The following is a 57,347-nucleotide window of genomic DNA, read 5'->3' as shown; positions in this document are numbered from 1 at the left end:
TCACATGAATACACACAGCTTCTCTCTCGGTGTAAACTCTGCCCCCACCTGACAGAAGCAGATCTCTTTTCTAACAGATTACTTTCGTATTTTGGCTCACTTCCTTCTATTTCTCCTGTTCCCCTCAGCTGTTGTTATCATCTTATTTCATAGCAAAAGAACGGCTGTGACGAGCAGTCGCAGGACAGGACAGTGCGCTGTGTGACTCTGTATGTCATTCTGAGAAAGGCCTGGCTGGCGATTGGATGAGGCCAGAGGGCACTGAAGTGTTGAAGCTCAATGCTGAGCCTCCAAAAATAAGAGGATGTTCCTCACAGTTTGACACGGGGACTAAAAGCAGCCAGACTGACTGACTGACATGAAGATGAGGGTGGGCAATGTTGCCACAAGGATTTTGGGACATTCTGTTTCTACAGCTGTGCTGTTTTGAGTCTGTGATCCGTCTTCCTGACTCATGAATATAAATACTCAGAAAGTTGGTAGGAGGATGAAGCTTGGACGTTCACTTTGGCTCCCCACAATGAAGGTAGTGATCCAGGAAGACAAGTGTTTCCCTGGAAGTTTAGACTGGACTGTCTTTTACATGTTGAGCTGTATCCTTGCTCTTAACATGGCTTTTGTAGGATTTCAAAATGGAGTGTTAGCATTTATTTAAATCACCAATGTAACCAACAGTTGCCGTCTTAAAGGTATGAGGCTCAAGGCTAATTTGTATTGTTTTTGTTAAGGTAAAACTACACACGATAGTTTATTGATGGCAGGTTTGAATAGGGACAGATCGGTTTCTCGGCGTGCAGTGCACAAAGCTATGCAACAAGCTTGAATTAACAGGCGGGTTGCTTTAGTAAAGCTAGTCTTCTAACTTCACAATTGATGAAAGGCTAGTGTAGTCACCATTGGGATATCAGCTTAACATACTATAGACTGACATATCACAGTTAAAACTTCTTCAATAACCACTGCAATGGGCAAAAACTGTTTCCCAAAATATGTAAGGATCCTGCAAAAATGATGAGTCATTTGCACTTTCTTGGACTAAAAAAACAGATTCCAAATTCCACTATGGCGACATAAACACAAATTTGAGTAATTTCTCTACCTGGCAGGTAGTACCTGCTGTCTTTACTAACGGTACTAAGTGAATACTGCCACAACCGTTTGCACTTGTTGGGGAACAGAAGCAGCTGCTCTTATGATAAACCCCCAGCTGCATTAAAAAGGAATAGACAACTAAGTGGAGAAATTCCAAATTGACACATAAGTGGTCCCCCCCCCCTACACACACACACACACACACCAGTGAAACAATCCCTTCACAAATGCTTTTAAATTTATTTTCTAAATAGAGGACCATTTTAAAACAAATGTGAATCTCATACTTTCTTGAATGAGGCAGCGAGTTTTCAAAATGTGCCGTTATAAGTTAGATGTTTAATGTAATTAAATAGATAAATGATATATAATATATAATGTATGCTACTTTCCAGGCTCATACGTAAAATGTTTGGTTTGTACAATAAAATGTTTTCAGGCTTAAATGTACAATACGCACTGAGAAAGCGAGTTTTTCACATTTAATAGTACATTTTTTTCATTTAACCCCTGGGTGGGAAGTGTGCAGGAGAAAAATTCATTACGTTTAATAAAACACAATAAAGTCCACAAAAACCGTTATTTAAAATTGATTTTGTTTAATTCATAGCAACATTGTTTAAAAGCAGGATTAATATTATTTTTTCTTACAGGCATCAAGTAGCCCTAACCCTTTTCCTACTGTTACTACTGCCTGGTGTATGTGTATCTCAGTTAATGTTAAATATTCTACACCATACTATTGTTATCTTAGCACTAAGACTGTATAATTCTTAAGTCTGAATGACAGATGAGAAAAAAAGCAAGCCAAGTAATAAATACTTTATTTTCACATTAGTATTAAAATGCAGTTGTCTGCAGGGCACAATATCTCCTTTATGCTGTACAAGTTTAAGCTGCGTTTTTGACGGACATTGATCATTCTTAAATAGCATTATGTACAGCAATTAAAATCTGTGTAAGAGAGTTATTGTTCAGGAAATGTTAAGCAAAAAAAACGACAAAAAAAAGAAGCTCATCGGCCGCCTCCATTGGCTGCTCCACCCCCGGCTCCTCCACCTGATTGGTCCTGAGCACCAGACATCATGAGGAAGAGAACGAGCGGCACGATGTACATCCACTAGAGAGGACAGGAAAAATAAACATTTGTTTTGTTCGAAAAATGTCAAATGATCACAGAGATCAATCCCCGATAGACATCCCAGATTAGGTTCTATTTATTTTCTGAACAGAAGAAAAGTTAAAATTGGGTGAAAGGGTTAAGAATAAAGAATTCACTCTCAGGATCAAGACCAAACACATGTCTAACATATTCACACAGAAAACTAAGTTTTAGGATTTCTTAATGATTACAGCATGGATGTTTAAAGTACTTCAATATCCTGAAAATTTGAGTTCTTTCAGTCATTGTTATAGAAAGTATTTGACATTGAACCTGGAAAAAACCTCAAGAGTGGAAAAGAGGGAACAAGAGGGAACAAACAATGGGATGGTGATTCAGTTAGTTCTGTTGCTCAGAAGTTAGATTGATAAGTTGACAGGAGAGGTAGGAGGACATAGAGAGCCACGAGTAAGAAAACAGTACTTCAGTGGGAATCAGCTCTGCTCACTGCCTCCCCCTGCTGGGGGCTGTGCTGAACTGGAGACCATGAGGAAGATTGCTCCTCCAAGAATCAAATACCACTGGAACACAGCACAGCACCAAGTCAACACCATCACCGGACACAGCAAGATACACTCAGCAGCACAGAGATCATAGAAGGAGCTTAGAGGATCCGGGCAATAGGACACAGCTCACTGATGGAATGTTTAAGACACATGTCACCTACTCGGACTGACAGCTCAAAATGTCAGTAGACAAACACATTGTCAGCGCTGACTGATTTTCACATTTAAATTTGTGGGCAGAATAACTTTAGATGACCAAGACTGCATGGCAGTACAGAGTCAGGTCATAAATCCTACTTAGGATTCAAGGATTTCAAACAATCACTAGTCTGGCAATTGGTAAACAAATGTGCTTGGGCTGTTCTGAGAGCTTCAAACTTACTCCAATAAGGACCCCCTTTTAAAGACTGCCTGAAAAGAGCAAGTCTTGAACCAGTTCCAAACAACTTCTGATCTGCTTTGTTTATGGTGTGAAAGCAAAGCAAAGCAAACCAAACAAGAGGACTGTGTAAAAATAGATATATCATATAATAAATAAAGGATTTAAGCATAGAACTAGAAAACTATTAAATCACTCCTTTTGTTGTGAACCTTTGAGAAAATGATCTCATAATCTATCCAAGAGAGGGAAAGGCTGTATTCATCAAATTCGTCAAAATTAAACACAAAATAAATTCTTGCACTTCAGCATTGATGTCCCCATTTTCTGTGTAAAACATGCTTCATGCAAAGAAAAAGTTAAGGTGGGTCTGATAGAGAAAAAAATTAGCTTAATTAGCATTTTTTATATGGGTCATTTAAAATCATCAGAGCCCAATTACCGAAGGCAGATAATAAATCTTTGGGCCCTGCCTGCTGGCCTTATCAGCAGTGTTCAGTCAGAGTACTTACATATTTAGCAAAGAAAGATTTCTGCTCTTGTGGATTCTTTCCTTTCTTCTCAGTTTCCTTTTCCATTATTTCAAGGAACAGAGTCGTCTCAGGTCTGGAAGAAAGTTGGCAATTAGTATTCAAACAAACCCCAAAACAGAAAGTGTATCTGAAAGGCATAGCAGCGCAGAGAGAATTGTTTTACCTATGGGGAGATGATGTAAAGCTTCTACGCCAAGGCAAATAGAGCTGAAACAAAGGCTTCTGAAAAAACTACCCAAGAGGATTTCTCTCATGCACAGACAGCTACAGACACAGGGCCAGGAATGTTCTAACAAAAGCAGTCAGGCTTTATCTAGCAGGTGAAATCGGAAGGAGGAAGGAATACAAAAATAAAACAAATACATGAAATAGGACTGACCCCGGTGCATTGACAGGACCCATGACACTGAGTGTGGTGTTGAAAACTTCAAGGTCAACCTCATCCTCAACCTCAGTGCCTCTGCAGGCTCCAGGGAACGTCACTATGGAGACACCGATGAGGTACCCGGAGACGTCAGTGTGGAGGGAGATGACATCACTCAGATGGGACTCAACCATGGCACACTGAGGATCAGAGCAAAATGCAAGGTTCATGTTTTCATAATAATCGGCTGGAAAAGAATACACCTTTGGGAAAACATAAAAGCTGGTAGCTTCAGTCAACAATGTTGATTATCATAATAATGTACCTGACTGGGGATCAAGTCATTTATAGTACTTTTGTCTAAACAAGTAACTTGCCTTTGTAATAACCAATAATTGTACCTAACAAGGAGTGCCATTTTTATAAAGGCACTACGACGACTATAAATGTTTAACAAAAAAAAACCCACAACAACACTTTTAATTAAATATCAATTACACAATATTTAGAGTGGAAACAGAACACAATAAAATATGGTAAATCAAATATAATAACAAAACACAATCACAAAATGAGAGACAACTATTAGACAGTTAAAAACTACCTGTAGTTATGGGCTAAACCTTTGCTTTTTGAGGCCAAGAAACCCTTTATTGTTATGAATTCATCTCATTATACAGTGGGGCAAAAAAGTATTTAGTCAGCCACCAATTGTGCAAGTTCTCCCATTTAAAAAGATGAGAGAGGCCTGTAATTTTTATCATAGGTACACTTCAACTATGAGAGACAGAATGAGGAAAAAAAATCCAGAAAATCACATTGTAGGATTTTTAAAGAATTTATTTTCAAATTATTGTGGAAAATAAGTATTTGGTCAATAACAAAAGTTCATCTCAATACTTTGTTATATACCCTTTGTTGGCAATGACATAGGTCAAACGTTTTCTGTAAGTCTTCACAAGGTTTTCACACACTGTTGCTGGTATTTTGGCCCATTCCTCCATGCAGATCTCCTCTAAAGCAGTGATGTTTTGGGGCTGTCGCTGGGCAACACAGACTTTCAACTCCCTCCAAAGATTTTCTATGGGGTTGAGATCTGGAGACTGGCTAGGCCACTCCAGGACCTTGAAATGCTTCTTACGAAGCCACTCCTTCGTTGCCCTGGCGGTGTGTTTGGGATCATTGTCATGCTGAAAGACCCAGCCACGCTTCATCTTCAGTGCCCTTGCTGATGGATGGAGGTTTTCACTCAAAATCTCACGATACATGGCCCCATTCATTCTTTCCTTTACACGGATCAGTCATCCTGGTCCCTTTGCAGAAAAACAGCCCCAAAGCATGATGTTTCCACCCCCATGCTTCACAGTAGGTATAGTGTTCTTTGGATGCAACTCTGCATTCTTTCTCCTCCAAACACGACGAGTTGAGTTTTTACCAAAAAGTTCTATTTTGGTTTCATCTGACCATATGACATTCTCCCAATCCTCTTCTGGATCATCCAAATGCCCTCTAGCAAACTTCAGACGGGCCTGGACATGTACTGGCTTAAGCAGGGGGACACGTCTGGAACTGCAGGATTTAAGGCGTAGTGTGTTACTGATGGTAGCCTCTGTTACTTTGGTCCCAGCTCTCTGCAGGTCATTCACTAGGTCCCCCCGTGTGGTTCTGGGATTTTTGCTCAACGTTCTTGTGATCATTTTGACCCCACGGGGTGAGATCTTGCATGGAGCCCCAGATGGAGGGAGATTAGCAGTGGTGTTGTATGTCTTCCATTTTCTAATAATTGCTCCCACAGTTGATTTCTTCACACCAAGCTGCTTACCTATTGCAGATTCAGTTTTCCCAGCCTGGTGCAGGTCTACAATTTAGTCTCTGGTCTCCTTTGACAGCTCTTTGGTCTTGGCCATAGTGGAGTTTGGAGTATGACTGTTTGAGGTTGTGGACAGGTGTCTTTTATACTGATAACGAGTTCAAAAAGGTGCCATTAATACAGGTAACGAGTGGAGGACAGAGGAGCCTCTTAAAGAAGAAGTTACAGGCCTGTGAGAGCCAGAAATCTTGCTTGTTTGTAGGTGACCAAATACTTATTTTACCGAGGAATTTACCAATTAATTCATTAAAAATCCTACAATGTGATTTCCTGGATTGTTTCCCCCATTCTGTCTCTCATAGTTGAAGTGTACCTATGATGAAAATTACAGGCATCTCTCATCTTTTTAAATGGGAGAAGTTGCACAATTGGTGGGTGACTAAATACTTTTTTGCCCCACTGTATACATATTATATACCTTACAGTGAAATCTGGCTCTCCAACACTAATACAGCTCTTAATAAATTAAAACTCTCACAGTGCCCTAATACTGTTCATTTTATAGCACATTTTTGTGAAGTTCATTTCCTGGTTATAATAATGTAAATACATACCGCTCTGACAAATGCTGTCAGGTAACCTTCCATCTGTCGCTCTGTCTGTCTGTCTGCCTGCAGGAAAACACGAGGCACTCTGATCCTGTACAGACCGTCCACTGCAGCCACTTCCTGAAGTATAAAAAAACAAACACAGTTGTTAGGGATGCAGGTTCAAACCATGCTAATCACACTAATACTTTTTCTATGACCTCTGGCTTTCTGACCACAGATTATCAATGATCATTACAAAATGTATGATGAATATGATGAAAATATGAAATATTTGCTGCAGCCATCTGGTCTGTAGTTGGATTCAGGGATTTTGTTTGGACACATCCTTTAAAACACATCATATCTCACCTTCAGTTTGGTCCTGTCTTCCTCTGACAGCTGGTTCTGAGTTAGTGAGACGCTGGGCTCCCTTCCAGCTTTCAGCACCAGAGCTCCACGCACTCGAAACTGTGCTACATCATCTGGAAGACAAGGGACAACAGACAGTGAGCAGAACAAAACACATGGCTGAATGACAAGAGGATATACTGCATTTAGTTTCACCTACACAGTTTTGAAAATATCCACACTTTCTTTAAAAAGTGCATACACCAAAATAGATTAAGCAGAATGAGGTTTGGTGTGAAGGTTTCTCCATTCATATATGGCGTTAGCACAGGTAGCACAAGGCTGCTTGGTCAGCTTGAAATTTGAATTACGTGCTATCATCATAATAATAAAATAATAGTAACATTTTCTCACCAACTTCAAATGAGTGTTCAAGAGGTACAGAGAAACCCCCAAATTCAGTTTCCATGACATCGCCAATCTGTTAATAAAAATGGAAATGATACCGTTAGCCTTCACCGGCTTGTAGCTAATGCTAATCGCATTGCTAACAGGTGTAGCTACCGTTTAACGACAGTTAAATAATATGGGTAACCAATGCAATTGAACTCTTACCCTTCTTCCGTTATTACAAAATACAAAATCAGTGCACAATACAAACAATACAGTGGAAAGAAATGCAATGTTAAATGCTAGTGGACGAGCCATTTTGACAGTCACCGGAAGACTTTGTCAAGCGTACGCTACAACATTAGTTCCACTTCCGGTGTGTTATTTCACATCAAAAGTCTCATAAATATTTGTATTTCTATTTACAGCATTTTTATTAATATGAATGACTTTGTTGCAGTACTTTGCCTGTATTTATATTCCAACTCTATATGGTAATGTGTGTACCAACATCAAGGCAAATTTATTTTAGTTAAGAACTTAATTACTAATCCTAAATCTGATACTGTTTTAAGATGTTATTTTTGGCAAATGCAGCAGACCCAGTTTAGTTAATCTTAATATCACCACAGCTTTACATCGTCATCTTAAAATATGCATAATAATTTTTGGAGGTTCAGTCGCAGGTTTTAAGATAAATACATCTTCACCACTTCAGCCTGGAACCTTCATAAAGTTTATCTATCCTGCATTATTAAAGTTATGTCCTGACTTATTTGCGTTCATGTTGTTTATGTTTATCTTTAAATATATATATCAGCTTACTTTGCTTTTTACTTCTGTATGTTTCTGAACATGTCGATTGTGTCATCTGCTGCCAGAGCTGCTACAAACTGTTTTCAGGCTTTGAATTTATATTTTTAGCATTTTGGTGTTTAAAGTAAGTTCCATGTTGACATGCATCTAATGAGTCAGGTCTGCATGTGTGCTGCTGTGTTGTAGCTGTCAGCAGCAATTTTATGTGGAATTTTCTGTTTCTTGGTGAATGAAAGAAATTCTGTCTTGGGCTGAATTTCACTAAATTGCATTTAGTGTTGTTCTAAATGTTGGGTGAAGCGCAACGTAATGAAAAATGTACCTTAAAGTCAAGTTGAGTTTTTAAATGTAAAAAAAAATGTGTGTGTTAATCTATTAGACCTAATATGATCATTTTGTTTTTGGACAGCTCAGTAACCCTATTATACTTGGAACAATGTAGGATTTATATTTTGATATTTTGTCATTATAGCAGGTGAACAGAATATAATCTAGACCTGTTGTGAATATTACCCCTTGATCATTGATGCACTGACACAGCCAGGGCCAGCAGAGACTGCTAAGAGACCAGAAAAGACCCTCAACCTTCCTCTCACCCTCACCCCTCTTAAAGTGCCATTTCATCAGCTGAATAATACATAATAATGCCTTCCTTTGATGAAGAGTGCTGTTCTTGTTTTTAAATTCTCAAGTCAGCATTCCATGTTGTACCTCAGCTGAGTTTTGTTTACCTAAAAGTATTTTTTAGGAGTCAATCTGTTCTGAGTCACACAGAGCAGAAGACTGCAGTTTCACTTATCTTAAGACCAAGAGCAGCATCTTATATTCAGATCGTGTCTATATCCAGCTGGGATGGACTACAGCTACAAGAATGACCTCTTGTGATAAGATCTGACATCCCTGTACAAATGTTGGGTGTTATCTGTGGGAAACCGTGATGATTATTGAGGAGAGAATATACTCAGTTAGTTCTGGCTGAAAAGCTGGAGAGGAGGATTGATTTGGCTGTTTGATCTCCTGACTCTGACTCCAAAAACTTGACTGAGGCGTTTAACATAGGCAAATCTACTATAACCAGGTGTGTCCAGAAAGCTTGTAATGTTAGCAGCTACCTCCTGGTGGCCTAAGAGTTTAGGATGCTGACCATGTAATCACCATGGGCCTCTCTCCTCTTTACTTGTCGTTTCTCTGATGGCCCAGGCAACAATACTATAATAAAATAGACCCTATATATGATATATTATGGATTGGTTTGCTGTTTGTCATAGAGGAATGCATTTGAATGCACACTTATTTTATAGAGCTTCTCTTACATGGAGCATTATCAATTGAAACACATTGTATTAACAGTGTTTTTAGGGGAATTCTGAAGTTACTTTATTTTAGAACTGAACTGAACAGGCTCAGTTAGCATGTGTTGCAATATGTAACACCTCCAGACCAGTTTTTATTAATCATTATTCTACATCTTTGGGTAGCCTATTGATGGGAATAATGTCTCTAACTCACAGTTTCTGTATCTAATGTTGTTTCCAGAAGGGCCTCAACACATAAAAGTATCAAACCAGAGAGAAAAGAGCAGCAGCAGCTTCAAATGTGATTGATGTGATTTATTTCTCAACGCCTATTCCTGGCTGAGGAGTTCTGCTGACTTGTAAGAAAACCTCTGTGAATATAAGTGAAAGGCATCCATCATTTTTGACTTCAATATTTATGCTTCAAAAGTGCTAAAAAATAAGTTTGGAATCCAGTTATAATCCTTTAAAGTTTAGAGTATCAAGAAGTCAGGTCTTTTTTTTGCAAAAAGGCCTATTTGGAGGGTGAAGGACTTTCTTCACTAAACTCTGTCCCTCCATTTAAGAGAATAACAATCTGACTCACATTAGAATCACTGACAGAAATATCAAACATAATAGACAATGACAGGAATTTCCCTGATGTGGTCAGGAATATGGGGACAGAAATATTTTCAGATTCTAGTTCAACCTTAAACTAAATGAAAATACTTGAAATGTCCACCAATACATACGTTCAACCCCCATCTCCTCTTGAGACCCTATTAACAATCAAAAAAACATTATTACAAACAAACATGTAAGGTAATGTAAAAACAAAACCTCATCGGGCAATATCAACAAAAAGCAGCAGTTTTTTCAGATTTGATATAAACTAAACTTGCATGGATATCTCTTTTTAATTCTAATAGTTTTTGATGTGCTTTTGAAACATCATTGTTATCATATTACTGTCTGTATGAAACAGCCTGTCTGTCTCCGGCCTCCTGTTCAGTTTGAAGGTGGGGGTGCTCTGCATGAAGCATATGGTGACTGAGGTATATGATTCCCCAGGGCGCTGCCTTTGAAAGTATGCAGGCCTTTACAGTATCTATTCCCCCCTTACTGGGACAGCCCATAACTCTCTGTCACCGCCTTAAACAACAGTGTCACCTTACTATTCTTAGTCAAATATGAAAGCATGCATATTTTTATGAAACGCCATCAGGACTTTCACTTTGAATGAAGACACTGTCATGTCCCGTCTGCCTGTGCTGTTAAAAGTGGAGCATTATGAAAAATGAAAAAGAAATTCAACAAACATGTTTTGAAATATGATCTTAAGTTTAAATAAGAGGGCATGGTTTCGGGATCCTCACTGAAAAATATTTTTTTCCTCAGCCTATATAGACAGAGGTCTCTGTTAATAAATTGTACATGCTGCAACGATGATGATCTGATGAATCAACTCATTTCGGCAATGAACAAGATTATTTGAATGCTTTTATATTTTTACCACAGTGCTAAATCTCTCCAACTTGATATTGTTTTCCAAAAATGAACCTGTTCAAGGGTATAAGATATTGAAAGCACTGTGCTATTGCCAGGGCTCCTTTGGAACTCTCTCAGTCACACCTTTTTAAACATAAAAATCGTATCTATCACTTTCTTAATGTGTCTTTTATACTGCTCGTTTGCCTTTTACTGAAAAGCATTGTGTAATATCTGATCTAGAAAAGCGTTACATTAATATACTATACTTTCGCATGAGGCCAACTTGCTTTCAGCCAGATGTAATTAGTTAGTTGGTTTTTTTAAAAGGAGAAAGAAATCACAGGGTTAAAATACCCTTTCTCACACACACACACACACACACACACACACACACACACACACACACACACACACACACACACACACACACACACACACACACACACACACAGCAATACCCCTCATATGTTGTCAAGGTTGGGGGAAAAAAACGATTAAAATGTTTTTAATTTAGTATAAAACATGTTTAAATTATTTGATGTTGATACAAAATGCTTCTTACTGGCTGCTTTCATCTCTAAATGGATGACAGTCATGGAAAAGCTGCTGTGAAGATGGAGAGGACATGCTTCAGTTGGCTTAACTTGTACTCCAGTGAAGCTTTACTAATGCAAACGCTGAATAACTTTGGTGTCATCCTCTATAGTGGATCAATGGATCATGTAGGACACCTATAGTTAGTCACCTATATCCGCTTTAAATCCACAATATAAAAATGAGTTCAACCTTCACAGAGTTAAGTCACAGAATAAATCACCACTGATGAGCTGTGAGCGCATCAAAAAGACTTAATAAAAACAATTCAGCTTAAAAGTCATGTACTGAAAAGTTGGAATATACAGTAGGTCTCAAGGACCTTAAATGTCCTTTTCTAACAGCCCTCTATAATATTTCTCGAGGGTATTTTGTTATCTTTGAAATCTGAATCTCAAGTTGCACTTGCCTCAAATAGCAGTTCTTCAATCTATGTCTCTCTTTCTGACTTAACTTTTCTCTCCCAAATGAAAGTCTTGAAGATTGTTTATTGTTATAGCCAAGGCTTAGCAGGCTCAGCAATTTGGACAGCCAGAAAAACAACTGGGAAATTCATAAAAAGAGGCGGATGTATACAGGCGAAAGAATGGAAAGCGAAAAGCTTCTTAAATGCATAATTTAACACCAACGGTTATAGTTCCTATTTGGGTTGGCAATACCATGTGGAATTTAAGAAAGAATGACTTACTTCTATCACTCGTATGTGTACAATACTATTTATACTGTTTGTTTATGCCACAACACATGATTAATATATGAAAAATTCTTAGCGTAAGCATGCATGTGTCTCTATGGTCCTGTCTGTGGGTTGTAGAGTTTATACCTCTCCAGGAATTCATAAGGTCAGTGACCTCCCCTGACTGACTTTGACCTTGTTCCTCACATCCCCGTTGAGGGCTTTCAGTCCAATAAAATACACCCTGTTGACAGCTATGGCTACTGGAGAACAAATGGGATTGTCAGAGCCTATAGGAACACAAGGCTGCTGCTGCTTTGCTCTCATTTTTAAACCAGAGTTTTTTTTACTCTTCAAATAGGGAGGGTGTGAAAGTTATCTAGGTTAAGGCCTTATTTCACCTTGACTTTTGTAAACGCAAGAAGAATGTTGCATTACAACGAGTTCGGGCTTTTTGATAGTTGGTTTTGACACAGAAAAACATTGCAAAACACTTTTTGATCATTTTCTATTCAACTCTGTAGCTTCATGTCTTAGAACAAGAAGTGGAATTAATTTCTGTATTTTTAAACAAAGAGCTACAGTACCAAGTGAACGATTATCACCTTCCGTTGCTCTGCATCCATTAGTAGCATAGGTGTTGAACATGCGTCATATTATAGGTGGAATCTATATGAAACATTTAACTTTGGGTCCTCTGTAACGCTGTGTAGAGTAAGGAAAATTATGCTGTCTTTAGCGAGATTATGTCCAATTTTCACTAACAATTGATTTAAACGTCTACAGTTTGTTAAACTAAGATGTCAACATATACTTTAAACCAGAAATGAATGCCCCGATCCAGTGACATGATCGCTGGTATCTACATCTAATCCAAATTTTTGTTGGCTTAAGTAGTTTGATGAGTCTTTCAAGAAATCGATAAATAAAAGACTCTCTCTTTTCTCCCAAAAATGTCATGCCACCCTTTTTTGGACCCCACCTTCCCCTCACCATTCTATTGGACTCCACTACAGTATTTTTTGCCTCACTTCAACACAAAACATATTTGAGCAGTTCCCGCCGCTCTGCATCACCCCATCATATTGTCAGGTGGAGCTGATTAGCATCAGTCAGTTTGTTAACGACTTAATCCTCTGGCAGTTTTCCTTGAGGGCTGGACTTTTCTTTATGGCTCTGAACCACTTTTACCCATCATGGTGTCTTCCTTCTGCTCCTCAAAGCCCTGCAGTTCCTGCCAAGGTTTCAAGTGACAGCCATTCTGTCACTCTCTTCCTTCCTTGTTCCACTTGTTGGGGGGAGGATGAAGTCACTGACAGTTGTAGTGTGTGTGCGTTTGAGGGGGAGGGGGTGTTGAGATGATAAAAAGGGATGAAGGAGGAAATTCAGGCAGATCCACAGACAAGGAGGGAGGAAGACGCTTTCAGAGGAATCACTATAAACAGACAAAGACATGCCTGAGCCCCAGAAGCCAGGTAAGCTGGTCCAACCTGTAGGATTTTAACAGAAAACTCAAAGAGCAAACAAAAGTGGAAGTTGGGGATACACTGAAATGTTCAGATGAGTTAAAAAAATAAATTAGAAAGAAACCATGAACCCATAATTTTAACCCTCTTTTTTTATACAATTGAGACTGAACATTTAAGAATTTATGTGACATTAAATGGCACATGAAAGCTGAGCGTAATCCATGCCGATTACCTAATCTTTCATTAGTTAGTGACAAGCTCATCTTTTCATCAACTCATCCTCAGTGTCTTAAGCTGCTTTCTCTTTAGCACATAAAGTTCTTAAGCTGCAGTCTGGCTGTATATCTATCCTTGAGGGGGACAAACGCTTTTTATTAACAAACAGGGATAGAAATGCAAAGAATTAAAGCATGTAATGTCAAATATTTACAATGTTTAGACAGTAAAAGTGTAATGTGTTTAGTTTGAGTATTTGCTTAGTTATGAACTTATGTTATTAAATGTTGGTCTGCAAAATGCAATAGATAGAAGAGCAGCTTGGAAAGAGAGCCACTAATGGTTCTGATAAGGGATTGTATTGAATTTTATAGGGTCAAGTGTGTTGTGGGTAATCCTCTCAGGGATGTTAGGTTCATTATGCTGAGGAAAAGCAAAAGTGCAAAAGTCAGCATGCCAACAGTGATGTGTGATGTTTAAAATTAGAAATTGATACACGTATGTGTTATTATTTTCTGGGATTATCCTAACAAACGACAAGAATCAAACCCTGTGAGTTTTCTGTTTACATATAGTGATGAAACGGTTCAAACAAATGAAATACGATGTCACACAAAAAACTAAACCTCTATGCACGGCATAACTTAAGCTTACATCTGCCATTGATATAATATGATAATATGTGACATTAAATTGCACATGCTGTAGTGCATGTCATAATGTTTTTGTCAGCAGTCAACAGTGACCTCAATGCACCATAAATCAGCTGTTTACTTGAAACCTGAGTGCATGCATGAGAAGAGGAGGAAATTAAGGCAAGAGGAGAGGAAAGGTAGCAGAGTAAAGCAGAGAGATGAGCGGGATGATTTGTTAGAGGGACCTCTGCCAAGTCAGGTGTAACTACCTTGCGTCGTATCTCTGCACCTCAGACACCTAATCTATCTGACCCTGATTGCCTTCCTCATTCTGTTACGCTGTCTCCCCCGCTGGCATCCATCTCTGCTCGCCAATCTTTAGGAAGTTCACCATATCAGTGTTATTGTGTGGAAAAAGTCAGAACTCCCATTTTTCTTGTGGATTTTAGTCAAGGTGTCACATTCTCCGTCACGGGCGGATAGGAATGCAGTGATCTTTTTTGCTTATAGAGCAATTTTATACTCTACTAGATGAAATCAAAAGTTAAAAACAAATAGGTTCAGATTGTAAACACATATCAGTGCGGATGTGTGATTCAAATGCATAAACTAAAATCGTTCAACTCCAGTGCACCTAATACCCTTTGCCTTTTTTATTCTCCACCATGCAGTTATTCCATCCCTACATTTCATTATATCTTACCAATGTGTTGCCAATCCAGCATCCTGATATCACACATATCACCTTCCCAACACCACATTAGTGCCTGCTCCCAGGCTGCTCTTGTTCTTGTGTTTCATACCCATCCCAAATCGTGCCCCTCTCTTGAACTTCATACACTTTGCAGCCCCTCTCCCTGTCTATCTGGTTACAGCACATATAACCCACCCCCTATGGCGTCTTGCTCTCCACGGTTTATGCGTCACCAGGACTCAAGAAGCTGTGGGATCATGAAAAAGCACGCATCCCTATAAACAGCAACGAGAATAGTTCTTTAGCATAGGAGCTGTGGCCTTGTGGATCCGCTAAGCTAAAGACGCCTCTGGATATGGAAGTGTAGATACACGGTTTGCCCCTACCCAAGAAAGGAGTAAAAACAGCCCAGCGGGGTCTTTCTTTCTCACAATGAGTATGGATTATTGACCTGTTTCATGTCATGAACCAGTGGGCTGTTTGTAACAAGCCAGTTACATAATTATTAAAAATTGTTCACCAGTGTTGATGCTGATGATTGCATTGTGCCAGGGTGGATTTTTACTGGCACTGCTCCATTATTGAGTGTGTGCAGAAATAACAACCCAATTTTAAATACCAGTAATTCTACCTGAGGGCAACATCTCTACTCAGCGTCCCCCCTCCTTCTCCTCTTAGGACGGGGCAGAGAAGTGGCCAGTTTTATAGCTATGGCAAACAGTCATTGGCTCCACCATGTTGTCATTTGTTTCCACTTGTCAGCATGGATAGTGATTGTGAACAGTGGTCATCAGGTATCACCTATAACCTTAGTACAGAGTTCAAAGCTTTCAAAACCAAGTATGACATGAAGGTGGATTTACATTTAAAACAATTAGATCCAAATTCACTGGCCTGTTTCACAAAGATATTGTAGACTTTAGACAATTTTAGACTATATTATAGTGTTAGACCGGTCTTACATTGTTTAATTTACATAGTATAATTTCAAATATTGGCCTCACAGGGATTTAACATTTTTACAGCAACAACGTTTATCTTTAGATTCTTGCAATGAATAAGGTAAAAATCCCCTGTTGAACTCTTCTGGATTAAAAACATTTTCTGCTAGAGCGAATGGAGCTAAGCTCTGTAACATTTTGAAAAACACAGAACTCATGGCAAATAAGCTCTGAAAAGATCTAAAAGAACTGGGCAGTTTGCTACAGATGAATTTAGACGTCTGAAGATAAGTTAGTGGGTCTATCTTTGTGAAACCGAATAGACCTATCTAAAATGTGTTTGTGAAACCAAGCTGGACATCTTAGTCCATCTTCTTGTTTTTGTAGAGTAGCAGTTGTTCAGTGGAAGGTTAAACCTCCCGTTGTCCTATTGGCTACAGGCTAGAAAGAGTCTAGCATCCTGTCACCCCTCCAACCCCTCAACCCCCCAAACTACATGACTGCAACTGGTCAGTGTAGCATTACTTCATACTGAGACTATCATCGAGTTCCCACAGGTATGCACATGCTGCTTGATGAATTACAGACAGATGCAGAGTGAAGCTACTGCACTATAAGGTCATACAAAGAGCAAGACAAGCTTGAATTGAGCCCTGATATATAATTAACAAAGTATTTCTAAACACAGCCCACACCAAGAATTTATAATTTTTTGTTAAATGTTCCTCTGTGATTTGAGAAAGACGTTGTCCTATTTGGAGCGCAGGCTGTATTTATGCTAGCTGGAAGACAAAAGGAAATGAATGGAAAGCTAAAGTGGATGACGGCTTAATACAGTACTTAAATCCGCCTTTGTTGACAATACACCATCAATTCCACATCCCTAAATTAGAGTTTCATTTAGCAAATGTTTTCTCATGTTGAGACCGCTTTATTCACATAATAACAATTCATTCAACTCATAAGGAACTTTACACCATTAAATGTAATCTTTAGTTTCGTACCTCTTTATTCCTCTTTCTTTATTCCTATTACCAAATTATTTCTTTCTCCTCCCTAGTTCGTCCATAAATCTTTCTCCTCACTCATGGCAGAGAGGGGAGGGAAGACATCACTAGGATAGAAACATCACTGGTGGAATCCAAACAAGCCATATTTCTTATCATCATCACAGTAACCCTGTGTTATAAACAGACGTCCCATCCTTCACACTCCCTCCACACGCTCGCGTGTCTAATCCCTCAGCCCTCAGCCACAACAGGCTTAATGCATGACCGTTACAGCACGCATAGACTAAATAACACAATTATTTCAACACCTTTAAAGGTTTATCAACATGCCAGTGGGACAATCATTATTAATGACCTTTCTCTGATGTGTAACAAGGAGACTGCAGAGGTCAGTGCTTGCTTCTGAGATCAACATGTATAGTGAAATATACGAGTTGTATCCCTAATGTAAGAATAATTAAAAAAACACAACATTTTACTGAAAATGTTATTTTTATTAAAAATATGTGAATGGTTCTTCATATTTTATTTTGCCAACACAAACATTTAAACACAAGTGTTCTAGGATTACAAATCCCACTGCCAATCACTGCATTTCCTCAATTGTCATGTTATGAAAGATATTATGATTTTAGACTCAAATCTAATTGAAATAATATTTATGTTGGGGCAAACAAAACTGTTTCATGAGCGCATATCATTTGGATTGGAGTGTCATATTAACTTTAACTAGCTCTCATGGATGTATATGCGAGAAGTAATCCAGTGAAATGTAAACAACTATTTCTCCCTGACTTGCTGAAGCTCAGCCACCAAAAACAACTTACACTTTCACTGGCAGTCGGTTATATTTTTTTATATTACAGCCTTGACAGTAACTGTAATCACTGATATGTTTCCTCTGACGACGGTTTTACGACAACCATGACTAACCTGAATGTCAAGCTACTATTTAGACGTAACTCTAAAGGTATCCCCTTACCTTGTCCTCCTAGGGGTGACGCCGTAAGTCAGATCATCTTGACTGTTGAATTAACTTGGCAAATGATTGAGAGATTGAGAGGGCAGAGGCTTAAGTGTACCTCGATTTTGCCGACAGCATCACTCTCCATCCTCATCTGAAATGGTGAAACTCCATCAGTCATGCTTTGCCCCCAGCATGGATGCTATCTAAATGCCAATAATACCATTGATACTCATCCATACACTGAGGCTTAAAAATAGATTGTTTGAATATTAATCTTTTCTTTGCTGTACTGCCAATATTCCCCATTTCAATTTATATTTGAACGTTATGCAAATATGAAAGAGTCACACCATCGTGGGGTTTAAGTACAGTAACATCCGCTTGGTGTCGTGTGATCATGGGGCATAATAATAAATGAGTTGCTTTTAAAGCTGGATTAAGGTGGTTTAAAGCATTGAGGGATTCTCTGTTGAATAGCTGTGCCAAATCTGCGTTTAAATTGGAGTGGATTGGAGTTTTACTCGCTAAGAAATATCACCCAGAAGCAGAGCTGCTCCTCAAGCAGGAGCAAGCTCATTGGTTGAGCTCGATCTTAGTGTGGAGACAGTTATAACTTCCTAGGTTCCTGTTTGAAATTAAATTCCACAATTCAAATCAGTACATTTTACAAGCTGACCATTTGTTTGTAGACAGATTGGCTTAAAGAGGCATTTGAGCATTTTACTATTACACTTCCATTATTTTGGACACTCATAGGAGATATACAAATCAAAATCAAAACCCATGCAGAACTATTTAAGGTCCAAAAATCCCCTACACATCCCATAGCCCAACTTGATAGCAGGCTTTCTGTTAAAGATATTCTCTCTAGGATGAGCCAAGATAACCCTGATGACATCAGATGGGCTATTTTTATACATTCTCGGCTTGCTTACTCCAGAGAAATGAAGATATTTTACAACCATTTTTACAGAACACTAATCTTGAATGGGGGAGTATTGCTGCTTTAAAAATAATCCTGTTTTACACCCTTTTTTAAAAATTCAGCATCAGTTTACTTTAATGTAAAATTGAAAAAGAAGACAGCTGCATATAAATTCCAAAAAGATACTTGTGTGTCTTTGTGGAAAATGCTCTTGGACAAAAAACGATCCCAGTGATACATGGATGAATTATGAGAAATATCCTGTGGTTCTTTGGCTCTACAATTTTACTTCTGGAAGAGATCGGACTTCCACATGTAACTTAAAACTGCAACCTGCTACTTAAAATCTGCATGTATTTAGCTACTCGCACACACATGGTAACATGAGTTTATAGTTTCACCTGTAAATCACACACTTGAAGAGGTGAAGAAGGGTGCAAGTGGGGTAGTGTGTAAAAGGGCACCAGGCTGCATTAACAAAGTATGAGCCTTTGGAATATGTTACCACCAATTGACGTTATGCTCTAGCACAGAGAACGCCATGATGGCCCCACTCTCTAGTTAACACGTCTGCTGCTTTCATAGCTGACGGTTGTAGACACCCATAAGTGACTAAATGAATTCAGCAGTCCTGCAACATCATGCTCCAGCAGAAACAAAACCACTTAAGTGTTGCTTTCCTCAGCAGCAGCATTTGAGGTCTCTTAAAGACACAGCTGCTCAGTATCTGGCATCTAAATACACATTCAAGGAAAAGCATGTGAGGAATTTGTGCCCTGTTTGCCTTCGTTCAGCGATGACAGAGAAAGATTTCAAGATTCTAATGTTTGGTTTGGCCCGACTCCTTTGGCTTAACCGACTGAACAAGTAAGAGACGTACGCAGCAAAGGAAGACAGGGGAAATGTCAAGAGAGATTAACGAAGCACATTCCACAGAGGTTACCCTTCAAAGCAAAGGGAAGAGAGAGCGTAACAAAAAGGGGGAGAGAGAGGGAGAGACTGTGTAATAGATGAGCACAGGAATGTAAATCTTTTCTTTGTTTTTCAGTATCAAGTGTTGCTGATGCTGTTGTTAGTGTGATAAAATAGACCACAAACAACAGATTCTTAGATGGTAGCTTTTTTTGTGACAGGCTACAGCTGAAAGTTCAATATATTTGTATTTTTCCTTTATCAATGTAGCCCAAAGTTAAACATATTAACTTGGTCATTTGACATTAAAACGGCATTCTGTCAAACATATAGCATCAAAATAAATTCAAATATAGGGAGGATGTGTTGTTTTTCAACCCTACCAACTATAAGGTCACTCAGAGAGACCTCTAGCAAAGTTGTTTCCATAAGTTAAGAATTATGCGTCTACCCCCTCATATGTATGCAGTTTTGGATGCTTTCCACTCATTGTGTTTTTATATAACGTAGCCACAGGCAGCTGTTTTCTGACAGAATGGAAACACATGCACTGTACCTGCTCAGCATTAAACGGCAGACTGACACAGTTAGAGATTGGTTGGATAAATCAGTTATAAGTTATTCAGTTAAATGTCATGACTGGTTCAGCAAACAGACAGGAACACACTGTTTAAAGTGAAAATCTGTGAATAAAACATGTCTAACCTTGTAACCCCTGTTGCAATGTCTATATAGAGCATGTCATGTCTTTTATACATCTTCAGCACCATGAAGATTTAAGAATGCATGGATCTTTTGATATCCGTGGACAAAAATACAAATCCCCAATCCAGGCAGTGTTAGAGCTCTTTGAAAACCAACACTTGTTTCATAAACAGATACTCTATGTCTCTACTTTGGTTTTATAACTACATCTTAACCAGTTTATTGCTTGAGTCATATCTGAAGGCTTTCAAGCCCTCATGTTTAAAATGATATAAGCGATAAGCTTTAGGTAATAAACGGCCTATATTTACGAGGCAAGGAGTGTCAAGTAATGTGGGTATTTAAAGGAAGCAATGACAGCGAGCAGCAGGGTCAGCGAAAACCGAGTAAATAAAGTCATCTTTCAACAAGCATCTCACATGATATTTGTTAAATATAAACGCTGCAATCTCCCCTGTTAAGAACCCAATCCTCAGGCTCATAAAGTAAAGCTTCATGCTATCCTTGACCCCATTGGCCAGGCTAATTTTTCTTCTCTATCCCCCTTTGAGTCTCCACTTTATAGCTCATCATCTTGCTCTTCTATTTTTTTCCTCTCCTTAGAAGAAACTAGAATCAGATTAAAGTAGGACAAAGAAAGAGTAGGACGAAAAAATGCTGAGAGTAGGGATTTGCATTAAGTGAAAAGGGAGAGGGAATGGAGACCGCAAGAGAAGTTATCCATTTAACAGATACCTGAAAGACAGGGAAGCAGACGGCTGTAGAGTGAAAATTATCTAGGCCAGTCAGGACTGTCGATGAAGCGTGGACTGTAATGAGACTGGAGATGGATCCGCACAGACAGCGTGTTCATCAGCTGTGCATTACCCTCCGCATTAGCGCCGAGGGTTGAAGGGGCACAGTTGTCCTGGTTGTGACTTAGCGGTTTGCTCAAAGCTTTTCCCAGCAAGCAGGACAGACAGACCTGCGCTAGAGGAAGACAGGTACAAAATCTCATGAAGCTGAAGGACAAATGGGTCATTTTAGACGTTTAAAGAAGTGAAAAAATACATTTTTAAAAACCCATCTAATTAACCTATACCTTTTAGTGGCGAGCAGAAAATAACTATCACAATTTCCCTCATTGAGATGCTTTACATTTGTCCTACCTGAGCAAATTAAAATGAGTATGGTACTCATTAATTACAAAACGTAATCCTTTTCAAACCAAGTTTTAACTTGACTTGATTTCACATCCTTCTGTTCATTTGTAATGACCCTAGCATCATGGCGCTGTGGATGGCAATAAGGTGCCATGCCATTGTTCTACTTGCCTATTATTCCAAAATGTCCCGTTGCTTTCCAAAATACTGGCTGTTGCTCTGCACATTAAAACAGCACACGTGGCAAGGCAGATACATCTTACCTTTCATGTTAGTTATAGCTAGAATATCATATATTTTTTAATTCTTAAAGTAAAGAAGAAAATATTTTTTTACCGTCTCAGAAATTAGCAAGTTTTATCTACGAAACTGTTCAAGGTGTATTTTATAGAAGAACTAGCATTCTCTGAACGCTTTAAATATTTGTTTACAATGTCGCACCTCATATCATTTCTAAGGGTGAAGCTAGTCAAATTATAGTTTCTGAACATCAAAAACACTCACTCAAATTTTGACGCAAGACTTTCATTTGTGGACGAAAATGTATGCACAGCTGCTTCAGTGACAATGAATGAGGCCCTGCCCGGACCACATAGAGACTTTTACTGTACATCCAAACAAGTTTTGTTGAAGAATAAGAGTTTATTACTTTTATTTATCGGCCCATTCGTTACTCAGGGTGAAGGGTTATTTCTCTTTTCCTGTGCTATGTTATGTGATGAGGGCCAAAGATCACATTTGGTTGAAGAAATGTATGAAAATTCTGAACTGTAGTGACCAACTTTCTGATTTACAGTAGTGGGGTGCAATCGCTGCCTCTGCACCAACCTAAAGAAAGTTTTTACTGCCTGGTGCGTCACGGTCCTCTCTTGGAATGAAGTTCTGAGAGGAGCATTAACAGATCGCTGCCTGAAAAACAAACCTTATCCAAAATAGATATGTTGGCCCCCACCACTGTGCCAGACATAGTGTGCCAGCCTGGAACACACGGTGCCAAGGCCAAGCCTTGATATCTTAGACCCCCTGCTAATTAGGCTCACGGGACACTTGCTCTGCAGTTGTGGCCTGTTGACGGTGTTTTGGAGAGACGATAGCTGTCAAGATGATGTCCTCACTCAATTATGCAGCTCTGTCCTTTAATATAAACTTTGCTGCTTTGACAGAATGTCAAAAGTGAGGTAATAAAATATATTTATTACATTTTAACAGTGGCCCTAATGAGTGACCTGCAAAATGATTGAAATCTATGGTTGAGACTTGAAAGCTGCCAAAGTTGAATCATTTCCGTGTAGCTTTATGCTTTAGTTTGTCTGGCAGACAGAAACTCCTGCCTAATCTGCCATCTCACTAGACACCCTTGAGCTTCTAAACTAACCTAGATCTGGGATCCTGAAACTTTGATGTACTTATCCTATCAAAAGCATTTTTGTCTTGAGGCCGCCCCTTTTAGAATTTTTTAAGCCCAATTATTCTTCATGATCTCTGAAAAACGTATTTATATTAATCCGAGCCTCACTGTTTCTGTAAACCATGCCTCATTTAAATCATGCACTATTCCCCTGCTGAAATCCAATATTTTTCTCATTTGCCAGAGGCAAACCCTACAGAAATAAAAAAAAAGTGCACAAAGAGAGGTTGCTTAAGTGTAGTTTCCCTGTGTGGGTACCTGTGAACATGTGTTCATTTTACTGAAATTAAATGTGTGTTTTTGTGCAGTTTTGCAAACTAATATCAGTGCCTATTTTTAAGTGTTAATTGGTTTTCTGCTTCCTGATCACATGAAAGCAATTGTGGATATGTACAGCATATTAGCTATATAGCCTATATAAATAAAATATATATAATATATCAAATTGATCTATATAATAAATGAAATATATAAATATGTAAAAACACAATGCTAGTAAAGTGAATAAATAAACCATTGATCGAGTGAACAGTTATGTATAGAAACTATTAGTGTCTCCTGAGGATTCAGTTCAAAAGATGTGTCTCTTTAAACAATTTACCGAGTCTCAGCTCTGGAAGCCGTGACTATCCAAACATAGTGCTGCTGGTGTTGTATGCTATGAAATAATGAGGATGAACAAATTATTTTACATAACTGTTGTTTAATTGCAGAAGCCGAGGGCGATAAGGCTGCAGCAGCCCCTGCTGGTAAGTACCTTCATAACATTTAATCTGAGCCCATAAACTGTGCCCCAGAAATCCAATTTATTTCTGTGTTACGCATACAGTAATCAGTTATTATTCATTTAAGCTACAATAACCACTAAAATTAATATGTTAACATCTTCTTATAAAGTGTGGTTCATTTTGTAATAAATTCCTCTTTTTTTTTCCTTCAGGCACGACGGGTAAGATGACACGTCACATTCAGTGTTTGTTTGTCTATATGTTCTATGGATTTGACTTTATAGATCACCATCTTCATCATCATCATCATCAACATCATCACTGTCATCATCATCATCAACATCATCATTGTCATCATCATCCTCATCCACAACATAATGTGTGTTTCCCCTCAAACAGAGAAGCCGTTAGAGGAGGAGGGTAAGACTTGCAGATGAAAGAAACACAGAATCAGTGAACTTCTGTGGTTATGGGACTGAGTGTGGGGAGGATATGCATGATACTACACACACACACACACACACACACACACACACAGACACAGACACACACACACACACACACACACACACACACACACACACACACACACACACACACACACACACACACACACACACACACACACACACACACACACACACACACACTTTAGGTGTATTTTGAGCACCAGAGATCAGAGATGCTAATTAAATTGGATGTTAGGATCCATTAAAAGGTGTTTATTTTATGGGTAAGTGTCACAATGTATGTATGTATTTGTTAGCACTTCATGTATGTGTGTGTGTGTATGTGTGTGCCAAGGCTCTGGCTAATGCAATTTTTATTAAAAAAATACACTTGTTTTATTTGCTTAATGACCAACACTAGAGTATGCATCATAGTTAAGACTGAACAATAACATTTAATTTACATTTTTATCTTGAATTATATTCAAAACATCACTTAATCTGCATCATCAGTAACATGTTTCTATCTAAATGTAGCTTAATGTCTGTTTACATTTACTCATACTTTACATTGACAATATAACATTATAAGGCATTACAGAAACACAGAATAAACAATAATTGAATATTTGAAAGCATTTGAATGCAGTGGTATGCTGGACCATACAGCAGTTACATTTTACCTACATTCAATCCTGAGTTTCAGTAGTAGTATCATTTAGAAAAAAACATCTATAGCTTGCATAACCATTGATTTCTTGATCTCTGGATTTCGTTTTGTGTTTGTCACTGCGGTTACTTCATGATATGAGGATGTTTTTCCCATTCTGCTGTGGGTCACATGATCAGACTGATTTGTATGTATGAGCAAGAAGTCTGAGATAGATTCAGACTGGCAGATAGCTCCTCTCATTTCACTTCCCTGTGTGCCTGAAAATCCTGACCTTTCAAGTCCGATCCATAGTTGAGGGTAATGCATTCAGCTTAATGTGTGAAATAATTGTGTGTGGTTGTGGTAGCCCAGCAGAGTAGCTGTATGAATGTGAGATATATTCACTGTAAGTATAGATCAGGTAGAATCATGTTCTGTGCTGTAGGAGAGTGTATATGCATGTTCATGGAGATTTCCTCTGCCAGTGGCACGTATTCAGTAATAAGTAATGAGTCCCCCAAGAGAGTCACACACACTGTCATACATTTATATGTAGGGTCTATTTGTGTATAGTTTCTGTTCACCTTGTTGGATAAAATGCCAATTCATATTTTAAAAGAGCTGCAATAGAGTGGAAAGTAGTACATGTGTTTCTGTTAGTGTATTTCAGTTTGTCTGTGCAGTCGCTATCATTGGAGATTAATTATTGCAAACACTTTAAGTGGCTTGCTGAGAGTGATTTAACGTGTGTGTGTGTTCAGGTGCAATGACGAGGTAGAGCAGTGGGTTTTACTATTACTGTGTTACACATTTTTGCTGTGTTTAAAGAGGAACACTGTCCAAGCTGTAATATCCTCAAAAGTCATTGACTCTTAGCGAAATAAGCACAGGGATGGCAGTTCAATCGCCAGTCGCTCCTGTCCACATGTTAGGCAAGACATTGAACCCTGAATTGCACCTTATATTCAGATCAGTACTTTGCACAGTGGCTCAACATCGTTGTCAGTGTTAATAGGTGAGTGCGAGTTATAAAGTGCTTTGGATAAAAGCGGTATATACATGCAGTCATTTTGCCATTTGTATACCAGAGCATGACCTTTAAGATGTTTCAAGTGCGTGTGTGTATGTGTGTGTGTAAGTGTGTTCAGTTTGTGTCTGCGTGAAGATGTTGTAGTTATCTCAGTGAATATAGGCTCATACATTGTCTTTAATCAATCTTTGATGAACAGATGTTAGACGTCTTCACACATCAAACAAACACAGGACTAATTTCTATGTTTCTTTCCATTCAGCAAACAATGAGCCTAGGGATGGTAAGGACAATGGACAAACACTACATTACCCAGCCTGCTTGTGTTTTCATTATGTGTGCTTGTTCAACCACTGTGTGTGTCATTGAACATGCCTATCTGTTATTGAGTTTGATAGACTGACAGCCATCATTTGAGCTTAAGATGAAATGCTTTTACACAGCAGATGGATTCATTATTGCTTATGAACATGATGATTTACTGCAGAGATATGGACACTGAGTTTAATACCAATCACAATAATATCTTTATTTGTCGAGTAAACAAAACTGACAAATTGCATCACAGCAAATAGATAAAGGGATGTGAAAGAAAATTATGAAAACAATGCAAAGTTTAAAAGCATTTTAAGTCACAGCACATTCATCACATAAACTGTCAGATAAAACGATAAAATAAAATACAAATATACAACAGACAGCAGAGACGTTTATGACAGCAATAAAAATAAAATGTTCAAGTGGTTATACTGTTTCAACAAAACATCCCAGAAATGTTTGAGGGTTTGAGATGAACTGATGTGGTCTGGTTTATAAAAAGTGATATATCCTGCCTGTAGGGTATATAGAGCTCCTGCGGTCACGTGACTTTTGGTTGGGAGCCACCATTTTGGCAGTCAACATGACCACCGGTGCCAGTGTTTTCTTACCGAGCGAGTATACTTCTCATTTTAATTCAAGTGAAATTCGGCTTTATAGTACAAAATTAGAGAGATTAAATATAAGCGACCCATATAATTCACCCGGTGTGCTTTTCAAGAGCATAACCTCCTGCTCTGAAGACGATGTACCCGACTTGCGCTACGCAGACATCCACAGCTATCTTGTAAGCTTTCCATCAGTGTACTCAGGAGACTCCCTCAGAGCGTACAAAAGCTTGGAGGCTTACAAATGGTGTCAGTCCGGCTTCGTAAACAACATTCAACTGTGGAGTCTTACATCCAAAAACTTCGGCATCATCACTGCAAGGGTAAGTATTAAATTATTCCAGTTTGATAGGCAGTGTCACGTTAGCATTGTTTGTTTATTAGCTTGGCTAGCTACGGAAGTGTCACGTTAGCATGTTTTTTAGCTTGGATAGCTACTGCAGTGCATCTGTAACTTGCTAGTTTGTATTTTTGATCGTACTCAACCAAAGTGGCTGGCGTTTTTTACCTTTATTTATCTGTTTTGGAATTTCATATAGGTTAATCACTCCCATCATAGACATCACAGTGTCCGTTAGCTATAATAACTGGGTGCTACTTCTTAAATTAAACTAATTAAATTTAATTAAACTGACCAGAAACTTTTTGTAGCATTGTACTGTATTCCTTCACCCACCTGATATGAAGTGATCACTGCATAAGCGAAAGCCAACGGCCGGGGGGTCCCATCTTTCAGTCTTTTTCTGAAGGCTCCTGGCTCTTTTAATCGCTCCAATCCACTTCTCCCTCCTCTCCGCGTCTTTAGGAATGCGATAATACGATACACCTTTCTTTTTCCCACGCCTATTTGTGCAACCTGGTGCACAGCAGTTATCCACCATCCTTGACAGTCTGCCAGTGCCTGTCAATTTACTGCCGCGATGACTGCCAAAATGGCTGCCCCTGTCGTATCTCGTCACGTGACCAGCATATATGACATCATCTGCAGGAGCTCTATATCCTGTGCATGTGTGATATGTGGATGTAATACAAAACACTACGGCTGAATGATTTGACACTTCTGGTAAAGACACTGGTATTACGTGTATGTACAACATCCGATTGAAGGAGTTTGAGACGTGTGTTTTTGTCTGGTGGTGCTCTGATGATAAATGGAGGACATACTGAATAAGTAATAACTGTGAAATTACTCTACTATGCATTCCATGTATAGTAAGATATTTTATGCAAGGAATGAATAGCTATCTTTCTATTTTAGTGTAGTAATATCCAGTCTGGGATAGCATATTTGATCATGTCATATTCTACGGGCACTTACATTTCTAATCATTTCGTAATAGTTCTCCAGGATTGTAATAGGAAAAAAATGGTTATTTGGCATCAATTATAAATATAATACAGAAAGTGTTCAATTGGTGAAACAACAAAAGAAACAATTCCAAATCCACCCCAACCACTATTGTGTGCTTTGTAATCATTTCACCTTACCTCTTACTTTATTCCTACAGCTAAAGGGCTTTGTCACCTAAATGGAGACACATGTCATTCCTTCTTGAGTTGAAAGTTGTAACTCTGTCTGTATTTCCCCCCAAAAATAGCAATTTACAATGTTTTATTTCCAGGAAAGTTTCTAGGAAGGATTGGAGGTTGAGTTATAGTTTCGATCCTAGAAAGATTAAGCACTACTGACTACTTCTAATGCTTGTTGACACAAGTTGTCCTCACTATCCAAAACATAAAACTGCAGAGGGGTTTTAGTCAGATGCAGACCTTTTCCCAAAGACCAGGACAGTGTCTCGAGTTTCACGATGCAACCGTCATCTTGAACATAGCAACTGTCCGATGTAACAGTGCAGTGTAAACATTATGAAGTGTCCCCTGGGTGACATTCCCGGATCAGCTTTGCCCACTTAGCATTCTAACTGAAACCTTTAAATCATCCTGAACATCTGAACTTGGATCTGTCCTCAGGGGCACTTTTGATTAAAAGATCAAATTATCCGAGAACATAAAAGCAGAGAGAGAGAGAGAGAGAGAGAGAGAGAGAGAGAGAGAGAGAGAGAGAGAGAGAGAGAGAGAGAGAGAGAGAGAGAGAGAGAGAGAGAGAGAGAGAGAGAGAGAGAGAGAGAGAGAGAGAGAGAGAGAGAGAGAGAGAGAGAGAGAGAGAGAGAGAGAGAGAGAGAGAGAGAGAGAGGAGCCGACGGTGTGGCTCTCTGAATTTATGGAGGCACACAACCTTATTTGACACGTGACCCTGGATCCTTTTTCTCAGCAACCGCTCTCGTCCAATGATTTTCCACCCAGGGCCCTCCTCACTCTACTTGATTGGTGGTCCGATGTGCCTTTCTCCCTTTACCTGCTGCTTGTCCATAAACCCTTTTTTTCCAGTAACACTTACAGTATGTTTGACCCAGGAACCCAAAGAAGCAACATATTATGCAAATTCTGTACAGTTAACATCAAAGTGCTTTTAAAGTTGATTGCTACAGACATAACTCATTAACAGCTGTGTTTGTTTTTTTTTGTAAAAGAAAAAAAACATGATTTGTTAATTAGAGCCAGAATAAGAAAGATGTGTTTTTTTGGAGTGTGCGAGCACGTTTATTTAGAGTGTGAGTGTTCCTCACCTGAAGTCAAGATTATAATTGGGCCAATTAACGCTTGTGTTTAACAGCACAGCACAGATACTGTACAGACTGACGCTTCCCCGCTCTCTCTTTCTTTTTTTTCTCCTCCTCTGACGCAGAGTTGCCTCCTGATGGTAAGAGAAATGAGTACTTTAGAGTCTCTGTAAAGCGTATCAACTGACAAGCAAACACCTTACAGAGGTTACATCAATTTACTTGCAAAAGAAACAAGGGAACGGATAAAAGAGAAGCTCATTTTTATTGCCAAGATAAGAGTATACTACCTCAGCTTATGTTCTGTCAGGGTGGCAGAAGATTGCGAAGAGTCAACCCTAATGTGATGTCTTCAGACGTGATCTAAGCAGTGTCTTTATTCCCTGGGGCCCAGTCTACTCCGGGGTGCTCCTTGGTTGACTGTTATTTATCAGAGTGTCCTAAATGGTGCCTTGTAACAGCAAAGGCATTAACTCCTTAATTGTTTTTGACTCACGGAAATACTATTGCTCTTTTTAAGTGTTAAAAAAAAACGTACAAAGGAAGATATCCCTAAGCTCAGCGGTTGGCATTTAGTGGTTTGAGACTTAATACATACTTGAGCAGCAAACAGGCTTTACTGTAAGATACTAGATCTTTTAAAAGACTGCTGATTTGGTTGTTTGCTTGATCGACATGTCTCCTGTTGTCATGTTCAACATTGTTTGTTGCGTCTTTATCTGAGTGGTGCCAAGATCATGATTTCCAGCTGTAATTTGTCCTCTGTTATTCTTCTATTCATATATCTTCACAGAACATGTACCAGGGGAGGATCCTCAGCTGTCTGAAGTGAGCGGCATTTTTGTGGAGAAGCCGCAAAGCGCCACAGCAACAAAAGGTCTGGCAAGATGATCGGCCATAAAAACCCTGAATTATGTCCAAAATGAAAGGAGTAGCCCACTTAGTGCCGGAGCCCTGTTGGAAGACAGACAGCCAGTAATCTGTTTGAATTAATTACTGTCTCCCTCTTGTTCGTTGCAGGCAAGGATGTCACGTTTGTGGCTAAAGTTGACTCCTCAAACCTGTTGAGGAAGCCCACCCTGAAATGGCTGAAGGGGAAGTGGCTTGACCTGGGCAGCAAAGCTGGGAAGCACCTGCAGTTCAAAGAGGTGTATGACAGGAACACCAAGGTATGTTAAAACTGTTTGTGTTAATATAACCTTTACTTTCAAATGAGTTTGTAGAAGTTTTCAAGGTCTCTAGATAAAAAAGTTTACTTTGGTGGTCCATCAAAATCTTACAGTATGTTTTTTAAAGTGTGTGTGTGTGTGTGTGTGTGTGTGTGTGTGTGTGTGTGTGTGTGTGTGTGTGTGTGTGTGTGTGTGTGTGTATTTTTCTTTCCTTTTGAATGGATTTCCTATTTCTGTGACACTGACACACATTTTGTAAAGGTTCTGCACAAGATGGATGCACAAGTAGTATTCAACATTATGCCCAAAGAAACTGTGGATAGATAATGAATACAAGATAACAATGTATGCAGATGACACTACACTTCAATTAATTTGCTAATATTACAAATGACTTAGGGGGTCAGCTTTTTGATCGCAATCCCTGCAGACAACATGCCAAAATGTCCTTTGGCTACATACTTAACCCTTAGTTGCTCCAGTAGGGCATGTCTGTATGTAAGTCACTTTGGATAAAAGAGTAAGCTTAATACCATGTAATGTAATATTCAAAGCCAATAGTCCCAAAGGATTAATGAGCAAACCAATATTAGTCAACCTGTGTTGTTGAAGTATGACACTGTGAGGATGTAGTGCATATCTGTTCATGTGTTTGTATTTGTGTGTGTGTGTGTGTGTGTGTGTGTGTGTGTGTGTGTGTGTGTGTGTGTGTGTGTGTGTGTGTGTGTGTGTGTGTGTGTGTGTGTGTGTGTGTGTGTATGTGTGTGTGTATGTGTGTGTTCACTTAATTCTGTGTGTTCCTCACAAATCATCCCCCTCTCTCACTGTCAGATCTACACTTACGAGATGAGCATCATCAAAGTAGTGGATGGAGACGCAGGTGGCTACCGCTGCGAGGTCACCTCCAAAGACAAGTGCGACAGCTGCACATTCGAAGTCTCTGTGCAGGGTAGGCCTGGAGACAGACAATCTCATTATTGTCATCTTCCATTCTGCATATCCACTCTTACTTTGTTACAGGCTTTGTCAGCCAATATCTCAGTGAGTGCGATTCACATTAGGTCCTATTATTTAGTGGCCTGTCGGGGTCATCAGTCCATTATTCTTCTGCTGCTCAAACCTGCGGTGTAATGAATTTACCTAGCCTCTCACCAGTCTTTCTTCTTCTGTCTGCTTTCAGCTGTACAAGAAGAGCAGCAGGACAACATCTTGGAGGCGTTTAAGCGATCGTGAGTCTCAGTGTCGGCAAGGGTCTTCTCAACATGTCGCCCGTCACACTGTTTCCCATATGCTCCTCTGTAGAGTGCTGCCTCTGGGCATCTGTCAGTCTCAACCAGTGTCTCTGCCTGTGTGTCTGTCTTTTCCTCAGTTGTAACCGACTTTGTACAAGTCAGTCTGTCTGCCTTTCTGTCACATCTCAATGCGTCTGCTGCCTTGGTGTTTTGCTTCACCTAGAGTCCCTCATGGTTTACCATCTTATGAATTTCTCTGTGACAGTCTCCAAAGGGACTCATTTTTTCATTTTCCCTCAATATCTATTTCTGTCTTTGACTGTTGGTGCAAAGTGTATCTGCGTGTGCATCCTTTGGCTGTGCTTTTTTAATGAGTTATTTTTTTAAATTTCAGCTTTTCTCAGCCTGTGTACTGTATGCGTCTTGTGTGATCGGAAATCAGCCAACATCTTCGCACCTTGAGTCTCCTTATTTGTAATCTGTGTTTAAAAATAACATCTCCTTCCCTCGTTAGAGTGCGAGCAGAAACACACAGGTAAGATGAGAAACACAACAGGGGAAAAGACAGCATCATAATGTGGTTTAGACAGGATGTCAGTGTGCTTATTTGCAGAATGCTGATATGAAGGAGAGAGAGGGTGTGGGGGTGAAGTTGGTGTGATAAATGAAAAGTGAAAAGTTGCTTAAAACTGAAATATGTTGCTGGAGAGATAATAGATGAGTCTGTTAAACACCTTGTTGTGTGGAGGTCGAACAGCTCAACCTCTAAAAGGTAAGTATGGAGAATCCTGTCTCCTATGGGATCCTCATCTGTGTTTCTGTTAACATGTATTACAGAAGCTTGTACATGTGGGCTGACTCCACTCTTTGATAGTATCTTGGATACTCACTCCTGTTACCTTCTTATGACTCTCAAGGTTGTTTTTGTATGTGTGCTTGTCTGAAATAGCCTAAACTCTATCATATGCCCCCCTATCAGGCAATTTCCTCTTCTTTATGTTGCTCTGCTGACTGATTGGCCACCTGAAAACAGTGACAGAAATTATTCTGTGGAATCGCACCATAAGGAGGAGCTCATTATAGAAAATCCCCTGATCCCCATTTTCATGTAAACTCTACTGCATTTTACCATACCACAACAGCCTTGGACATATATTTTTTACATCAATTAACTTTAGTGAAGATTCAGAAACTATTGTTTAAATATATCTTCCAAATGGAAGTATTTAAGCGTGCTATCTGATGCGGCACTATAGAATCTCTGAAAAGTGTTCAGGTAGGTTGATATCTAGCAATTTGCAGGACACAGCGAACATCAATTTCATGCTCACTCGACCATCTGGTGATCATGTGTGCCCTGAGAGTGAAAGCATTGTCACAGGAAATTTCTCGCTTACGAGATGGCAAGGACAACATGAATGGATGTTATCCTTGCATGAACCGTTCAGCCATAGCACAAACATGGTCACTTGGGAATAGCTTTGAATTTATTGGCATTTATCTTACTCTCTGAGGCATTCAATGAGCCTCAACAATGCCAAAAAAACAGTTCAGTGGAAAACAACAAGCACTTGAGCCATAGACATTTATTGGTGTGTGCCACACACAGGTACTTGGCACCTTGTTGAGCACAAGAGGGTGACTGATGACTCGAGACCAAGTGAATTCTTCTCATCAATAGGAAATGTGCATGTCAGACATAAAACAGGGTTTATGCAGCGAAACACAGAGATAGCTTTCCCCTCCATGAAGTTCTCAACCCATGATTCTGCATGATTTTTTAGGGTTTAATCGCAAGAACATACTTTCATTAATCAATGAATATTTCACACTCTTCCATCTCTTTTAACATGTGCTGTATGCGCTAACAACAAACTAACCATGCTTCAGAACTTGCACCTTTAAATTATTAATTCATTGTCGGGCTGATTTACAGTTCAACGTTGGAGCAGTATGTATTTTGCTTATAGCTAATTTATGTATTTTGCTTATATGTGCTTGTCTATTGTGATTTCTGTCTGGCACTTGAATTTAGGGCATGATGATTGCTTATAGCCCTCATCAAATGCTCTACTCTATGCTCTCACTCATCCTATTGTTGCATCTATCTGAACACAGGATGAAAAAAGGGTAAGCTTTAACTACAGACACAAATTCATTAGAACTCCACTGTGTGCTGTTGTGTTCACTCATGTTGTCTTTGTTTGCTTTATAATTGTCTTGTAATTTATTGTGTATTTATAGTTTTATGTAATATGGAATAAAAGAGATGATGTATATTTCCTAATACTCTTTTTCACTACCCGCTTTGGTAAACGTTTATAAACATACAAAGAAAATTCCAATGAATATCGTTCCTTTAATTTCAGTGGAGATGCAGGTGAGGATGCTGGTGATCTAGACTTCAGTGCACTGCTCAAGAAAAGGTAAGATCACCTTTTAATTACCAACAGCAATAAATAAAAGTTACATTTTGGTCTCTTAAATGAGTTTTTCTTGAATGTGGTTTTAATTCTCAGAGAGAAGAAACGCAAGGAGGTGGCTGTAGAAGAAGTGGATGTATGGGATATCCTCAAGGATGCCAAGCCCTGTGACTATGAGAAGATTGCTTTTGAGTACGGCATCACAGACCTGAGGGGCATGCTGCAGAGGCTGAAGAAAATGAAGAAGAAGGTGGAGCCCAAGAAGAGTGATGGTGAGGAGCGAGGAAAAAGAGAGTAGAGTTGCTACGAGGCAAAATATGACGGAGTGAGGTGGCAGACAGGAAACAGGAGCTCTTTAATGCAGCAGCAGCAGCGTTTAAAGGCCTTAAGGGAGAAGTTACATTGCAGGCAAAACAGGTTGAATGTGTGTTAAATTACGCTTGCTACTGGATTATTTGGCTGTTAAAGTTGTTGTTGAAATAACTAACTTGATACTTTATTCTCAGCTTTCCTGAAGAAGCTGGATTCAGCCTACTCTGTGGAAAAAGGCAAAAAGATCCATCTCACAGTGGAACTGACCGACCCCAATGCTCCAGTCAAGTGGCTCAAAAATGGACAGGAAATCAAACCATCTGCCAAGTGAGGCAATTACTATATTAACCCACTATTTAGGTGGTACAGTATGTGTGAGTGTGACATTGTACTGACACATAATGTTGAGAAAGTATGCTAGTACCAAGATGCTAGGCCCTTGCAAAAAGTGTTAGCTAAGTGTTAATACGTTTATTGTGCACTGCCATCTTAGTAATAGGAAACTCTTTTAAGCATAGAACCTTGTCCCATTTTTTTCAATTTTGTATGTGTTTTTGATCACAGTAACTCACAGTTAAAAACATTAGTTATGTATTGTGTTAAATATTGTACTTTATAAAGGTTAAACTCATTTCAGTTACATCATTGCACATTTCATATTTGTTTCATGTTAAGTTGTAATTTTAAATTAGCCTGTTCACTGTAGTCTAGGGTTGTTAGCGAGGTAATGTTACCTAGAAAATGTCCAAAGAGATATACTGTATATGTATATACAGTATATATAATATATAAGAGATCAACTAAGAAGAAATAGTTTGACCACCAAAAGTAGTAGCTTCTAATTATATTAGAGTAAGTATCAGCTTAAGAAACATAGTATACCTTGCCACTGCACCTTGACTGGATACCAAATGATAGGAGTCCCAACATGTTTTGATGTAAGTCTCTTTTGGAACAAACTCTGACTTTATGAAAAACAGTAGACATACATAGATAGTTTGGAGTCTCTTTAGCCAGATGAGCTCCCGTCAGTCGCCCTGGCTCTTCTCTTTGCTCTTTTCTCCTTCAAAGGCTTCTTTTGGTGTTTTATTGAAGAGGCTACAGCTGTTGCGAGTGGTATTTTTTCAATGGCTCCACCATCTGCCATTTTGAGTAGCTTTGCGGCTTTCATTGAAATAAGCATGTCCTCTTCCTGTTTTGATGAGGACAGTTAATATGAGTGAGGATACTCTTTTTGCCCTGAACGAAGCTTCCCAGAACATTTTTCAGGCTGCGCTGTAACTAAACTTAAAACTCATAATGCCCCACAAAGTTGCACGACATCCAGTTGGGTGTTGACAAGATTTCATGAGAAGATTGTGGTTCTTTTACATTGATTTAAATAAAATAAATGCTTATGTCAAACCAAAAACATTATAGTTACGGAGTACAATGTTAATGCTGAGCAAGGAAAAGCTGCTTTTTTTATACTACTCAAAAAAAGCTGACGTCTGTAATTTACAGAATTTCAAGGGGTTCTAAATTAATGCTATTTTTATCATAAACAACAGTTTGACTTCCTGCCATACTTACTGTGAATGGTAGTTTCTACCTTGACTTGTATGATATGAGCTCTACTCTAGAGCTCATGGCAAGGACTTGGATCACCTTGTTTGTAAGGAAACCCAAGTGTGTGTGTGTGTGTGTGTGTGTGTGTGTGTGTGTGTGTGTGTGTGTGTGTGTGTGTGTGTGTGTGTGTGTGTGTGTGTGTGTGTGTGTGTGTGTGTGTGTGTGGGAGCATAGACTTGTGCTCTCAAGGTGTGTACAACAATGTGTGGATTCTGTGTCTCAAGCTGTTAGTCACCCTTGTTGTCTTCAGGCCTCTCAGCATCTGGTCGTGGCCAGATTTGCTCGAAGTATATATTCATTATTCTCTTTTTCTTTTTTGTCTCTCTCTCTTGTCCTCCTCGTATAATCTTCCCCCATCATCCTTGTGTGTCCAGGTATGTGTTTGAGAGTGTGGGCAACAAGCGGACACTCACTATCAACAAGTGCAACCTGTCAGATGACGCAGCGTACGAGTGCGTGGTCGGGGAGGAGAAGAGCTTCACGGAGGTTTTTATCAAAGGTACATGAGTCACTGTCTTTGGAGGAATCCTTCTTTTCAGCAGAGAGAGTTTCTTTTGCTCGGTTTAGCAAATGCTGTCATTTGAGCAATGAGAGGCTTGACAGCTCTGTTCCCTTCTTGTGTCTGTGTTTGTCTTCTATTTATTTCAATGTTTTTGTGCCACATAGTAGCATGCTGCGCTCTGTTGTCTGCTCACTCATTTTAAATGGGCACGTGGCAAGTGAAATTCCCATGTTATGTTTATTCTCATGTTTCGCTGTTGTTGTGCTGCAAATATTAATGTGCTATCATAGTTTGACTCATGTGAGTCTTGCTGTTCAATTGAACAATACATTTTCCATTATATTTTGATTTTATATTTATGCTGAAATTTATATAACACTTATAAACGTTTATTTGTATTATAACTATAAGTACATTAGTGATAGCAATAATAATATTAATAACACATTGAATGCTTTTCAATTAAAATGTTAATTTGACCTAATATTTAGTTTTTTTTGTGTTATTGACTATACCAAAATGCTAACATGCAAGTGTTTCTTTCTAATTATAACTTTTGGTTTAATTATTATTTTTTTTAAACATACACCATGACAATAAGGTTATATTACAGATGGCAAATTCAGACTTACTATGGTTCTATCTCAATGGTCTCTTCAGTGTCCTTTCTGTGTGAGTTTTTGGAGAGGTTTTAATAGATGTAATTGGGTCCTCTGCTTCTATATTAATCCCATACTTTACTTTATGTGCTCACTGCCGTCCATCCTGCTTTTACATATCAGAGGCCATACGAAAGGGTAAGCTTTTTAACACAGTGTGTGTGCTCAGATTTTTATGGACACAAACACTGATATCTCTTGACACTTTGGTAAAATATTTGACTATGAAGCAAATGACATCAAATGTAACACATCCAAAGCTCTAGAAGCAACAATATGTTGATTAATGTAAGAAATATGGTTTTACACTAACTGGGTAGAGATTTTTTTGTCACCTAAATAAGAGCTTTGCTTCGTTTACTCATTGGTAAGTAGTTCTGAAGTGGGTATTTATTCTGACTCCTGCAGTGAGTTCAGACAAAGTGCAGAGAGTTTTCCCCTTACAATATTTGGACACATTTGAGGACAATTTTGAAGCATTTTAGTGATGTCTCCCCTTGTATTCCTGAGGGAAAACAGTATTTCTCCAAGTTTTTAATGCTGAGAAACCAAACCTAAACTGAAGACATCAGGCTCCTTTCTTCAAACTTTTGTGATGCCCGCAGAAACAATACACATGTGTCTGTGGAGCTGTTACAGTTCCGACAGTTCAGAGAGCTTCTGGTCTCTCCAGCTGAGGTTGAAGAGAATTGAGACGTCCAGAGGGGGACTGGATGCTGACGATGACAAATAGTTGTGGCTAGCAGAGCATCAAGCATCCCACCATGTGGTTACACAAAGTGACTCTCACCACAGGAGACTTGACGTATCTTCCACATCTACAAGACGGATGTGTTAGATGGCATTGAGAAGGATTTCTACTAAACCAAGGGCATGCACATGACCTCTGAGTTAGCCTTCTGTGCTTATTGAGAACACTAATAATGCCACCCACCACCTTTCCACAGAGGAAGACAAAGTACAGAAATACAAGAATTAAAGCTTTTTTTTTCTCAAAGGAATGTTTTGTCTCGAAATACTACCAAGAAAAATGAAATCTTGAGCTACTAGATGTGATTTACATAATCAATATCACAGAATGAAAACAAATGCTTCTTCTGATGAAACAATTAAACTGACCAATGAACTTCAGATCATATTATTCAATGAATTGCATTTTATTTATATCAGACACAACTCTTCAATCACACTTTAACATCTAATTTATTTAGTTTCTAATGAAAGGTTCCTCAGAATTATCCTCCAAGTAGAAGTATGTACAACCATAACACAAAATGACTGATTGAATCACTCTGATAGACAATAAACAGTGATGTTGATGCCATTTAAGTAAGGTAACTGGTTTGTGCTTGATTTGGAACTTATAGGCCTGTCCTTTAGTTCAAATCAATATTTGCATGCATTAAGATTTAGCTGGGCTCCAACAATTACCATAGTTGTTGTTTTCATGCCCTGTTGAAGAAATACACTCTACTCAAGTACTGATACCTTGCAGCTTTATCCATCGCAGTTCTGTCATCCTCCACTTTGTTCCTGGACAGTTTTACTCTGGTGGTTTATGTACAGCTTGCTAATCATTCAGTATCACTCTGCTGTTTTAACCTTTGACTCAAAGCTTTGTTTGTCTTTAGAACCCCCTATCACCATCACCAAGCTGCTGGATGATGTTCACACTATTGAGGGTGAGAAGGTGGAGTTTGAGGTGGAAGTGTCCGAGGAAGGTGCCAACGTCAAATGGTGAGCCGGTATAAAAATAAATTGGGAAATGCATTATTCCTGACCCCCGTTCAGAAAATTATAAATTAATTATAAATTAAAGCTGCAAGATGACTGAGCCCTCACACTCCATGCACGTTGAGGTATTTCCAGGATCCCTGTCAAAGCAGCAGTTAAATGCAATGACCAATAGAGACCGGCCCGGAAGATAAACATTACGTTTCGCACTGAGGGCGCGCTGAAACTGATTTGTTGCAACTCTAGCACCACCCCAGGTGTCCTGCTTTGTGCGGGACTGCACAGCATATTCATAACTTGGCCCCTGTCAGACCTTGTGCCCTAATAATAATAATAATAACTACTGTATAGGGGACTAACTAACACCATTTTGGTGAGATTATGAGCATCCCGGCCAAAGTTCATGGGTGTGTTCAAAATCCTGCAGCCATAACACCATCTTTGGCATCTTTAGAAGCCCCCCTTTAATATTTAGGCTCAGAGTAAAGGCGTTCGTTTGCCTAAACTAGAGGGGAATAACTAACACCAGTGTGATTTTGGTAATATTATAACTTCCTCAACCTCTTAAGGCTTATCATACCACATTTCAGAGAGATCTGAATAATTGATAAAAATTGACAAAATATTGAACATAAAATTCTAAATGGCTGACTTTATGATGGGTTTACAACATGCCTCCAAGATACTATTTAGTTTGTCTCACCATAGTTCAAATACCTACGAAATTTCACATTTCTAGGTGAAACCTGAGGTAGGGGCTGCCTTTTGGCAGCTTTGTATGGGGAACTATAGAGCTTTTGCAGATGCCCCAAGAACGCTACATCCATTTTTCACCAGACCTGAGAAGTTTGCAAACGAAAATCAAGTTTTGATAACTATTAAGGCTTTCAAAATAGAGATTTATTTAGCCAATAATAATAGTAATAATAATAATAATAACTATAATAATAATTCCAGGTATACAATAGATCCTACACTCCGACTGTGTCAGTGCTTGGGCTAAGATATAACGTAAAGTGTTTTACTTGTGAAATGTTTATATATCTTTGCAATACTTCAGAACTCAATTTGCAATTGCTGTGAATGCAGTTCCAAAAACCCAAAAGTACAGTTTATCTTACGAAATGTCTTACTTAGTTACTGCACAATCTCTAAAATGTGCCAAAGCCTTGCGATCGCTGAGGGCATTTGTTGTATAAAAGGTTGCAGGCATGTCAATCAGCACTTCCTCCCTTCTCTCTGAGTTGAATCTTAGTGAAGCATGCATGTGTGTTTTTTTTCCCTCCTCAGGATGAAAGATGGAGTTGAGCTGAACAGAGAAACTGCAGGTTCAAAGTACAGGTTCAAAAAGGATGGGAAAAAGCACATTTTGATCATAAATGAAGCAACTAAGGAGGATATTGGAATGTATTACGCGTTCACCAACGGTGGAGAGTCCAAAGCTGAACTGGAGGTTGAAGGTACCATTGCCTCTGTTAATGTCATTATCAGACTGTTGTAGCTGTTTTATTATTTGTCTTTACCCAATAAGTCATTATTCATTCATAAATCTCGCTGTGTAACTATCTTGTGAAAGCACCAATGGTCAACCTCATAGCAATCATCAGTACATCGTTGAGGTATTTGGTCATAAAATTCTGATATCACCAAGCCCTTCTTAAATTTATCAGCAGCAGAAGCAGTCATTAACTGTTGATCAGCTGATTTATAAAGTTTGTCAACAAGTATTTCAGACTTGGTTTCTCAATTAGGAACTCTAAGAAAATGTACACATCAGCACATCTTGATGTTTCCATCCTGACAAGCGTGGAAAGCAGTAAATTAGTCATTACTCATGTCATAATTAAAAATGTAATCTCTTATATCAGTAGTTCATCACACTATTCGTCATGCTTATTTTCTTTTACACATCCAAAAGTGATGATTGGGTCCCGTCTTACCCATCATACAGCAGTCTGTCTCAGTCCCTGCAAACTAGCAAGCAAGACGAGTCTCCTAAATCGATTATAGTGTAAAAAATGTCTGTCGATCCTCCCTATTGGTCACTCATGTCAAAGTGAAAGTGCACCAGGTGATCAATATAAATAGTGCTGCAACCTAAAGTGCTAAATAAACTGCCTGATTACGGGGCTGTATTCCAGCAATGTGTCATTTTAAGACATTGGTAAATCCATCACGTTAGGTATTTGTACTGATCTGTGTTGTTGTCTTTACTTCAGAAAAGGAGCTGCAGATTCTGCAGGGCATAGCTGACCTGACAGTGAAGGCTGCTGAACAGGCTGTGTTCAAGTGTGAAGTGTCTGATGAAAAGGTGACGGGGAAATGGTTCAAGGACGGTGTCGAAGTTCAGCCCAGTGATCGCATCAAAATGACGCACATTGGGAGGTATGATATCCCACTGCTGTTCGTGTATTTCTGAAAGTCATAAAAGCTTTTTTTTTGTTGAGATCACACTGTCTGAACCATCATGTACACACACACACACACACACACACACACACACACACACACACACACACACACACACACACACACACACACACACTCTCTCAAAATCATACACTGTAGCTATCAAAATAAGCACTGTCTGCCACATGGCTTGGCAAACAATTACAAAAGCATTTTCTAAGTTATTTGACCCATTTTAGGATAGGCTTCAATCTGAAAAGTTCCACATACACTCACACACACACACACACACACACACACACACACACACACACACACACACACACACACACACACACACACACACACACACACACACACACACACACACACACACACCCCTAGGGTCTGGGGTTTCTCTCAGTAATCCCTCCATCAGAGCTGCCTATGGCAGCAGATATGCCAAGGCAACAGCGGTCACACAAGGTGAAAAACATTCAGTATGTTTCTCACTCTGCGAAATTGCCTCATGGAGTATGTTGCTAGGGCAACTGTTTTATGCATAATTGTGGGTCACAACGAGTGTTGTCTCCTTGGTAACATCTGGTTACATGTCCCCAGGTCCCACAAGCTGACGATTGATGAAGTGAAGCCTTCGGACGCTGGAGATTATACATTTGTCCCTGATGGCTATGCTCTGTCTCTCTCTGCAAAACTCAACTTCCTGGGTGAGAAATGACACCTCGAACAAGAGATGATGCTTTTGATCAGATAAACATATTTTATTAACAGTGATGTATTTATTTTCCCCTCAGAAATTAAAATTGACTTTGTTCCTAGAGAAGGTAAGTGTTTCATTTATATATTTCCTGAAAAAACAAAACATACAGTTAATGTTTGATCTAGGAGAGGGTTCTGATGCCTTTTCATAATCCATCTTAAATTGAATATAAGCGGGACATGTACCAACTTTGAGTTACTTTTTTAATTTGTTTTTATTCTCTACTTGTGAATAGACAGGAACACTCCCTGCCTGCTCACAAGCACTGGGTTAACAGTGAACACAGTAAAGAATCTTTCCAGTTGAATGTATGGAAGCTATAGCTGTTTGTGCCAAAGTTCAATGTCTAACCAATGTGCCCATTGGTCCCACAGTCTTCATTTTTGGTGTGGTAATTTGAAGTGTTTTTTCTTAACCGCATACTTTATTATTTATTATGCTTTAAATACAAATTCAAAACCATATTTTTAGCTGCTGTAAAGTTGCTCTTTGAACTTCATCCTCTTCAAAATTAAGTGGTCTGCTTATGAAACGCACGATTGATGTGTTACATCTCTTTGAAAAGAAAAAGACAAAATATAGAATTTGCACGCTTGAAGGTCAAAATAAACAAACCAAAACAAGATTGTTAGATAAAAATGTTGAAATTTAACATGCTTACCAACAACACAGAGAGACATCTTGAAGAAGCTTTAAAGCAAAAGTAACCATATCATTTTCTTTCCTCAAATCATGTTATGCTTATCATCTGAATTACCTCTCTCTCCACTTTCCATATGAAAGATCCTCCAAAAATTCACATGGACACCAGTAGCACCGGCAACAACAACACCATCATGGTGGTGGCTGGAAACAAACTCCGCTTTGACGTTGAGATCACAGGAGAGCCGGCGCCCACTGTGGTCTGGATGAAAGGAGAAGAAGTGAGGAAGAATGGATAAGATTCTCCCCATTCACCCCATACACACACAAACACATCTCATATTCTGTACCTTTGTGCATCAATCAGAGTGTCCAGCCGTTAGTCATTGAACAGCACAGAATGAAGAATGAAACATGAACTCCAGTGGGAAGGTTGAATCACCTGTCACCTGTGGCAGCTGTGCCTTCGTCATGCGACACCATGCTCTTCAACAATCTGCTTTGTTCTGTCTGTCTCGCTCTGTGCTCTCCTCTGTAGTTGGTGTCTGAGGGCGAGGGAAGAGTCCGCGTGGAGACGGAGAAAACCCTGAGCAGCTTTGTGATTGAGGGGGCGGAGAAAGAAGATGAGGGCCTCTACTCCATCACCGTGACTAACCCTGTTGGAGAGGACAAGGTCGAACTCTTTGTCAAGATCGTGGGTCAGTGGGTTTTTATCACTTTAGCCTTTTTCACCTCTCATTTTCTTCTTTTTTGTTACTTTCCTTTTGTTCATGGCACCGCTAGTCTTGCTCTGAGTTTTATATTGGTCAAAAAATATTGGGAAAAGCGTGACACTGTTGGTGCCATTTTTTTATGTCCTGTATCATACGAACTTTAGATTCAAGTACCAGTTTACACCAATTTCAAGTGTACTGAATACCTGCATATTTTATCGACTTTGTAACCATACTAATGGAAGACAGGATGTTATCCGCAAAGGATTTTTTAGATTTACAAGTTTCAAAGCTCTACCCTGAGTTAGATCTTGGAATATTTTTTTCAGTGTACTCTAAAAAACAGTGTCTTAGAATATGGTCAACATTACTGTGAACATATTCATGATTTACCATGTAATCATTTTAACATCATCTTGGCTTCAGTTAAGAAGACCGTAGTGAAAAGAATAATAACAAATGGCTGAAATGTTGTAAACAGATATAAAAGAGGGTTAAATACTGTATGATTACATTAATAACTGTACTGCATGAAAAAACACTCAGTTTCATCTTTCCTTTTTTTTTTTTCCAACTGTAACCTGCCTCTCCAGATGTGCCCAACCCTCCTGAGAACGTCAAATGCACATCAGTTGGCGAGGACTTTGGCACGATCACATGGGACCCTCCTGCATTTGACGGTGGAGTTCCCATTAAAGGTAACCCTGAAGCACACGGCGGCTAATGTTCACATCTGATGTCTCTCTCCCTGGAGAAAACAGCAGTTCAGAATGCCTTTCTGTTTATCACAGCGAAATGTTTTTAACTCTTTTATACAAAAAACACAGATTTTTAATGGCTTCACCGTATATTGTATCTGCAGGGTACCTGATGGAGAGGAAAAAGGTTGCCTCACCCAGATGGACCAAGCTCAACTTTGATGTTTATGAGTCCACCACATATGAGGCTAAGAAGATGATTGAAGGTGTACTTTATGAGATGAGAGTGTTTGCAGTCAACAGCATTGGCATCTCTCAGCCAAGTGCAAACTCGAAGCCCTTCATGCCCATTGGTGCGTTGCCATTTATCATTAGAGGAGTGGTTAATTAACAGAGGCCTTTCGCACAATGCTCATTTTGAGGCAGCTTAACCTACCTCCCATCCCATTTACACTGGGTATTAACGTATTAATTAGCTCCTTTCTCTCTCAGCCCCCACTAGCGAGCCAACTCGTCTCGTGGTGGATGATGTGACAGACACTACCTGTGCACTCAAGTGGCGTCCTCCAGAGAGAATCGGAGCAGGCGGCATCGACGGATACATCATTGAATACTGCATAGAAGGAAGTAAATATATGCACATCATTTGGCAATTATCTTAAAGCATTGAAAATAATGTACAAGTTGTTACTAATAATTGTATTATAAATGTGTGAATTGATTAATAACGATGAAATGCATCATTTCAGACTTTCCAATGATAGACTGCATTGCAGGTGGTTTAGAAAATTAAATGTTGGGTAAAATAATTACGAATGATGGAGAGCGACATTGTGGTACAGTTAGGAGGAAAAATGGCATCTCAATCATTGTACTATAGACATTTTATTTTACATCCAAATATCCATTAATGTTAATGGACAAATATTTAAGTGAGTAGAAGAAATTATTTTGTTTTAAATCTCTTGCAACCAATTTCCATTTTGCGGTAGCTCAGACCATTAATGTCATGATCAATAATAAGGTCATGTGTTGCACAGAAAATGCTTGAGTTTACTTAAACAGTCTGCTGGTTATTTGAAAGGCAGCATGCAGTACATACAGTTTCAGTATTTAGTAAGCAGTACATTAGTTTGCGTTTCAGAACACAGCCTTTTTGTTGTTAGATAGCTACAGTGAAAAAAAACTGAACGTTGACTTTGATTAAATGTATCATGTCAACAGATTTCAAATAACTGTGTTAGTTGAAAGCAATAATATTAAGATTAAAAAGGTTCAACGTAATAGTATTGCTTCCCGCTAACCTGGTACAGGTATGTGAAATTTGTTGACATAATACATTTAATTAAAGTCAACGTTTTAGTTTCTTCAGTGTAACAAGATTATGACATGCTCAAGGATGATGCAACAGCCAAAGCAATCTTTCTAAATCAATCTAGTCCAGAAGTCATTTTTTCAAACCATTGGGACCTCTCACTTCACCGCTTCTCTTACATCAAAAGCTGTGGGCAAATTAAGGGGGAAGGGCTCAGAAATGTCAATAGTCACACCTAATTCCTGATTCACAAAATTATCCTGAGCTCTTTGGATTGTTTGTAGTTTTCTCATCTGTTCGTTGTTGGTTAATTTTCTTCTCCTGCTCTCACTAGGTGATCAGTGGGTGCAGGCTAATGAGGAACTATACGGGCAGACCCAGTACAGGGTGAAAGGTCTACCAGTGGGGGAGAAGATGCTGTTCAGAGTGAAAGCTGTCAACATCGCCGGACGCAGCCCCCCCGCAACTCTCACCCAATCCGTTACTATCCGAGAGATCGTGGGTGAGAAAAGTTTCTTCTTACAGAAATGAAACTGAAAATTCATATTTATAACATAGGCATTGCTCTAAATGAAAGACATTGTGAAAATATCTCATACTATCCACATAGCATAAAGCACTAACCCAGCATTGGTATCATTCAGAAACTATGTCCAGCCAAAGCACTACTTTGTGAAAAACATCTACCATTGAGTCTAGGTGTTGTATTTTAATGTAAACATCATTTATTATTTTCTTCACCACATCCAAGGAGGATTAATGCAACTGTGTTTATCTAAATAATAAATATCTAAAATCTGTACATGCTGTATATTTTACATATGTATCATCCCCCAGAACAACCAAAGATCCGACTGCCTCGCCATCTGAGGACCAAACTGATCAAGTTTGTGGGTGATAAGGTGAACATAGTCATCCCCTTCCAGGTAAGTCTGGGTGTGGCTTTCATAGTTTTAGTTAAGAGCTAGATTTGCAATAGCAGAGCACAACCAGTTATGCCAAGAGTGAATAATACAAAGTGCTTAAAGTTCACAAGGTTGCTTCCACACTGACCTTTTACTAAACGGCTGTTTCACATTGAGGCATTTAAGGGCCTGGTTTATTTGTCAAGTAGAGAGAAAGGGGTGGTCTCTGAAGGAGGGGTTTCAAGTCAACCCTGAATGGTTTATTTAAATTAAAACTCAAATGGACTGAACAGTCAGTCACAATATATTTCATGTTTAAAACATCTGATAGCTTGTTTCATTATAGGGTTGCCCATGATTTTAGAACATGTTGAAATGGGTTTGGTGGTATGTTTTTGGATTGGTGAGGCAACCAAATATGTGCCTTGGATGTTCACATATATCTGCAAAGGGCAGTTTTTCTTGTGAAATGCAAATCAGATCTGTAAACCATGTAGTAACAGAGGTAGCAGGACCTCAAATGTCCCAAAGGGCACTCACCATTTAACAGCGTCCTACAATGCTGACTTTGTTCCAAAAAGAAATGCTAGCCATAAGTAGCAGCGAAGAAGGCAATGTTACAAATAGAAATAGGCAAGAAAAAGGGAGCCATGGCTCTGCATTCTTTTGAAGAAGCAGATAAAAAGCCTGTTCTGAGACAGAAAACGTGGCTACATGAGGTTCTCCTGGGACAATAAATCCCCCTCAGCTCTGTCATCTCATCCAAGAATTGTTTTACAACAGCTAGGCTGCAACTCAAGTCGAGACATATTTACCTAGAACTAAATTAAACATAATTATATGCCCAAAGAAATCCTATGGAATTCCTTAAATAGGCACACATTTAAACCCTCTCTGGTAATTGTTCTCTATGATCGTCTTGCATGTTGATAATCCTAAACCAACTGACAGTTGAAAACATACTGCACCTAATAAATGTTATTTCACAGATTGCTTTCCCTTTTTTCTCAATATTTTTTCCCTACATTTTGATTTCCTCTCATTACTCTAACTGCAGGGTAAACCTCGCCCTGTCGTGACCTGGTCTAGAGATGGCATTCTCCTGGATGACAAAACAGTTGGAACTCGTACCAGTGACGTGGACTCTATCCTCTTCATCCGCTCCGCTGAGAGAAACCACTCTGGAAAGTACACACTGTCCGTTCAGGTTGAGAACATGTCGGACAGCGGGGACATAGACATACAGGTTGTAGGTCAGTCCCGTCATGGCACTAACACATCCTAAACAGCTACTGCTGCTGCATGTTCTCTCATTAAGATCAGAACAGCGCGGTTCGTACTTCAGAAGGTACACGGGTAATAACCTGTTCGGAAGAGGATGATGGTTTGAGCCTAAATCTGTGACATTTCAAGACTTTTAAAATGTGATCGTAATTCCTAATTTCATACTCCCAGGGATCTGTGACTCAAAGCAGCAAATCATCAAAGCGCTGATTCCCCTCTCATATAATCTCGGCTCCTGCACTGCCACTGTGGCCGCCAGCTCATTCCTCATTTTATAGTCTCCCCGGGTCAGGGTGTTGGATGGATTATTTGTTGGGCCTTGGCTGGGATTATTTGCGTGTAGACTGGGATTATGCTTGGATTTTGAGGGCTACTCTGTCACTTCCTCTGCTGAGAAGGTTGAGCTAATGAGAGGCTGCAAGCTCCTCTGATGAGCCCCCACCCCAGATGATCTGTCACTGCACTGTTTCAGCAGGAGACAGTACACAGAGAATTAACGGGCAAATAAAGCAGCGCTGCTCACTGTTTGTACTGTATTCCACAGTGGAGAAAACGCAGAGCAAGATTAATGACACATACTTTACTATGTTGTACAGTATTGCCGTTCTGTGCTGCGTCTGTACAAGTGCAGGCAACATAGAAGACTCAATGATAAACAACGCATTCTTCTGCGCATACTGTTCTTTAATTGATCAGGTCTTTGCCAAAACAGTTTTTCCAGTAATGTATGCATCTCCACCTTTCCTTGAGTCATTTGCTTTGCTAATCTCTACATTTTTGCCAAACCTCTATCACTGCATATGTGGATTTCTATCTCTCTGTGGGACTTTCCTGCTCCAGTTATTAATCTACCCCTCTCTCTTTACATCATGCCTACGTGTCTTGTCAGGCAGGGAGGAGATTTTTGGTTATTTCAACCAGTTATAAGACAAATTCCTCTTTCTATTTTACAAACCCACCAGAAAAGCCAGGTCCTCCTATTGATGTGCATGTCACAGACGTCTGGGGTTTCAATGCTGCGCTGGAGTGGAAGCCGCCCAAAGACGACGGCAACTGCGAGATCATCGGCTACACTATTCAGAAGGCTGACATGAAGACCAAGGTATGCATGGTGGGACAGAAGTGTAAAGGAGTACACAGATAGGGTTCAGATATATAACTCATTTGCAGGTCTGTTACTTTTGAGCAACAAAAGTGAACAGCAAATTGTGTCAGTAAATGCATTTATGATCAAGATCAGCAAGCACTAAATGGTTACCTGTGCTGTCACTCCAAAAATCAAGTTTGAACAAAATTAGAATTTATTTAAATGACTTGTATTTGTATAACCTTAAGTAGAATCAAACTTGTTATTTTCAAGATAACGTTAATATTACACGCTCAACTTTGACATTTGAGTCAGCGATCAGTTTTACATTTAACAAGGAATTTTACATCTTTGTTGTAAAACCCAAAATGCCTTCTCACGTACCTTCTTATGGTTTGTTGTCATAATTATCAGCTCAGCACGACTTGCTAATTTTCTACTTTGTATTAACAAGAGAACAGCTATAGCCTAGTCACATTTTTTTTTGTCATTCTTTTGGCTTACCTAAATTAGCATGATATCAGGTATAACATGTCACAAAGTATAGTGTAGTATGCTATGTAAAGTGAAGTCACAGTACAGGGTGATACAAAAAGGTTATAATAAATGAAACAAAAAGTCATAGTATAGCCTGGTATCTGGGCTAGTGTGGATTTCATACCTGATTGTGATAATAATGCATGGAAGACACGGATGGTAGGCTGATCGTGGCACAGAATGGTCAAGTGTTAACCAACATCCATAAGAATCCAGTGGACCCTCTTGATCCGGTTAAGTCATGGCTGCTTGGAGATTTGTCACATGACTGCAAAGCCTCAATGTACTGTCATGGTCATTGTGTTGTACCAATTGACAGAGTTTGGACCACAAGAACATGGATGCTGCGGATAGAAGATTCTACAGCTTATATTGCTTTCATCTTCAGCTATAAGCCTCTTTGAACCTCTGCTTCTCCACTCTGTCTCTCACATCAGGATTGGTTCACAGTCTTTGAGCACAACCGCAGGACCAGCTGCACTGTGTCCGACCTGGTCATGGGGAACAAGTATACCTTTCGAGTGTTCAGCGAAAACATCTGTGGCCTTAGCGAAAATCCTGGCATCAGCAAGAACACTGCCACTATTACCAAAACAGGTGAAGTAATCCCAGCAGAGCACGGCACTCTTTAACATGATAGTATTGCTTTTGATTCCAAGAAACATCTAACGCATGCTTAGCTGTAGGCTACACCGCATTCAGTAAAACCATCAAGTCAGCATTATGGCATGTAGGTCAGAATATGAAAAGAAGAAGGTATCTGGAATTGCGATTTATATTACATGATTAATATTACTTGTGTAATGAAGTAAGAACTATCAAGTGTTGGCTGAGAGTTAAAGTTACAATCTTACAAATCTGGGTTTCATTCTCCATGACAACACCTTGGTGTTTGTGTTTTGATCTCCCTCACAGCTTTGCTTTGGTTTTTCCAATGAATGTTCCCACAGACATTCAGTGTGTAATACTGCAAAATAAATGCAAGGGCTTTCATCAGAGGGCCATAGGCTCATCATCATTGTGTAACCTCGTTCAGCAATAGAAAGTGATTTAACACATTTACTATATCATTTTAAAGATTATTCCTTTAATTACTTTTACACTATTTAAAGGAAATTAATTCACACTGATTATACTAAACACAAGGATCATTTGGGTGTTAAATAACATTTAATACTGGCTGCATATTATGAAAACAACTAGGCTGGGAAATGAACACCTGCCATCAGCCAAATGCTGCTACTGTTGTCGTGTTGTTGACTTTCTAAATTCTAAAAGAAGATTTGGCAGCCAACCAGCCAATGTCTTCTGTGTTCAAAGCTTTAGTCTGCCCTATGCAATTTTAAGGATGGTTGATTATAGTACCCATCTGACATCATAATAAAAAAAAAGAAATTCAAAAGCATGTGGTATATACACAATATAAAATAATCTTTCATCTTGGCGAGGCAACACGACTGAAAATGTTTGGTAAATAAAGCTCAATGTGTGTGTGTTTTTAATGTGATAAATTAATTAACTAATTCAACACTTCTCAACCTGTCCAGGTTTGGCCTATAACCGTCCACCCTTCAAAGATAAGGATGTGAACCATTCCCCCAGGTTTACAGCGCCCCTAGTCAACAGAAGTGTGGTTGCAGGTTACAGCGCAGCCATTAGCTGCGCTGTCCGTGGGCTCCCTAAGGTATCTACATCTTACAGTAAAAGTGAAATTATATTTTATAATTCTTTATTAATCAGTTGGGACAGCTGCTTCCACAGCAATTATTAACCGCACATGTTCATCTATAGTTGATCTTTCTTTCTTTCTGTTGTTAACGGTCATTTAGAACATGTAGAATAGGAAGTATCCCCACTGCATCGAATAAATCTTACATTACAGTGCTGCAGCATACACTTTACCTGCAAGTGTATGCCACAGAGTCTATGCTTTGTGTTTTGAGAGGGAGCGTACAGGTTTTGAGTGTCAAACACCGACTGTTGAACAGAGAGGATTGTGATGCCTTTGCAGCAGGAGTGTATTTTTATGTTTGAAGCTAGAACAAGAGGTGGAGCAGGAAGATCTTTGAACACACATCTTTTTTAGCCCTCGGAATCGACAAAGATTTGTCAAGCCGAAATGTTGACCTAATTCCACCTCTCTTTCTCTCTCTTCCCTCCTCCCTCTGCTGCACTCCCCTCTCAACATGCCTTGCTCTGTTTATACGCTCCTTCCTCATTTCTTTTCCTCCATCCCATTAACTTTGCCTCCTGCTCCAAAACAGCCAAAGATCATCTGGCTGAAGAACAATATGATCATCGGTGAAGACCCAAAGTTCCTGATGCAGAACAACCAGGGCGTGCTGACTCTGAATATCCGCAGGCCAGGCTTGTTTGATGGGGGCAAGTACTCCTGCAGGGCCATCAATGATCTTGGTGAAGATGAGGTGGAGTGCAAGTTGGAGGTTCGAGGTATGTTGAACTTCACTTCCCATAAAACCATATATTCAAAATAGTGAGTGAGAGCTTGATCTTTGTCGGAGCAGTCTCCCTCAGAAAGTCTTCAATACCGCTCAGCTTGACAAATCTCCATCTCCCTAAAACTTCGACTGATCTCCTCTTGTGAAACTTCAGTTAAAATCTAACCACATGCTAAAAATAAATCACCTTATTGTATTTGTCAGTTAAAGTTTCAGAGCCACCAGATGACTCTTGAGTGCTGTAGTGTATTTAAACAGGATGATCCACTGGCCTCTCATGCTGATTTAAATGCCTCTTTTCCTCCCCAGTTTCACAAGAGAAAGGAACGGAGACGAAGAACTGAGCGACAGCACGAAACAGCAGAGGATACAGTCGAACAGGAATAGTAATGGATTATGTATAACAGGATAATCATGAATAAATATGATTAGAATAGATCACTGGCGAGGCTCTAAAGCCAATCCTGCTGCCCCCCTCCCCCCTTATCACCGCAGCTATGACGAATGCCACATCAGTAACATGCCATTAATTTTTACTGCAAGCTGCCACCCTGTCACACTCTGACTGACTGAGAGAAGCCACCATGTAGCGTAGTAGCAATGCCCCTCTGTTACCACACGCAGATGGATCTTTCTTATCTGTGAAGTGGACCTGTCACTGAACACACTTATAAAACAGCCTTTCATCCATTACGGCTCCCTGTGTGTCTGTTTTGTGTCCGGGACGTTTTTATAGGTTGAGATAAATTTATGATTGGGATGCAGTTGTAAGGCTGAAACCTCTGCGGTGTGACCGAGTGGATGCACGGTCACACCGCTGTGCTGCTTGGTGTGTGATGTCTGAGCCGGGGTCCGTCAGCCCTGTGATGGTTGAGTGGAGGGATCACTACTCAACCAGGCATGGCCGACTTCATGGAGCCGGCAGGATTAAAGGGGTTCTTATACACAGATATAGACCTGCTGTGTCCTTCAGGCACAAACACTCAGAGGGCACACATGTTGACTTAGAAACACACACTCCTTGTTTTCACCCAGTCCCACATGCTATACTACATTCCTCATGGCATGACCTATAGTGGTAGACCTTTACAGATACATGACTTACACTCATGCACATGCAAACACAAACACACACTTCGAATCAGGGTCTCATTAGCATCACACACTAGAGACTAATTAATGCACCCATCAACACTGCCCTAATTATCTCTCCCACGTCATTACTGAGCAAACGAATTACTGCTAATTTACACACCCGCAAAACAAACACAGCACCGTCTCTGCTGGGAGAGTCCGCCGCGGCTCGCCTCGCACACCAAATTAAAGCCTCACCGATGTGCTGTAACCCAGACCGCCGAAGTCCCAAGGGACCCCGCCCTCCGTTACACACCCCTTACACCATCTGACAGTGGAAGCCTTGACAAAAGATCAACTTGGAGACAAAAATCTGAGTTTTAACACAGCCAAAAGTGTGTTCATGGAGTTGCTGCTAAAGTCTCATTACTCTGGAGTTGTGAAAGTACTTTTATCCTCAGGCCTGTCCCACTACTGACTGCATCACGTCGTGGTCTCCTGTATATCCAGCAGAGGGGGTAAGAGCACAGAGACAAAGACCACAACTGACCATCATTAGGGTCCATGGTGTGAATTGTGAGTGGCAGGTAATTAAAAACTATTTCATTACCCATGCATCTCTCACTGAAGCTCCAAACCTGACGGCCTCACTCGATCCCCTGATCCTGACTCTTGGCACAAACTTTAAAACATTCTCCACAATCTTGTAATTGAGTATGTGTAGAGGTACCAGAGCAGGACAAATAATCTGTTACAAATAAGAGTCCTGAATTCAAAATGTTACTCAAGTAAAACTATAAAAGTATTAGCATCAAAATATACTTAAAGTACCAAATGTACTTATTATTCAGTGCAGTATAATACATGTTTTAATTATAATTATTGATGCATTAAAGTGTTCTCAAAGCTGGTAAAGGTGCAGCTAGTTTTAATGATTTTGTATACTGCAGGGTAGATTGTCAATTTACTCCAGGTGTAACTAAATTCTGATTTAATTTTTGATCATATTTCATATCATACATCCACATCTCTAAAGTAACTTATGGTACAAAATAAATGTAGTGGAGTAAAAGTACAAAGTAGCATAAAATGGAAATACTCAAGTAAAGTACAAGTCATCTCCAAATTGTACTTAAGTACAGCAGGTGTGTAAATGTTCTTAGTTACTTTCCACCTCTGCTTTGTGTTGCAGCATGTTGTTAAAGATGAAATAGGATGAGAGTATGCATGCCCAGATAAAGCAGGGAAAATTCTCCAGATACCTGAAAGTAGGCCAACGATTGGTTGCACAGTAGACCTGCAGTGCAGCACAAAGCTAAAATGTTGAACCCTGTTGAGCAATAAATGACTCTGCAAGTGTGTATGTATGGTGTTAATATAATCTTATTGTCATTAAACCTGAGACACAGTGTGGTGTGTGACTGTGCTGATTGACACAAGAAAGCTGCGCTGGAGATACACTGCATGCTACTTTACATGGAAGTTTTGGGAAAAAGACATTCTTCAGAGAAACAGCGTGAAACCTCGATACTGCACCTGAGCTTTACCCTCTGTTCCGTCATACAAAAGTCATATTCAGTTGCTAAGCAATCAAACTAATTGTATCTACTGGCATCGTGAGCCTTACTAAAGTTTAAAAACATGAGAAGGTGCAGTTTTACAATGCTGCGTGTGCCACACAGAAAGCTTCAAGTAGTCAGCAGAAATAGCGCATTTTGTTTTCCACTCGTTCCCTGTGACAGACCTTAAGGCTCTTTAAGTTTGTGATGTCTGAATAAATAATTAATGAGGAAGCATGGCAGCCTAGGAGTAAACTGTCGGCTTCTTCCTGCACACTGTATCTGCTTTGCTGTCTTTCCAATATTAGAAAGGGCCTGCCTCAGACGAAGAAGAGACAAAAGAGAGTGACAAGACAAGTCTCACCACCGGCTGAGAGGGAGGCAGATCGGTAGGGTGCAAGCACTGTTATGTCTGTGCGTACAGATTTGTGTGTGTGAGCCGAAAGAAAAGAAAGACGAGCGATACCAGAGACAAAAACAGACCTTCTGAAACAGTCGGATGGAGGAAACTATAATTATGCAAGTAATTATACATGAAATCACAGACTTGGAGAGAGAGAGAGGAAGAGAGAAGGTAAGAGAGAGAAAAAGCACTGGAGGGAACTAGCTTTGCAGTGAGTCTCATCGATGTAATTACAGTAAACGAACTGAATGAAACAGAGGAAGAACATATCCACATATCCATAGGACCATACACCTGTTTCCTTCGGCCGTATACAATGTCCAATCATCTCCTGTTAAGCACCATCTTAACCACCTTACTGAATGTTTCACACACATATGCATACATGGACTTTTTGTGTTCATCTCCTGTTGCCATTTCCTTTTTCTCCTTGGTATGCTCTATTGAATAATAGTGTGACTTATACCCTGTGTCATCATGTTCATTGATTAAAGAGCCCAAACCCTCCCTGCGCTCACGACATATAATGAGCACATATACCATCAGAGAGTGAGTGGGGGGTGTAAAAAGGAAGAGCTGCCTCACATTTCACAATAATGACAACTTAGATAAGGCTGTGTGTTTTTGTCAGCCACATGACTGCATGTGGCTGACAGAAACACACAGCATATCTACACCGATGGAAACTCTTTGATGTTGAGATCCTGTCTATATAAGGTAAAATCCTCTAGAGTGAGGACACTTTGGCTGGTTAGGGTTACAGGGGAAAGAGTTAAGGTAAAAGTAGCAGCAACAATTTTGATGTTTTGATATGTCAAATTGACAGCTTTAGTTAAGAAAAGGAGCTGTTATTCATTCATTTATTAACAGTGTTTTTAAATAGTTTATGTACATTATCTTGGCATATACCCTTTTGTATAGAACCAAAAACAGAAGCTGTAGAATAATTAAATCACATGAGATGTAAACATTTTCATAACAAAACTGATTTGCAAATGCAAAACTTGAACAAAGTTGACATATTATAGTCAAGGTTTTGTCCCCTATATTTTCAGTCTTTTCATATAGTATATCATCATTTATCCTGCCAGTTAGCATAGTCCTGCTCATTGGGGAAAAACGCTAAGCAATTTAGTCCTTCTCCCCCGCCACGTCCTCCAACTCCTGGTGTTCCTGGTGTTCCAGAGGCATTCTCATTCCAGATGGGACACATAATCCCTTTAGTGTGTCCTGAATATTCTCCTAAAGACTCTTTTCTTTTGTAAATGTCCAGAAAACCTTTCACAGTGAGGTATTCAGGTCAGAGACTCGAGCACAGTCGACTCCTTTACTAATAGCAGAGGTTCTTAAAAATTTTTTCAGTCTGATCTGCTTATGATGTCCCATGATTTTAGACTGATAGGAATATCTAGTCTTGTCAATGTAAGTTCTGAGGGACTGCGTTAATAGTCTGCTTTCTAAACAAAAACCAGCCAAAGATACTGTGATGCAGTCTGTGTTAGTCAGATAAAGCTGGAATCAACATTTTTGGGAGGACCACAAACTGGATAATGCAAGTTAAAAAAGACAAATGACAAGTCTCAACCTATATAGCATTCAAACATTTTACCAACTACTAAAATCTAAACCATAGATCTGAGATACAGCTCTTCATTCCTCACTGTTTCCCAGTCCTAACATACTGCTCTCAAAGCCATGTCTTATCCAGTATATTGATTGCTCTCATTGTAATGAACATGTCCACTGAATTAGAAATTTGGTTCAAAATAGATTAATATGAAAAGGGTGGAGAAGACTCTCAGAGTTAGAGCTAGATTTAGAAACTAAAGTGGGTTTAACCATTTGTAGTTTAATGTTGCTACAAATCTGTGGGAATGCGGGTTTAGGGAATAAATATAGCCAACCGAAGCGTCTCATAATTAACGTGTGTGGGTGCACACATACACGCATATGTGTATAGGTGTTAAATGTGTTGGCACACAAAAATGAGCCACATATTGTGTATGTAAATCCATCTGCATAGTGTGAAAAGAAACAGTCTGGAAAATCATAGAAACATATGCAAAACACTGACAAACTGCACTGATAGAGGGGTCAAGACAGACACAATGATGGCTGCTACAGGATACAACTACACCCTTAACATTACTACAAATTTCATTCTTAAAGGACAGCAAAGTCTCAGTGAAATGATGCACTGAGCTGCACAAATCTGAAAAACAAAAAAGAAAGATGGCTTACAGAATGTCAAATTAAAAAAAAAAAAAGATGTTGGTTGCCTGTCACTTCCCTTTCTCCTAACATTTGAGAAAGCCAAAGAATGCCTTCAGCTAGGTATGGGTTGTCATCTGTGAGACATGATGGTGGATCTGTAACAGCAACTATGCACTGGCATTATGTCTAAT

The 57,347-nt window shown here is 39.4% G+C and overlaps 2 protein-coding genes across 3 annotated transcripts; one reads left to right on the top strand and one right to left on the bottom strand.

The window, feature by feature from the left end:
- Nucleotides 1-1,899: 1,899 nt before the first annotated feature.
- emc10 (ER membrane protein complex subunit 10) lies at nt 1,900-7,539 on the bottom strand. 2 transcript variants are annotated; one of them, XM_063904866.1, is made up of 8 exons: nt 7,400-7,539; nt 7,199-7,265; nt 6,806-6,918; nt 6,461-6,574; nt 4,052-4,236; nt 3,652-3,745; nt 2,678-2,775; nt 1,900-2,212 (listed from the first exon to the last, which is right to left on the bottom strand). In XM_063904866.1, the coding sequence occupies exons 1-7, from the start codon at nt 7,490-7,492 to the stop codon at nt 2,689-2,691; spliced, it is 753 nt and encodes a 250-aa protein (XP_063760936.1). In that variant the 5' UTR covers nt 7,493-7,539; the 3' UTR covers nt 1,900-2,212; nt 2,678-2,688. The 2 variants fall into 2 exon arrangements, with proteins under 2 accessions (XP_063760936.1, XP_063760934.1); XM_063904864.1 differs by lacking the exon at nt 2,678-2,775.
- Nucleotides 7,540-23,927: 16,388 nt separating this feature from the next.
- Nucleotides 23,928-54,391, top strand: mybpc2a (myosin binding protein Ca). Its single transcript, XM_063903745.1, has 31 exons — nt 23,928-23,948; nt 23,993-24,001; nt 24,065-24,200; nt 26,174-26,194; nt 29,584-29,598; nt 30,252-30,335; nt 30,479-30,627; nt 31,459-31,576; nt 31,808-31,856; nt 34,229-34,285; nt 34,379-34,554; nt 34,789-34,921; nt 36,577-36,701; nt 38,995-39,100; nt 40,388-40,557; nt 41,317-41,482; nt 42,107-42,213; nt 42,301-42,330; nt 43,050-43,189; nt 43,447-43,606; nt 44,215-44,319; nt 44,484-44,672; nt 44,812-44,946; nt 45,969-46,136; nt 46,472-46,560; nt 47,597-47,792; nt 48,786-48,925; nt 49,885-50,044; nt 50,995-51,131; nt 51,712-51,898; nt 52,216-54,391. Exons 1-31 carry the CDS (start codon nt 23,928-23,930, stop codon nt 52,248-52,250), a joined length of 3,513 nt encoding a protein of 1,170 aa, XP_063759815.1. The 3' UTR covers nt 52,251-54,391.
- Nucleotides 54,392-57,347: the final 2,956 nt, after the last annotated feature.

This window comes from Eleginops maclovinus, chromosome 16, assembly GCF_036324505.1.
Source record: "Eleginops maclovinus isolate JMC-PN-2008 ecotype Puerto Natales chromosome 16, JC_Emac_rtc_rv5, whole genome shotgun sequence".
NCBI lineage: Eukaryota > Metazoa > Chordata > Actinopteri > Perciformes > Eleginopidae > Eleginops > Eleginops maclovinus.
The sequence above is the reverse complement of the archived record's forward strand: the minus strand, read 5'-3'. Positions and strand labels throughout refer to the sequence as shown.

What these genes read in the sequence shown, in the direction of transcription:
- emc10 (XM_063904864.1), bottom strand. Translation starts at nt 7,492, where the DNA reads ATGGCTCGTCCACTAGCATTTAACATTGCATTTCTTTCCACTGTATTG. An exon ending in TGAACACTCATTTGAAGTTG is followed by an intron (nt 6,919 to 7,198) that starts GTGAGAAAATGT and finishes CTTGTCTTCCAG; the next exon opens with ATGATGTAGCACAGTTTCGA. An exon ending in AATCTTTCTTTGCTAAATAT is followed by an intron (nt 2,213 to 3,651) that starts GTAAGTACTCTG and finishes TGTCCTCTCTAG; the next exon opens with TGGATGTACATCGTGCCGCT.
- mybpc2a (XM_063903745.1), top strand. Translation starts at nt 23,928, where the DNA reads ATGTTAACATCTTCTTATAAA. An exon ending in TGTATGACAGGAACACCAAG is followed by an intron (nt 30,628 to 31,458) that starts GTATGTTAAAAC and finishes TCTCACTGTCAG; the next exon opens with ATCTACACTTACGAGATGAG. An exon ending in CTGTCCGTGGGCTCCCTAAG is followed by an intron (nt 51,132 to 51,711) that starts GTATCTACATCT and finishes GCTCCAAAACAG; the next exon opens with CCAAAGATCATCTGGCTGAA.